At 44.2% G+C, this 62,638-nt stretch overlaps 1 protein-coding gene across 1 annotated transcript; it reads right to left on the bottom strand.

Annotated features, from left to right (window-relative positions):
* Positions 1-15,860: 15,860 nt before the first annotated feature.
* NUP43 (nucleoporin 43) lies at positions 15,861-50,122 on the bottom strand. The gene is made up of 8 exons (XM_077486673.1): positions 49,901-50,122; positions 39,458-39,580; positions 36,079-36,156; positions 35,009-35,180; positions 30,856-30,991; positions 22,604-22,755; positions 22,300-22,419; positions 15,861-18,262 (listed from the first exon to the last, which is right to left on the bottom strand). Exons 1-8 carry the CDS (start codon positions 50,018-50,020, stop codon positions 18,036-18,038), a joined length of 1,128 nt encoding a protein of 375 aa, XP_077342799.1. The 5' UTR covers positions 50,021-50,122; the 3' UTR covers positions 15,861-18,035.
* Between the last annotated feature and the right edge of the window lie 12,516 nt (positions 50,123-62,638).

Raw genomic sequence — 62,638 nt, 5'->3', positions numbered from 1 at the left:
CAATTTGGAGCAATGTCCTCTGTCCCTCTTTCCCCCCTCATTTATCCCCCATTTTCGTCTGATCTATATGGTTGTATATAAATGAACTCTTTATCTTAAAAAATAAAACTAAATTTTATATATATAATGTTTTCCAGTGCTAAACCTTTCATCCAATTTCTAAATTTAAAAAGCCAATATAAAGGAATAGTAGTGGTAAAAAAAATCCCTTGTGGATTTAATAAACTTTTTTTTTGTTAATTCTCCTTTAAGGGGGTGTGGCAGCAGGTGTGTCCTATGCCATCGGTTTGCTAGTAGGTGTCCCTCATTCCCATCTCAAAATGTTGGGAGGTATGGTAGAGACCACTGGAGTATTTACTTTTTTTGGAGCTTCCTCTGGAGTGCTGCTCTAGGAGAGAAGTGGAACCTGGGACAGAGGGCAGAGGGCAGTGGAATCTGTATAGCCTGCTGAATGCAGATCCCACTCAAAGCTGGTCATACACTATAGATTCATCCAAACATTTATATATCTGCAAAAAAAGAAAAAAAATTGCTTTTAACCACTTCAGTCCCAGAAAGGTTTTACCCCCTTCCTGACCAGAGCACTTTTTACAATTTGGCACTGTGCTGCTTTAACTGGTAATTGCGCAGTCATGCAACGCTGCACCCAAAAACTAAATTTGTGTATTTTTTCCCCCACAAATAGAGCTTTTTTGGTTCTATTTGATCACCTCTGCGGTTTTTATGTTTTTGCACTATACACAAAAAAAGCGACACTTTTGAAAAAAAAAAAAGATATATATATTTTTTACTTTTTGCTATAATAAATATCCACAAAAATGTTTTAAAAAAAAAAAAAAATTCTTAATCCGTTTAGACCAATATATATTCTTCTACATATTTTTTGAAATAAATAAATCGCAAAAAGCGTATATTGATTGGTTTGCACAAGTTATAGCGTCTACAAACTATGGGAAAGATTTATGGCATTTTAATGAATTTTATTTTACTAGTAATGGCGATGATCTGCAATTTTTAGTGGTATTGCGACGGACAGATTGGTCACTTCACACATTTTTGGGACCATTGACACTTAGACAGCGATCAGTGCTATAAAAAGGCACTGATTACTGTGTAAATTACACTGGCAGGGAAGGGGTTAAATGAGTGTTCCCTCACTGTGTTCTAACTGTATGAGGATAGGACTGAGTAGGAGAGGAGACATATCGCTGCTCCTACTTACTAGGGACAAACGACTCTCCGCTAACAGCACAGGTATTTGTGTGTCTACACATACAAATCCCCGTGCTGGCATTTGTGTACGCGATTGCCGGCCATGCACATCGGGTCCCCTGCTATGCAGCAGGCGCCCTCTGGCGGATTTTAAAGTATCCCTGTACCTGTATGGGGTTTCGTGCAGGGGAACCATTCTGCCCCCGTAAAAAGATATCAGTCGCTCAGGAACCGGTTAAAAAGTAACTTAATTTTTTTTTTTTTTCTCAGCAAAAAAAACATTCCCCTCTTGGTGATTATGTACATCGTAAGGATTTTAACAAACTTTGTTGCAGGTTCCTACTTTTTGTTATTCTGAAGTAATAGCTATTCGTGTCCATGTACCAAGTAAAGCTGTATTGAAAGTGATTTCATAATCATCAAGCAGCTGCTGCTCTTGCAGGGTTCTAATGAGAAAAGTGAGAGGGTCTGCATCCCTTTAGGCATGATTTCTCTGTGGGAGTTGCCCTTCAACATTTGATTTTGGAAAGAATGGACATTCTCAAACAAAAACCAGTCAGTGTTAGAAATGGGCTCATTGGTGAACAAATTTCCATTCGGCTTCTTTGAATTTTCTTATCATTGCGGTCAAAAATAAACATCAAATGAATATTCTTAAAACAAAATTTTCTAAACAAAAATTGTACTAGTCTATGGCCAGCTTAACCAGTTCCCGACCGGCGAGCGCCGATGTACGTCAGCAGAATGGCACGGCTGGGCAAATGGGCGTACAGGCACGTCCCTTTAAATGACGCCATGCCATAGCATTTGTCGGCTGGGACCTCCACGAGTTGGGTTGCAGGTCCCGTGGACTCGAACGCCACGGGATACCCACGATCGTCTCATGGGGAGATGCTAATGTAAAAAAACATCTCCCCATTCTGCCTAGTGAAAGTAACACACAGCCACTCCCCCCACAGGTAGAAACATGCTCCAGGACACACCCAACCCCCTACACTGCCCCCTAGTGGTTAACCCTTTCACTGCCAGTGTCATTTACACAGGAATCAGTGCATTTGTATAGCACCAATTGCTGTATAAATGACAATGGTCCAAAAATGTGTCAAAAATGTCCGATATGACCATAATGTTGCAGTCATGATAAAAAAAAAAAATAATAATAATAATAATAATTCGCAAATCGCCACCATTACTAGAAAAAAGAATTATTAATAAAAATGGCATAAAACTATCCCCTATTTTGTAAACGCTATAACATTTGTACAAGCCAAACGCTTATTGCATTTTTTTTTACCAAAAATATGTAGAAGAATACATATCGGCCTAAACAGAGGGGGAGAAAAACAAAAAAAACAAAAACTTTTTTTATATATTATTGGGGGATATTATAGCAAAACGTAAAAAAAAATGCCTTTTTCAAAATAGACGCTCGTTGTTTGTTTATAGCGCAAAAAACAAAAACCGCAGGCGTGATCAAATACCATCAAAAGAAAGCTCTATTTATGGGGGAAAAAAAAAAAAAAAAAAAAAATAAAAAAAAAAAAGGACATCAATTTTGTTTGGGAGCCCCGTCGCACTACGACACAATTGTCAGTTTAAGCAACAGTGCCAAATCGCAAAAAAACAGCTTACCTGTAAAATACTTTTCTTTGATGTACATCAGGGGACACAGTGCTATAGTAGTTACTATATGGGTTAATAGGCCACCAATAGGTGATGGGCACTGGCACGCCCTAAGACCAGACGTGCATTCCCTATATAACCCCTCCCATTACCGGGAGTACCTCAGTTTTGTAGCCAAGCAATACAAGTGTATACTAAGGAGGGAGTGACCTGTGTCCCCTGAGGTACAAAGAATTTTACAGGAATTTTTTTTAAAAATTATGTTTTCTTTTCATACATCAGGAGACACAGTGTCATAGTAGTTACTACATGGGATGTCCCATAGCAATGGCAACTGAAGGGAGGGAGACACCAAAAAAAAAAAAAAAAAAAAAAAAGTAGGGCAAAAGAGGCTAGAGGACTTATACTACAGCCTGCAGTACACTGCGCCCAAAGGCAATATCCTCATGACCTTTAACATCGATTTGATAAAATCTGGTAAATGTGTGAACTGAAGACCAAGTTGCGGCTTTACAGATCTGAGTCCAAGAGGCACTATCCACCCTGGTTGAGTGCGCTTTAACATAAAAGTAGGAATTTTCTTTTTAAGCCGTAAGCTTGAACAACCACTTGACGAATCCATTTGGAAATAGTAGATTTTGAAGCTGCCTGTCCCCTTTTTGGACCTTCTGTCAGTACAAACAAAACATCCCTTTTGCGAACCTGAGCGGTCGCCTTTAAATAGACTCTGATCGCTTTTACTACATCAAGAGAATGTAGTGCCTTCTGTTCCCTAGATTGAGTTTCTGGGAAGAAAGAAGGAAGAATAAATATCCTGGTTTAAATGAAAACCTGTCACCACTTTTGGTAGGAATTCAGGATGAGGACGCAAAACCACCTTATCCTTATGCATGATCAAATATGGCTCTTTACAAAACAGAGCCACTAGTTCCTGTGGTCGAATGCGCCCAACCTTAACTCTATTAGTCCAGCCTTATTCTACATAGAGAGAAAACATTTGAGAGGAAAGATCACTGCTGGAATTGGGTGGGGGAAGTAAAATAAAAAATGATGATGAATGTTATTGGCTGATTGTAACAAAAGAGGAGGAGCAGTAAAATAGCTAGAACTACAGTACACACATACAGCCAACTTACTTTCATTTACGATTGCTAGCAGAGACATACACTGAATCATTTCAGAAGACAGTCAATCTTAGCTGGTCCATTTGTCAGAGGACCTGAATTATTTAGCAATTAAGCATAAGCACAGCAGCAGAACAATAATCAAGCAAGCTACAGTTCAACTTAACAGTTGATCAGTGATCACCATCACCAGTCCATTTTCTGTTTGAACTATATACATTCAACATGAACGACAAAGATTTGACAAAGCAGTGAAAAACATAAAAACGTTGAATCTTTGACTTATGGTGAAGATTCGACGGAGCAGCTAAACTATACAGAGTCATACAGTTTAGCTGCTCCGTTGAATCTTCTTTGAACATTCGACAGACACCATAAGCATTCAATGACAGATTTGACCTTAATTTGGATTTTCGGACAAATGCAATTAACGAAAAATGAAATAAATGAAAATGAATTTCGGGAGTAACTAAATAAATTTTTCAGACAAAAACGAAATTCCGAAATAAAATATTTCAGTGTATGCATGTCTACTAGCAGAAGAAATGGCAACCAAAAAGACTATTTTTCTTGGCAAAAGAACCAAGGGAATTTTCCGTAAAGGCTCAAAAGGCTAATTCTGTAAAGCCAAGACCAAAATTTAAATCCCAAGGATTTAGAGGTGCCTTGATAGGGGAATTAATCAGTATTACCCCTGAATAAAACTACACACCAGAGAGTGAAAAGAAAGAGGCAGTTGAAAAAAAAAATTTGGATTTTTGTACTCAACGTAAAATCCTTTTCTCTGTAATTTACCGACCGACACAGCTCCTCTCTGTAACTAAATTAATTGTTTAGCCTGCCATTAGGAGAACTAGGCAAAATTGTTACACAATACACAGAACTTTTAGTCCCGCCCCAGGGGGCAGACCCTGTGCCAACAACCCTCCCCGCTGCTGCTCCCAGCAGATTCAGTATGTCAACAAGCAGTATAACGTAGAGAAAAGGAGTGCTGTGTCGGTCGGTGAATTACAGAGAAAAGGATTTTACGGTAAGTACAAAAATCCTATTTTCTCTTATATTCACCGACCGACACAGCTCCTCTCTGTAACTATATGGGACATCCCCAAGCAGTGCCAAACGAGGGGTGTGAAAAACTGCATAAAAAAAACTTCATCCACCATGGCAAGTGGGAACAAGTGAAACTAAACCCACAAAAAAAAAAAAAAAAAACAGCAGTGTACGGAAAAACACCACCACATAACCAGGTATCCTCAACAGGAGTGATCCAAGACCGCGACATTGCAGAAGTAATGCAACAGTGCATTAACGAAACAGTACTGCGTTTTTATCGAAAAAACAGAAAAAAAAAAAAAAAATAGGATTGCATAATCTATTGCAACTACAAGGCCGCCTGCAAAACTTTGCGGCCAAAACAGGCATCAGCCGATGCACTGACGTCTACCTTGTAGAACTTGGTAAACGTATGGACAGACGACCAGGTCGCCGCCTTACACACCTGAGCGACCGACGCTTGGTGTCGGAAGGCCCAAGATGTTCCGATTGCTCTTGTAGAGTGGGCCGTGACTGGAAAAGGGGGCACCTGCCCCTTCAAGGCGTAGGCTTGGACTACAATCTGTCTGATCCACCTGGAAATGGTGGCCAACGAGACCGCCATGCCTTTCTTTGGACCAGCCACCGAAAAACAGTGAGCGACTCCCGAAAGGGAGCCGTGGCAGACAAGTACACCTTCAGAGCCTTAACCACATCGAGAGCGTGAAGGGCCACCTCCTTGGGGTGCTTCGGCTTAGGACACAATGATGGTAATACAATGTCCTCATTGATATGAAAAGCCAAAACCACCTTTGGTAGAAAGGACGGTTGTGGACGCAACACCACCTTATCCCTGTGGATGACCAGATAAGGCGACTTGCAGGACAAGGCCACCAATTCCGAAACCCTCCTGGCCGATGTGATGGCCACTAGAAAGACCACCTTCTGTGAAAGGGTCAACAGGGGAATCTCCCTGATATTCTCAAACAGCAGCTTCTGAAGCACCAACACCAGGTTCAAATCCCATGGGGGTAACGGTGGACGCACCGGACGGACTACATGTCGTACCCCCTGAACAAAGGTACTCATTAATGAGTGAGACGTCAGGGGTCGCTGAAAAAAAAAAAAAAAAACACAGACAACCAGGGCTGAAATTTGCCCCTTAATGGTGCTCAACGCCAATTTCTGGTCTACTCCATGCTGAGGAAACAGCAGGATCCTGGATATAGAGAAGGAGCATGGATGCCACCCTTTCTCCTCACACATGGAGATGTAGGCCTTCCAGGTACGATGGTATATCTTCCGTGAAGATTTCCATGCCCTCAGAATAGTTGGAATCACAGAGTTCGACAGACCCCAGTTCAACACCTGGCTCTCAATAGCCATGCCGTTAAAGCCAGCGATGGTAAAGCAGGGTGAAAGATTGGACGTTGATATAGGAGGTCCTCTCTCAGTGGCAGTCACAATCTGCATGGTGATTGCCACATCCTCCTCCAATTCTTAGGTGGAAGATGCTCTCAGGAGATCGTCTAGGTAACCCACAATCGTGATCCCGCGCTGCCTCAGCAATGTCAATACTGGAGCTGGTACTTTGGTAAAGACTTGGGGGGGGGGGGGGGGGGAGGCGATGCCAGGCCAAAAGGAAGAGCCACAAACTGGTAGTGGGCTTCCCCTACTGCCAAACGCAGACATTTCTGATATGTGCAGGTAAGCATCCTGGATGTCCAAGGACGCAAGGAAGTCCCCTTGATGGAGTGCAGCGACTACTGAGCGAACTGATTCCATTCTGAACCTCTGCACTTTCACAAAGTGATTGAGGGCTTTTAAGTCCAAGATCGGACGTACCCCTTCCTTTTTGGGAACCACAAAGATTTGAATAGAACCCCTGGAAGCGTTCCGATTCCGGAACCAGTACAATCACCCCCTGATTCAGCAAGTCCCTTACTGCCCCTAGCAGGGCCTTCCGGCGAACCGGGGACATGGGTAGCTGGAGGGGAAGAATCTGGTTGGAGGCCAAGAGAGAAACGACAGTATCTTGTAGCCGTTGGAAATCAGATCGCAGACCCATTGGTCGGATAACCAGGAGGTCCACCGGGCTGCAAACTCCCGAAGATGACCCCCCCCCAACCAATATGTGGGTGGGGGCAAACCTTCATGCTGTAGCACTTGTTCGCAGGCTTGCGGTTCCAGGGGCGCTTCTGGCCGTCCGTGGACATCCCGTCGGGCTGGGTACGTTTTGCCGAAGCACCGGGCAGACGAAAAAGCCGGTTGTGAGCGGAAAAAGAGGGCCCTTGCCTACGGCTTGGCTCCTTAGCCTTCCTGGCCTGTGGGAGTAGGGTACACTTACCCCTAGTGGCAAACCCATTCCCTGTAGATGAATTTGTCAAAATAAGTCAAATACGGGAACACCTTAGGTGAATGTGCTGGCTTGCGGGACCCAAAAGGGACCGGTACATCAGCAGAGGGATCCGCTGGCTCCTGAATCTTCAGGGTAGCACACAGCTGTGATAAGTGCTCCAACAAGCGCTTTGTCGCACCCGGAATCATCCTCACTGTCCGAACGGTCCTGGTCAGCCACGTCTGATAGGTCAGAGCAGGGGTCACCAGCCGCAGTAGAGCCCAAGTCTGCATCAGAGCTCTCCCCAGAGGACGGGGGGGCCCAGGGGCATCTTACGCGCACCTTTCCTCCCACGCGCCGCCTCTATCTTAGCAACAAAAGAGTTAAGGACCACCGTCAGGGTGTCCATGGGCACTGCGCTATCCGCAGGTGACCCAGTTGCAATAGCCTGGATTTCAGGGGAAGAAACACCAGTTTCTGAAGCCTTGCTGACCCTAGCCTGTCTGCCACCTGCAAGGGGACTTATGACAGTGAAAGCCTCACCCTCCTGATGCCGCTGCGTGGGTGGGTACTTAGCGCCAGACTCACCACCCTGGAGCATTCTGTGAATGCCACCAACCGTGCCTGTGGTCCCTAGGGGGTTATCCAGATGCAGAAAGGTGTCGGCAGCAGCTGTCTATAATAGCAGTGAAACATTCTGCAGAGCCTGCTCCAGCGTCCTGTACACACAGTAAACAGCCTGTGAGAGCACATGTAAAGCTGTCACAAGAGAACTGCGGTGAAAATAGCGCTCGGCCTTCAAGAAAATGGCCACCAATGCAACCAATAGGAGAATCCCATAAAAGATGGCTGCTGAGGCTCACAAGGGGAACCTGCATTTCCCACAGTCTGCATTTCCCACAGATGCGGTGACAGGACAAACCCAGAACAGTGCTGCCTGCCTACAGCCAGAACACCTCCACAGACACCTTTTGAGACCCCCCCCCGACCGGGACCAGGACCAACGCTAGCCGCACAAAGCCCCACAGGTGAGAGACCCAGCAAACCTCAGTACACACACCGCCAGCAGCACATGCAGCCCCCCCCCCCCCCGGGGGGAGGAGGGAAGATAGGGATGTGGGAGAGAAGAGAAGGAGGTGAGGTGGCCCCCGAATCGACCTCCCAGGGAATGCCCAGCTGCTCAACCCCCCGAAGCAGGGAGAGCCGTACTTATCAGTCCTGAAGAGCTGGGAGACATTCCATCACAGACCTACTCCTGCGCATTTACAGGGTAGCTGTTGGCCCGGTATACTGTGATCCAGACATCAGTATCCCGGTCATATGTATACCTCGGAGCATTGAAGCTCACCGACCACCTCTGAAGCTGAGGCATGTCGTGGCCTGCCGAGGCCTTAGCTGCCGCCTGCAACTTCTTGTGCCCCCCGGTGATTGATGCAAGCCACAGCCGTGGCATTGTCAGATTGAAACCCGACAGAATAATCCCGTAGCCTTAGAACCAGGACTCTAGGGCCAGACGTACTGCCCGAATCTCTAGAATGTTGATGGGCAAGGTCCATTCTGACTTGGACCATCTCCCCTGGACAGAAATTCCTTCCAGGACTGCTCCCTAGCCTAGAAGGCTGGATCCGTTGTCACCACTTTCCAGGATACTGGCAGAAAGGATTTATCCTTTTGGAGGTTGCTGGATAGCAACCACCAAATTAAAGCACTGACATATGTTGGTTAATAAGTGTATTGGAAAATCCAAAGCCTGAACCTTCTTGTTCCAGACCGACAGGATGGTGTTTTGTAGCAGTCTTGAGTGAAACTGCATGTAAGGGACGGCCTCGAAGGAGGCCACCATTTTCCCTAACAATCTCATGCACAGCTGAATGGAGGGATTTTTCTTTGTTTTGACAAGTTGAATTAGTTCTATAATGGAACGGATTCTTGTCTGGGGTAAGAACACCTTCTTCTGTACAGTATCCATGACCAGCTCCAAGTACTGTAATCTACTTGATGTTTTTAAGGAGGATTTTTCTAGGTTGAGTATCCAACCCAGAGATTCCAGGTAGTTTACAGCTGTAACTAGACTTTGGTTTAGACCAGAGACTGGATGATCTATTAAAATTATATTGTCTAAATAGGCTAGGACTGTTATGCCCTGAGCCCTTAATCTGGCTAAAGGAGGTGCCAGAATCTTTGAGAACACCCGTGGTGTTGTGGCAAGACCGAATGGCAGGGCCACAAACGGAAAATTATGATTTTCTATCTCGAAGCATAGAAATTTCTGGCGAGCGGAAAATATTGGCACTTGGAGATATGCATCCTTGATATCGATTGATGCCAAAAACTCCCCTCCTTGCAGGATGGAAATAACCGATCGGATTGATTCCATGCGAAAGGACCAGATATTTAAGTGCCGAGATCTAGAATGGGTCTTAACTCTCCGTTTGGTTTTGGAACCGTGAAAAGGTTTGATTAAAAACCTGTGCCCTGTTCCTCTAAGGGAGACTCTGATATCACCAGCTGGGATAAGAGATGATCCAGAGCTAGAGAGAGACTACTTTTTCTCTGGATACATTTGATCTTAGAAAACAAGGAGACGGAAACTCTCGAAATTCTAGTTTGTAACCTAGAGAAACTGAGGAAGCCATCCATCTGTCTTCACATTGTTCCTGCCAGATCTTTGAAAATTCCAGGAGCTTTCCCCCCACCCGAGCGGGGGCGCCCCTTCATAAGGAGGCTTTAGCATTCTGCTTTGCGGGCTTTCTGCCCCAAGACCTCTTTTGACCCTGGTGCTGCCCTTGGGGTCTTCCCCTTGAACCTGATGGTGGAGGCCGTCAAGACTGCCTAGAGGCTGATGCCCCTGGTACAGACAAGGAAGCACGCTTAAAGGAGAAATGTTTAAACTTCTTCTTTACTGGTAAAAGAGAGCTTTTCCCATTAGAGATCCTTTGGATGTATTTATCCAGATCGTCTCCAAATAGCCATTCACCATGAAAGGGGAAACTGGCTAAGAGTTTTTTTACACGGTGCTTCGGCTGACCAATTTTTCAGCCACAGAACTCTGCGAGAATTCACTAGTCCTAGCATAAGCCGTGAGACTTGAATGATAGACTCATTTATAGCATCTACCGTGAAACAGTGCATCTGATATGCCAGCCCATTGCTGGGCCTGATGATCAGGCAGAATCTTAAGTATTTCCCACAAACTGTTCCTTAATGGACTGAGATACACCAATTGCCGCAAGAACTGGCTGCACTTCTGAACTGGCTAAAGACATATTGCTTTTAGAAAGAAGTTCCAACTTTTTATCTGTTGGATCCTTTAACATGAGCACATTATCCACCGGACATGTGAGACTCTTGTTCATGGAGGCGACTGCAGCATCAATTGTTGGAACCCTCCATTTCTTATAAAAATCCTCCTCCATAGGATAAAGTGTGGAAAATTTTTGGGGAGGATATTGTTTATCCGGATGTTCCCCTTCAGAATATATAAGCTTTTTTAGCCATGAATGAATAGGAAAGGAATCCCCAGATGGGGGAGGTTTTAGTGATCCCAAACCAGAGGTGGGCTCAAGAGCGTCTACAAGCAACCTGTCTTGTGATGCTACTCCCTCTATATTAGGATCCTCAGAAGAGGATATATTGGCATCTTCCAAATCTCTTGTAAGATCTTCCTGATCCCCTGCCCCTTGCACCTCAATAAGAGGGTCCTGAGCACTAGATGAGGATCTGCTACGTTTAGACCCACTATGGAGAGTTATCATAGCATCATTCTTCTTTCCAAATTAGAGATGGTAGAAGAGAAAACCTCCTGCGTGATATAAATAGGGACTGAAGTGTCCAGCGCAGCTGCAACAACAGTCTCCCCTGACGGCTCAATCTGACTGGCCGATTCGCTCTCAGAGGAGGATGACATTCTTTTGGAAAAGGATTTAGTTTGTTGTGAAACCACTGACCCTTTAGAACCCTTAGATGAGTTCCTGGTCCCTGTTCCATTCATAGCCTGAGGCATTACCAAAAAAGAATGTACATTGCTAGGTTATAGTCCAGCGCTTTAAGCTGCTATTAATACCCAGCCTGGTAAAGTAATAACGTGTCAAAGGGAAATGCCTGTGTCACCAAATCAAACCTGAAGTAAGCCCCCTCCTGCTGATGTGTCCCTCCACAGCCAGCCTTAGCCACACACACACACACACACACTGTGCTTTAAAATCTTCCTCCACGTGCAGCCGGCATCTGACGCCATTAGCCCTCCCCCCCCCCCCGTTTTCAAAAGAAATCGTTTGATGGCTCCTGACAGCGCTTTTTCCAGCATAAGGCAGTGAGTGCTCAATACAACCCCTAGTGGTGACACATAGGTATGAAAACATTATAAACCAAGTAGAAATTCATAAGAAAATCCAAAGATTTTTCTTAGAAATCTCCACTTACCTTCCCGCCGCAGGGTTATCTGAGATAAACCCAATCTTCACCCTGCACAGTGGGCTCCGAAACTTTCAGAAACAGGTGAACTTAGAGGCTACCCACAATCCTGGACCCGCAACAGCACCCTGCCAGTAAAAACTTTATGGCCTTACTACCAAAAAGTACTGGATCCCATGGTCCAGCTCTCTAAAAAAAAAAAAAAAAAAGAGAAGCATATTCAAGCAAAATCTAGTTTCTTCGGACACAAGGCCCCCGGGTACCATTCCTTAAGCCCATTAAAGGACACTCTGAATGGATCCGGTCAGCATGGCTAGCCTCAGTAAGGATTGCGTCCAGTGGAGCTCAGCACAGGTTTACTCATGACCAACACCTTAGACACTGGCGAAAAAACTGAGGTACTCCCAGTAATGGGAGTGTACTTTTGGTCTTGCGTGCCAGTGTCCATCACCTATCGGTGACCTATGAACCCACATAGTAACTTCTATGGCTCTGTGTCCCCTGATGTATGAAAAGGAGGGAGGAGGAGGGACTTATATCCTGATGCGCATTTAAACCTAAAATAAGAGGCCAATGTGTTTTGGTGAGTGGGTATCTTAAATGGGCAGTGCCATTGGAAGCACAAGTGTGTTTATTTGGACAGTATAATGATACAATGATGGATAAGGGTCTGTCCGTATTTCTCTGCATTGAGCACACCATTGATTCTGACCAAATCTTCAACTCCATTTGCAGAAATTCAGCTTCCAATTTGCAAGGAACCTCCACCAAATTCTGATTCATCAGTCCAGAGCACCTGCTGATGTTTTTCTGCACCATTTCCTATGTTTTCATGCATAGGACATAGAAACAAGGCTAAGCGACTCAACTATGCATGAAAACACAGGAAATGGAGTGCATACAAATGGCAGCAGGTGCTCTGGACCAAAAAGTCAAAATTTTTAATATTTGGCTGTAGCAAAAGGCAGTTTGTTTGCAATAGGCTGGAGGGTTGTAGAATAATGAATGTCTGCAGGCAACAGTGAAGCATATTGGAGGTTACTTGCAAGTTTGGGACTGCATTTCTGCAGAGTTGGAGATTTGGTCAGAATCAACGGTGCCCTAAATGCTGAGACATACAGGCAGATACATATTCATCATGCCGGTCTGGGATTACATGAAGAGACAGAAGGCTTTGAGACAGCTTACATCCACAGAAGAGCTGTGGTTAGTTCTCCAAGATGTCTGGAACAACCTACTTGCCCGGTTCCTTCAAAAACTGCGTGCATTTGTACTTAGAAGAATTGATGCTATTTTGAAGGCAAAGGGTGGTCACACCGAATATTGATTTGATTTCTCTTCTGTTCATCGATAAAAAAAAAAAATCATCAACACTTCTATTTCTGAACGCATTCTTAAATTTACAGCATTTTTTCACACCCGCATAAGACTATTTCACACTACTGTATGAATGGTATATAGCCATATACTGGGGTACAGTACATGACATAGGATGAAAAGTCATAGACCCTGGCTACATTAAGATGACTGGACAAACTTTGCTGGACAAGCCTCCCTGGGAGTACCCACACTCCTTGAGACCTGTTTTTAACAAGCAATGCAGAGTGACACAGTAACAAAAGGGGAGGGAGTCCTTTGTCCCAAATTATGGAATTTACAGGCAAGTCAAAATTACTTCTCTTAATTTTACAGTACACCGACTAGATATTCATAGAAACTAGGACATCCCCAAGCAATGATTAAGAAGGGTGGGCAAGAACAAGGCAAACACAGCAGTGACAACATGCCAAATGAAACAAGGGTCTAAGACCCAACTCAGAATGCTGCTGAAAGAACCTGGCATCCAAAGGCTGCATGCACAGATGAAAAACACTTGGATCGTCATAAGATGCCCATTCTATTTGCTCATGAATGGGGAATGTCTTGAGACTTTCCAGCTTAGTACCCTAAAGGGGAATGACAAAATGGGGTAGGCTCAAGTGTAACAATGCTGAGGCTTTTGCACACAGCAAAAGTGAGCATGTCTATATTGGCAAGCATTTTACATGAAGCTAGGGTATCAGGTGTAAAGAAGCCTGAAGTAGAAATCTTCTGCTGCCTTCTCTAGCACTGACTCGAGGTCCTCTTCAATTTCCTGTGTCTATCACTTGTAGAACGGTGGATACTTTTGGAATGGTAGAGACTCAGAAAAAGGTGTAGAAGGAGCCTGGCATTTTGTAACTGACAGAGTTGCAGAGAAATCTGCCTTGGTCAAATAAGAATGTTTGTTGCTCGCAGAGCTAAAAATCAGTTGCACATTTGGCAGGAGCAAGTGTGGGCCTGAATTTTTTTTCCACTGCCATCAGAATTTTCCTGGAGTACTCCTCATGGAGTAGGTTATAGCAGTCGGGTAAAAACTTGCCTGGAGAGAAATACACAGCAACCCAGGTGTTGACAATAATTTTGCAAAATCTTCTTGGCAAAAAGGCAGGAGGAAGTGCCCAAGTACCTTATGAGGGCTCTGGTTGGAGGCTATGATAATAGCGTTACCCGTGGTGTGATGCAATACCTAGTCATTCATCTGAGACTTTCTGAATGGTGGAATTTAACATTCCTGGTTTCCCGACAGTTTTTCACAAGGACAATCCTAGGATTTGGGTATCACTTAAACAGGAAGTAAACTTCCCTCTAAATGTTTGTACCTATAGGTAAGCCTATAATAAGGCTTACCTATATGTACTGTAAATCTCTTAAACTTGCACCATTTAGGAAATATTTACTGTATAGTGTGCCAATTACGTGCCAGTCATGAACGCCACTGGCGGCCAGTCACAGAGCCAGAGTCCACGGACTTGGAAGGACGGGCAAAGATAAATGCAGCCTCCAGCTGGGAGGATGAGGTCTTCGTTTGCAGGTGTCACATGTCCTAGTATGAGATGCACATTATGCCTTTACTTTGCAGGTAAGAAAAAAAATAAAAAATAAAAAAGGGAGCAGTTTACTTCCTCTTTAAGATGATCTCTACATTTAACATCCCTTTAAATACTTTGCTGGGCACTGTATTAATTGTATGTAGCATCAGTGTTGCAGCAGTGGGATGTGAACTAACCATCTCACTCCAGAGGTGGACTGAGCGGAACCCAGCCATTCTTGGGAAGCTTTGTAGTCCACGAATGAGTAGCTGAGGGTGTGACTGACGTTGCGATCCCCGCCTCAGCATATCAGAAGAAGCCTTGTATTTATTGATGGAATAGCTTCACAGTGCTCAGGCCGACTTGATCTGGGAGTAAAAGGTGAAGTTTCCATTCTACTAATGGAAACGCAGTGTTGTACACTGTATGTAGCGGAGGCTACAGCACAGTTAATGCAGCATGATTAGTAAGTGAACCTGCTATTGCAGGAAAAAGGCCATTTGGGCCAGCTTGGTCCAAACAAACCATTTATAAAAAAAAAAAAAAAAAAGGGACATTAAACATTGAGAACCACTTTAAATAAGTTAACTGCAAATAAAAGGTATTCATTCTCATATGCTAGAAGGCTGCTCTGATAACAAGATTAACCTATCTTACCTTTCCATGTCCCTATATGGGTGCAGGCTTCACTCGTCAAGGTGGGCATACCCCCAAATGGGTTTTAGGGTCTGGGAACCATAGGAATCGATCATAGCCCTGGACCTGTATAGCATCCTAGGGCCAACTACACACATTGCACAAGTGCCAAGGAGAGCGCCTGAGCAGAATCCAGTGCCCAACACAACATTACAAAGTGTGGGGTCAAATAGTGTTCCCCAAGTTACTGCCCTGGACAACAATCCATATTTAAAAAAAAAAAAAAAAAAAAAAAAAGGGAATTGTTAAAACACCTGGCAAATTTTATTTTGTGGTCTGTGCTCTGCTGAGATAAGACAGAGCTGCCACCAGAGCTGGAAGACATACCCTTACCTACTCTCCCAGCGAACAGTGGAAAACAGATTTCCCATCAATAAGATCTGTCCCAGTGACAATGAATACCAGAACAAATGAAGAGTGAACAGGAAGTTATAGTACATGTCGATCCCTTTCCACCAACAATGACCTGCCTACATTGCCTAGAAACATGCAGAGAACTAGTTGTCATCAATGTGTCTAAAACATATGATATGTAATGTAAACCAAGATTTTATTTAAAAATGTCATTAGCTTTTTGATGGGATAGGTAGGGGAAGGAACTACGGAAGGTAAAATATAAGCAAATTCAACTCTAGCTTAAAAAAATAAAACAAATAATTAGTCCATTCAAAATCGATTGAGAAAGTAAAGCATACAAAAGTAGGACTCCTTGTACAGTGCATCCACAAAGTATTCACAGCGCTTTACTTTTTCCACGTTTTGTTATGTTACAGCCTTATTCCAAAATTGATTAAATTCACAATATTTCCTCACAAAACTACAAACAATACCCCACGATGACAACGTGAAAGAAGTTTGTTTGAAATTTTTGCAAATTTATTAAACATAAAAAATAAAATAAAATCGCATGTACTAAAGTATTTACAGCCTTTTCCATGACACTCAAAATTAAGCTCAGGTGCATCCTGTTTCCACTGATAATCCTTGAGATGTTTCTACAACTTGATTGGGGTACACATGTGGTAAATTCAGTTTAATGGACACGATTTGGAAAGACACATGTCTATATAGGGTCCCACAGTTGACAGTGCACAAACCAAGTCCAATACATTGTCTGTAGATCTCCAACCTAGGACTGTATTTAGGCACAGATCTGGGAAGGGTACAGAAACACTTCTGCAGCATTGAAGGTCCCAACGAGCTCAGTGGCCTTCATCATTCGTAAATGGAAGAAGCATGGAACCACCGGTACTCTTCCTAGAGTGGGCCGCTCGGCCAAACTGAGCAATCGGGGGAAAAAGTGCCTTAGTCAAGGAGGTGACTCGATCACTGACAGAGCTCCAGCATTTCTTTGTGAAGAGGAGAACCTTCGAGAACAACCATCTCTGCAGCACTCCACCAATCAGACATGTATGGTAGAGTGGCCAAAAGGAAGCTCCTCAGTAAAAGGCACATGACAGCTCGCCTGGAGTTTGCCAGAAAGCACCTGAAGGACTCTCAGACCATGAAAAACAAAATTCTCTGGTCTGATGAAACAAAGATTGAACTCTTTTTGCCTGAATGTCTGGAAGAAACCAGGCACAGCTCATCACCTGGCCAATACCATTTTTACAGTGAAGCATGGCAGCATCATGCTGTGGGGATGCTTTTCAGCAGCAGGAACTGAGAGACTAGTCAGGATCGAGGGAAAGATGAATGCAGCAATGTACAGAGACACCCTTGAAGAAAACCTGCTACAGAGTGCTCTGGACCTCAGACTGGGTGAAGGTTCATCTTCCAACAGGACAATGACCCAAAGCACACAGCCAAGATAACAAAAGAGTGGCTACAGGACAACTCTGTGAATGTCCTTGAGTAGCCCAGCCAGAGTCCTGACTTGAACCCGATTGAACATCTCTAAAGATATCTGAAAATGGCTGTGCAACAATGCTCCCAAACCAACCTGATGGAGCTTGAGAGGTCCTGCAAAGAAAAATTAGAAACTGCACAAAAATAGGCATGCCAAGCTTGTAGCATCATATTTAAAAAGACTTGAGGCTGCAAATAGTGCCAAAGGGTGCTTCAACTAATTAATGAACAAAGGCTGTGAATACTTATGTACATGTCATTTTTTTAAATAAAATTTCAAACAAACTTCTTGCATGTTGTCATTATGGGGTATTGTTTGTAGAATTTTGAGGAAAATAATGAATTTAATTCATTTTGGAATAAGGCTGTAATATAACAAAATGTGTAAAAAGTGAAGCGCTTTGAATACTTTCCGGATGCACTATACTTCAACAGGCAAAAGTAGGGCTCCATAATCAAACCTGAGGAAACATTTGGGAGTTGGTGCAGCTAGGTCTGAAAAGTGGTTGTTCAACAAAATTTTACCAGTAGCAAATATACATTTTGAGTTTGATAACCTTTTACACCTGTCTATTTCGAAAAGTTAAAATTTTCTGTAGCAACCAGGCAAAAATATATCAAGAATACCATGAAAACACCAACATTGTTTTACTACATTTGTTTGAAGGAACACCACTTGCATCCGCATATCCTTATTATCCCAAGGATAAATGGTAATCTTCTTTTGAGCATGGCATCACTAAAAACAAATGATTTGCAGATTAGAAGATTATTATAAAAATGTTTAATCCTCTAGCAAAATACAAAATCAAAAGAAAAAAGGTCTTGCCACATCCCAATCCACGCTTGTTCAAAAATCTATGTAAAAAGGTTTTTGGAAACATAGATGGACTCTGAATCAGTGCCACATACAAGGTATTCGCCTAAAACATCCAGGCTATTCACAGATAGCGTGTAAGAGGGCATTAGATTGTCAATTTCTAGAGGTCCTTTTGTGGGATCACTGCTGAGCCAAGGTGTCATTACTGACTGGTTAACAGAGTGTCCTAAAGTGCTACGGGACAAATGTGAAGTTCCTTTTCCTCCTGTAAAAAAGTAGAAATAAAAAATAATAAAAAATAATAAAGTGTATGAGCAGGGTTAAATAGACAACATGCAGAGATGAATGTATAAATGTTTTCACACATAATTTATACAACTTTCAACCAGGATTCACAATTTTTTCCTATTTAATCTATGCAGTACAATAGATGAATTATTGGTGAAAGTCATTTAAAGAATAGGTTCTCCTTTCATAACATGCTATGTGATCTTCTCCCTAGCTGTCACAATTAAAAACAGATACATACATACATACATACATACATACATACATACATACATACATACATACATACATACACACATATATATATATATTTTTTAAATAGAGGCTCTAGAGAATAAAATGGCGGCAGGTGCAATCTTTTTGTGCCAATGCAATGGTTTTTCAAATGCAATTTGGAAAAAATACACTTTAATATATTAAAAGGAAAAAAAACACAAATATATACCTCAATTTTTTGGTGAAAATATGAAAGATGATAAGCTGAATAAATAGATACCTTACATGTCATGTTTAAAATTGCATGCACTCATGGACTGGTGCCAAACTATGGTACTTCTAAATCTCCATAGGCGACGTTTGAAAAATGTCTACAGGTTACCAGTTTAGAGTTACAGAGGAGGTCTAGTGCTAGAATTATTGTTCTCACTCCAACGTTTGCAGCAATACCTCACTTGTGTGGTGTGAACACCGTTTACATATGTGGGCATGACCTACATATGCATTCACCACTGCATGCAGGGATAGGAGTACTTTTACTTTTTTTACACTCTCCCGGGGTCAATCGCTTCTTAAAGTGATCCAGCAGTGAATGCACCACTCAGACCACTTATTTAAAAGTCCGGCGCCTGAGGGAAAAAATAAATAAATGATACAGGGCTATGATGGCATCTAGCTGCAGCCATAACCCTGGTATTTAAGGATGTATTTTTCAGTTAGGGCGGTTGGCTAGTAAATAATATACTTTTTGCACGCAAAAACAGCAATTATTAGCTAGCTGCCATAACCCCAGTATCCTCTTCTTCAGCAGGCAGTCGGTTTTCAGATAAAAGTGGTCTCTGTGGCAGATTCATCGCGAGATCACTTTTACCGTTGTCCCGCCGCGCTCCAGTGCCCTCCCCCACTCACTGGAGCAGTCGTCGGTAGTGGCGGAGGCGATTGGATCCTTGTCTCAGTGTGGTATGGAGCTGACTGAGGGGAAGAAGGGCCCCCGCTCGGCTCCATACCATTGCTCTTAAAAAGGACATAAAAAAAAAAAAAAAAAAATGGCAAAAACGACTGTTTATTGCATTTTAGTGTAAATACGAGATCTGAGGTCTTTTTGACCCCAGATCTCATATTTAACCACTTTGAATGGCAATTACTTAGTCATGCAACACTGTACCCATATTAAATTAAATTTACATTTTGCCCTTTTTTCCACACAATAGAGCTTTCTTTTGGAGGTATTTAATCACAGCTGGGTCTTTTATTTTTTGCGCTATCAAAAAAGACTGAAGATTCAGTAAAAAATAAATAAAAATTATTTGTTTCCATCAAAATTTATTGCAGCGTATTGGAAGAGTACTGGCAGATTATTGGCAAAGTACGGGCACTGAGCAGAGCTGTAGGCACTACAGATCCAGCCCACAGCGCTGCTGCAAACAATCTCTCCCCTCGCACTGTGTACAGAGAGGGAGGAACCGGCGTCATGACATGATGCCGGTTTGTTTACAAGTGATCGCTCAGTCATTTGACGGAGCGATCATGTGGTAAACAGCCACTACCAGTGGCCATTTACTGTGATGCACCAGGTCTTCCGGACAGTGTAAAAAATAAAATAAATAAGAAAAAATAAACGCGTCCCATCGCGCTGAGCTCACATGCAGAAGTGAACGCATACGCGAGCAGCGCCCGCATATGAAAACTGTTCAAACCACACATGTGGGGCATCACCATGATCATTAGAGCGAGAGCAATAAATTCTAGCCCTAGACCTCCTCTGAAACGCAAAACATGCAACCTGTAGATTTTTTTTTTAAACATCGCCTATGGAGATTTTAAAGGGCAAGTTTGTCTCCATTCCACGAGCGGGCGCAATTTTGAAGCGTGACATGTTGGGTATCAATTTATTCGGTGTAACGTTACTTTACACAATATAAAAAAAGATTTTTTTTAAAAAGGGCTAACTTTACTGCTGCGCAAATACGGTATGACAGAAAGTATTGCAACGACTGCCATTTTATTCTCTAGGGTGTTAGAAAAATAAAATAAAAAAATTATATCTATAATGTTTGAGGTTTAAAAAAAATAAAAACTGTTTTTTACTTTTAAACACCAAATCTCAAAACGAGGCTTGGGGCTGAAGTGGTTAAAGCATATATGTAAGCAAAATCGAAAAAAAAGAAAAAAAAAACATTGATACATGCACCTTTCCCCCCCATGTTTCATTAATAACGCAGCATATGTGCTGAAAAACCTTATAATCCTGCCAGAAACGCCGTTAGCCCTTAACTTCCTGTAGTGGGTTGATAACATTGCCACTGCTCCACTGAAATGGTAGGAGAGGGGGAAGAAACAGCAAGTATGGGAGGGGATATATGTAAAGTGTGAGCAGGGAAGAACTCCGGTAGGGCCGATAATACTGCTCTGGATTTCAGAGCAGTGTTGTGCACAACACCACTCCTGAGCTTTTCTGGATACAATCACATAAGCCTGAAGTGACCCTCAGACTGCAAAGCTGGGGGTCATCGCCATTTGGTGAGTGGGGACACGTGGTGGTGGCGTGTCTGCACCTGAAAAGTCCTGGAGCGTCTGTGGTCCATTGCACTTCAAACGTTTTTTACCCCTTGTGGATCAGAACATTCAGCACATTTATTTGGACTTTATTTATATGTTTTTTTTTTCTGCTTTGTATATTCACATCTGCACTCATTTAGACTTGGTTACATATGTTTGATAATATTTGCAAGCGCCACATTTCCATAATTTTACATTTCTAGTGAGTAGCACTTTGTGTGCGGCAGCTGTTTTAGTTTTCTTTTTCAGTTTTTTCACCATTCAGCGTGAGTTTAAAATGTAATGTTATATTTTTCACTTTGAATATTCTAATACTTTTGTTGAATAGTATAAAAAGTTGAACTTTTTTTTGCATTAAAACTAAAAAAAGAAAACACTATGTAACCCATTGTTTTTAAAATATAAAATGTGATGCCAAGTATATAAATAACCAACATGTCCCATTATAAACTACGATACTGAAAAATCTCAATGGGCGATGCTTTAAAATTTTTAAAGGTTACAATGAAGAGCTAGAATTATTCATTGGTGATGAAAAGTCACATGTGGAAAACGCACTGTTTACATATGCATGTGTGACCTACATATGCATTTGCTTCAGCATGCGCGATAGGTGGCACTTTCAATTTTTCTATTTTATTAAAGTTTTTTTTTTTTTTTTTTTTACAAAACTTTAATAAAATATTATAAATATAAAACACATCCAGATCTCTTCTCTACCCTTAGAAAGCATCAGATCAAAAGAAATAAATAAGTAGAAAAAAAAATTGTCTACATCTGCCCTAAACTGGAAGGAACGTCACAATGTCGCTTCTGGCCTCCTAGATCAAAGAGGTGAAGAGACAATCTGGTGTCTCTTCACCTCTAGGGCCAGCTATGTGAATCACCAGATCGTTTCCTGTGCCCACTGGTGAGAACGGTAAGCCCAAGAAACACCGGCGAGTGGCAGGAGAGGAAAGGTGAACAACCCCTCCTGCTGCTTCTAAAAGCAATCCAGCGGCTACTCAGTTGCTCGGATAACTTGTAGAGAAAAGAGAATCGCCGTTTGAAAATTTTTATACTGGGGTTATGGCTGACAGCTACAGCCATAGCCCTGGTAAACTGATTCAAACCGGTAACGTAAATGTACATTAGGGGGTCTTGAAGTGGTTAATGTGCATAAAAAAATAACATAAAAGCCAAAATACTCAAATTTTAAATCTAACACAAAAAAAAAAAAAAAATAATTATATTACTTACCAAGAAGAAAGGAAGGTCGGTCTGCAGCTTCAGCTGATGCATCCCAATGCCAAAGGGAACCATCTTCAGAACATGTGAATATGTGATCTGGTTTTGAAGGGTGAAAATGAACCTCCCACACTGTAAAAAATAAATTGACAAAAACATTACACCATCCAGCCAATGGACAATAAGTGGTAGGTTATATAACTGATAACACTACTTTTAGCACTTAATTTTTTGTACTTAAAATAAGAACTTGTACAGACACTGAAGGTGCAAGCCTACATGACCAGTACCAACACAGTACCAACTACCAACTTACTTTCTGCATTGTGTGCGCTGAGCAAGGATATCGGAATTTTGCTCTGTCTAACATCCCAAATACATAGCATGCCATCTTGACCACCTGTTGCAACAACATGCTGTTGACTTGGATGCCTGTCCAAGCAGTGTAAAGGGACCCTCTCATTAGCTCTGATAAAAAATGTGAAACAGAAAAGGTCGATTGTTACATCATTTTTAAAATGTATTCGTTAAAGCTAAACTCTGGGCACAAACAGTTTCATTCAAATAGATTTACAAACAGCTACAGATATAATCTCACTTTGTGTACACCAAATTCCTTACAAACCCAAATATTACCGCACGTCCAGCTCAGGGTAGAATTTCAGCAATGCCGAGTGACTGAACTCCTGCACATGAGCAGGAATGATGTGATCTCGGGCCAACAAATTAAAATGACTGGGGAGTGATACCCAGAAGGCTCTGAGCTGAGGATGTCAGCAGCCAGCAGGGAGCTCTAGGGGAACACAGAGCTGGAGAAGGAGTGAGTATATTTCTGCTTTAAAGAGGAAGTAAACCATGATGGGTTTTACTTCCTCTGTTTCCCTGCAAAGGTAAAGCATAATGAGCTACTATGCATCGCATAGTAGCCCATTATGTGTCACTTACATGACAAAGGAGCCAGCAATGTCACTGCTGTCCCCTAAACCGTGTAGGTTTAGGAGATATTTCATGGACCTACAGGTAAGCCTTAATCTACCTGTAGGTTAAAAGTGGTCTGTAAGGGTTTACAACCACTTTAATGAGCTGCTTAAATCTGGATTTCTACACAGATATGCATGATATACACAAAGAACACCAATATTCAACTCACAATGCACGTCTCTTGTATTTAGACCCCTTTCACACAGAGCCTGTGTGCTTTTATACTGGGGTGGTGTGCTGGCAGGGCGGGGGGAAAAAAAGCTGCATCTTTGAGGCAGCGAAGGATTGCTGTATACACCGCTCCTACCCATTAAAATGAATGGGCACCACTGCCGAAACGCCTGCAAAGAGTTTCAGCAGCAGCGCTTCATGGGTGCATTTAACCCTTCATTCGGCTGCTAGTGGGGGTTAAAACAACAGTAAAGTGGCACTAAAACTAGCAGCGTTTTAGCACCAGGCCCAGTGTGAGAGCAGCCTTAGACAAAATCAGCTTTAATTACATATTTCCAATAATGAATTACCAAAGCACCTATGCAAAAAACAGCAATATTCATTTTGTATACTAATGCACAATTTACAGGGAAGAGCAGGAAGGAGATTTATACAAAACCAGTCACCCTTCACAATAAGAGAGCAGCATTGACTTTTTACTCCTACTTTGGCAATGTAATATCAGTCAGAGATAGATAAATTCAATTGCGTTATTTTAAATTCACTTCTGTCAATTTAAAAGCCCGACAACTACTGGCAATCTAAAGCCTAGGCCTGAGTTTACCAAAAAAAAAAAAAACGCCACACCACACCACACAGCACGAAGGATTTTACTTTCAGCAAGATGTGTCCCTTGTGCTCCTTTAACCACTTGAGCCAGGAAGGATTTACCCCCTTAATGTCCAGGCCATTTTTTGCGATACGGCACTGCATCGCTTTAACTGACAATTATTCCGTTGTGCGACGTTGTACCCAAACAAATTTGACATCCGTTTTTTCCCCCCACAAATAGAGCTTTCTTTTGGTGGTATTTGATCACCTCTGCATATTTTTTTTTTTTTTTTGCGCTATAAACAAAAAAATAAAGATTGACAATTTTGAAAGAGAAACAGTATTTTTTACTTTCTGCTATAATACATATCCAAAAAAGAAAAAACAAACATAACAAATGTATTCAGTTTAGGCCAATGTGTATTCTTCTACATATTAAAAAAAATTAAAAAACAACATTTGCAATAATCTTATATTGATTGGTTTGTGCAAAAGTTATAGCAGCCATAAAATAGCCGCATTTATTTATTTAAAGCGGAGGTCCACCCTAAAGTGGACATCCGCTCATCGGAACCCTCCCCCCCTCCGGCGCCACAATTGGCCCCTTTCAGGGGGGAGGGGGGTGCAGATACCTGTACAGTACAGGTATTCTGCACCCACTTCCGGGATAGCTCTCTGCGGAAAGGGGCGTAGATTACGCCCCTTTCCGCAAGTGCCCGCCCCTTTCCGCAAGTGCCCGCCCCTTTCCGCAAGTGCCCCGCTGCCTGCTGGGAAACACACAGATCCCAGAGGCAGCGGGGACCATCCTTATTGCGCAGAGCGATTCGCGCATGCGCAGTAGGGAACCGGGAAATTAAGCCGAAAGGCTCCATTTCCTGATTCCCATACCCAAGATGGCGGCGGCAGCACCCGACAAGACGATCTAGAGATCGGCTTCGGGTGCCGACATCGCGGGCGCGCTGGACAGGCAAGTGTCACTATTTTAAAAGTCAGCAGCTGCAGTATTTGTAGCTGCTGGCTTTAAAAAAAAAAAAAAAAAAAAAAAAAACGCGGAGTCCCGGCGGACTCCCGCTTTAACTAGTAATGACGGGGATCATCAATTTTTAGCAGGACTGCAACATTGCAGCCAACAAAACTGACCCCAAGTAACTATTTTTGGTGACCAGTGGCCTTAATACAGTGATCTGTGCTATAAAAATGCACTGATCGCTGTATAAATAGCAGGGAAGGGGTTAACACTAGGGATGAGCAAAGGGTTAAGTGTTCCCTAAGGAGGGGCTGTCAGGGGGACGGACTGACTGGGAGTAGTGACAGATCGCTTTTCCTGATCACTAGGAAAAGCTGATCTCTCTCCCCTCCCCTGTCAGAATGGGGATCTGCCTTGTTTATATAGACAGATCCCCGTTCTGCCTCGCTTTACCACAATTGCGGGTGGTCGGCGGACATAGAGGCCACCGGACCCGCACGGGAGCTCCTGCAGCGCGTGCTCTATCTAATGCACAGACCGATGTACAGGTACGTAGGTTCACACAGCTGGCGGGCACTGCCACAGTATATGTACAGTGGGTGGTTCGGATGTGGTTAATCAAAATCTTCCTCCTCCAATGCCTTCCCACCCTCACTGCTGTAATCTTCCATTGTGGCAGGGGTTGATAGAACTATAGCTTCTTGACACTGTACTGATGTATGAGCATCAGACATTCCTGGCAGAAAAAGAACGCAAGGATGGGCTGTCTAATTATGCCGTGTACACACGACTGGACTTTGACGGACTAGGTCAGATGGTCTTCCCGATGGACTTTCTGAACAAGCGGACTTGGCCACACACAAGTACACCAAAGTCCGACGAATTTGACCGGACTAGAATAAGGATGCTCATAGCCAATAGCTGCCCTAGCGTCTGTTTTCGTCCGTCGGAGTAGCATACAGACAAACTGATTTTTCTTCTGGACTCGAGTCCGTCGGAAACACTTGAAACGTGTTATTTATAGGTCCGTCTTTTGGGGGGGGGGGGGGGGGGGGAAGAAGTCCCCTGGAACCCATACACGATCGTAATATCCGACAGATTCATTCCGTCGAAGTCCGGTCGTGTGTACGCGGCATTACTTGCACGTACTTACGTATATTTGCGTGTATGCAAACAAAAGCATAAGAATTCTTCTAGCTGTATTTTAATGAAGGGAGTGTGGCACGTGTGTATTTGAGAGCATGCAAAAATACTGACTCAGATATCTGTTTATTTAATTTTTTACTGATCAATAGGCAGTGCATGTTTATCTCTGCTGTGTGGTACAAGCACACTGAAAACAATGGGCTGAATTTAGATCAAAAAATAAAAAAAAATTTATGTATGTATGTATGTATATATATCTATATATCTCGTTTTCAGGCAGTAGCATTCAAAAGACCAAAGGGACTGTGTCATCTAGAGTGCCCAACTATGTCTGCCCTTACTGTCCAGCTTCTCCATTCATACTACAGATTTAATGAATGAAACGTGATCTCTGAGTGGAGAGGGAGAACCTATAATTTGCCTGCTCTCTATTCTTTGATCCAAGCGTGTTACTGGTCAGATCACCAGGTAAAAAATAAAGGGAAAGAGAAAATGAATACAGCCAATCTGCAATATATAATATATATTTGGATACAACACATTAGACAACGTCTCTGCAGTCCGAAGGTGGCGGGCTTCACCTGCAGATTAAAAGTCTTTAATACTGGTCAATGGAGACTCCAGCCTGCATGTGATGTGATATCTATGACAGAAGATAGCGATTACATAATCGGAAAACCACTTGGATTTGTGCCTGCTCTTGAGCGTGACCCTGGCTATCACTGAAAGCTGGGACTGAAGGCTCACTGTCATCTGATGGTATTGATAGTAAAGAACAGTTATCAATATTTTTCAAGCACGGGACATTGTGCCGGAAACACTGACATACTGCTCAGATTATGAGCAGCAAGGGGTTACCTAAAAATCTATAGTATATGAAGGCAGTATACTTTGTCTAGAGTTTATATACAGGGGTTGGACAAAATTATGGAAACCAGTATGGTAAAAACAACATTGTTACCCAGTATGGCATTGTACCACCTTTGGCATCCAAGATGGCCTGAATTCTCCTGGGAATTGACATGTACAAATCTTGGATGGGGGGATAATGGAATCAGATACCACTCTAAATGCAAAAACCTGGTCACAATCCTACACAATGTCCTTTTGCCTCTTTCAGTCCAAAGGCATGCAAATTGCTGCTGCCAGCTATGGTGACATTTTATTGCTGCAGGGTTGGGGAGAAGATTAAAGTAGGTGGCCTCCCAAGTTAAAGCCCAATTCCAGGAAAATCCTATCTTGCATGGAGTTATGCCATCACTGTATAGGGTTAGCTGCTCACAGGTCTAGGAGGCAAGATATACTATGCTGCTAGACCATTCCCTTGCAGGATCTGCCCCCCTATGCCCCAGCGGTATAAGGTCCTGATGTCATCAAGACCGATGCAGGGTCCACTGCCCTGCACTGGACATAAGGATGCAGAAAGACAGTCCACCACCGGAGCAAGAGGGAGCACTGTCTTCCAAGGAAGAAGATGATTAGGTCTAGGGAGAGCAAAAGCATCTCTTACCTAAATGAGACGTTAACCCTTGCAGTGTGGGCACAGAACACTACAAAAAGGGAGAATTGTCATTTTTTTCTGCTTTGAAGTGGCAGATTTTTTTTCTCTGTAACAGAAGCATGGTGCTCAGCAATCAGACCAGGGCAGTGGTCACATGACTGCTACTATATTGCCCATACTTCAGAACAAAAAGATGTGCTGCCATAGCAACTAGATGCTGTCACCACAGCCTGCATCACAGTGATGTGACAAGCAGAAAAGTCCAACACTAAATAAATACAAATGGTACCTTCTTAAAACAGCTAAGCCACAAGCTACACAAGGGCAGAACAGAAAACGCAGCAAAGACACACAGCGTGCTTCATGTGCAACAGGCCATACTGAGAGAGAATCCACCTAAAACACAGGCATTAAACTAATGCAAATGCAAGTCTTATAAAAACGAAAAGAAAATAAATAAATATATAGGGCAATTTTATTTTAAGCCTTGCTGCACCACCATTATGCCAATCTCTGCTAATCGCCATCATACTAGCTGCTACCCCTCAACTTTGTATCATTTTGTACACATAAATTTACATGCTTATTACAAATATTAGCTGAAGCAGGATTTAGATATCATACCAACCATGTATTCATCTTTCCTAATTTTACTGCGTTCTAATCTCCATAATTTGATGTAAATGTTTGGCTCCACTGAAGTATTATAGATTGTATAAACATTAGATTGTTATCTATGGAGTTGAATGTCACTGCTGGAAACCACGTCTTTCAGGCAACAAGCATTTGTTTTGCTGGTGCAAAGCTGCAGCAGCAGCCTGGTGGCTTCCTACCCCTTTCGCACTGGGCGCTTTTCAGGCATTTTAGCGTTAAAAATATTGCCCGTGAACTGAAGCACCTCTCAAGCTACCCCAGTGTGAAATTCCAAGTGCTCTCACACTGGGGCAGTGCGCTTGCAGGATTGGAAAAAATAAAACAAGTCCTGCAAGCAGCATCTTTGGGGTGGTGCTTATACATCGCCCCTGTCCCCGGTCATGAAATCAATGAGCAGCGCTGCTTTAGCACCTGCAAAGCGCTTCAGCAGAGGCAATTTTTGGGAGCCTTTAACCCTTCTAGCGGGGGTTAAAAGCGCCCCACTAACGCCCGAAAAGTGCTGCCATAACAGTGGTAAATAACCACTAAAACTAGCAGTGCTTTACCGCTAAAGCCCGCTCTTCCCCAGTGTGAAAGGGCTCTAAACTAGAGGTCGACCGATATGGGTTTTTCTCTGGCCGATGCCGATATTTAGAAATCGTGGCGGCCGATATATGATGCCGATTTTTTTGGGCCGATATGTTAGGCCGATTTTTTATTTATTTTTTTTCCTCCCCCCCCCCCCTTCATCTCATAAAATCTAAGTTGGACACCTTTCACACTGGGGCGTTTTTCAGGCGATTTTGGGCTAAAAATAGCGCCTATAAATTGCCTTCAAAACGGCTCCCCTGCAGTCTGTGTGAAAGCCCTAGTGCTTTCACAATGAGGAGATGTGCTGGCAGGACGTTAAAAAAAAAAAAAAAAAAAAAAAATCCTGCAAGCAGCATCTTTGGAGCGGTGTAAACCGCTCCTCCACCACTCCTGCCCATTGAAATGAATGGTCACCACTGCTGAAGCACATGCAATGCGATTTTGCAGCAGTGCTTCACTGCCCCGCTAGCAGCCGAATAGCGGGGCTAAAATGACGGTAAATCGCTGCTAAAACTTGCAGCGTTTTACCATCAACGCCTGCCCGATCCAGTGTGAAAGCAGCCTTAAGTGATGCAGAAAATTTATTACACATTTATTAAACAAAACAAACCTCCAATCAGTTCACTTGTATGTATAATTTAGATTTAAAAAAAAAAACAAAAAACTATTTATTAAATACACAAATACAGGCACTCAAAACTTTTGGACAAAAAAAAAAAAAAAAAAAAAAAAAAAAAAGGGCTAACTTGCATTTGAAAGACCTCTGCGCAAATATCGCGTCACATAAAATATTTCAAACAACCACTTTTTTATTCCCTAGGGTCTCTGCTAAAAAAAATATATAATTTTTGGGGCTTCTGAGTGATTTTCTAGCAGAAAATACTGGATTTTTACTTGTAAGCAACAAGTGTCAGAAAAGATTGTCTTTAAATGGTTAAACTGAGAACTTCTACACAGGGAGTTCAGCCCATTGAAGAAGAAACATTGTATCACTTTGATCTTTTCTTGGCAGCCTGCCCAGAGAGGAGGAAAGTCCTTCACTGATGTCTTCAGGCAACTTACATTGACTTCTATTACAGAAGTCTTTTGCAAGTCGCTGAACATGTAATCGGCTTTTTTATCAGCACAATCGGCTGAAGCCGATTAATTAAAAAATGCCAAATATCGGCCGATATATCGGTCGACCTCTACTCTAAACACTACCATATTTGCTTCAGTGTTTCAAAACACAAATTTACTTTTGGAACCTACAACCAGTTCAAGAACCTACCCAAAGCTTTGTCGGCTTCACAAGAATTTATCTGAAGACAAGGACATATACATATCCTGTCACTAAGGTAACAGAAATTTAATGCATAGCTTAAAAGGAAAAAAACTTTTTTTTTTTTTGGACAGAGCGGAAATTGATTGGAACATGGATCAGGTTTTTATTGTTGTATTAGAGAGATTCACTCTATTTGTCCCATTTACCATCATCATTGGAAGGGAAAGAAAAAAGAAAAATCACAAATTTTAGTTAGTCCCCAGAAAAGCAACAGAGGGGAAATCTTCCAATGGGGACACCATTTCTGGTCCCTTAATTTGCAGGAATTTCCACTCACTTCTTGTTTTGGCTATGGGATAGGAAGCGAAGAGAAATTTCCCCAATAAAACAAAGCCAAAAATAAAATAAAAAAAAATCACCTGCCCTACCATTTTAGAGTCTAAGCGCCTACACACAGGGTCCTCCTAACCCTCTATTCTTGAATTTTGTAACTGTATGGTTATTTTGTGAAGTCTTGAGCAAACTACTGGCGCTATATAATTCCTTTAAAATAATATGCACGAGTCAGTTGTAGCTCTGTTAAGTAGAATCACCCAGAAGGTACAATCAGCAGATGAACTGTGAACACAAAGTGTAATTTACATACTTCCCTCACCCACACCCCCAAACTTGATGCTTAAAAATTGGAGGTGCACTTTAATAACTCCTAAAATGAATACTCACACAGAGAATATTTGTGTAGGATCATTGCCCTGTTGTCTAAGGTCCCACATCTTCAGCTGCCCAATGGAATTGACAGTCAGAATCTCAGTGGTACGAAGATAAGTTACTGCATGCATTGTACTGCTGTCTGCATCATCTAAAATAATGAAGGGAATACAGGAGATGCTTCAGTCAATTTCTGGTGGCAACAACATTTATCACAAACAACAGTGATTATTGTTAATTGAGCGCAACATATTCTCTTATCTTAGTTCCTCATATAAGCATGAAGAGAGACTGACCAAAATAATGGGACCGCACCATGAAGAAAGGTGGTGTACAGAAAACATTGTTTCTGTAATAAAAGTCATCTCAGTTATCTTCATACAAGTACAAGTACAAGGAGCAAAGAACAAATGTTGTTCTACATTATCTGCACATTAATTTTAATAAAAATCTGAGCTTGCAGAAATCAGATTATATAGATCTATATGTCTATAGCCTAGCGAACACTGAACTTTGTTCTAGTGAAGTAAAATCGCAACAGGGCTAACAAAAAAGATTAAGCTGTACTTTACTAAAAATTGTATTAGAGCAGATTTGTTAAAGAAAAAGAGTGACACCCCCTTCTGCAACAAATAGAATTACATGTTAAAATAAATCAATGCAAAAAACAAACAAACACACACACACAGCCGATAGGCATAAGTCCCCCTGCCCCACTGTTTCCAAACTGCCCTGTGTGTACAAGGTTGGTACAGCATTTACATTAGCTCTTTACTCCAATATCAGGATAAGTTAAGCCTATAAATCGAAAGGTGTGGTCCGTGCCCAGATGGCTCATTGGTGCCATTCTGGCACAGACCAAGCTTTCTACATGCAACCCTACAGACCCTCCCTTCCCTTACAAAATCAATATAACCACTTGCCGTTCGCAAGTCCGTGTAAACATACGCTGCTGCGGCCTTAGAGTTAATTGGTCGAAGTCTCTTTTGTTTCCTATAGACCCTGCTGCGCGCACCAACGCCCCTCCCGATATACCCCTGCAATGGGTAGATAGTTTCAAATACCTTGGGGTGGAGATCTCAAGGCAGGCTTCAGACTTCTTGCCTCTGAATCTGTCCCCAATAGTGCAGGAGACGCGACTGCGACTGAGGGCGTGGGAGTCGTTGCCTTTATCACTGCTAGGCCGGATAAATCTGCTAAAAATGAAAATCCTGCCCAAATTTACCTACTTGCTTCGCCAATCTCCGCAATGGATTCCCAAATCCTTTTTCACTCGGCTACATAGTCTCTTTGCCTCCTTTGTCTGGGGGACCCAGTCCCCCAGATATAGTTGGTCAACATTAGTGCGCCCGGCTTCTCAGGGGGGACTTGCGTGCCCTGACCTGCACAAATATTTCCTGGCCACCCAACTAGTTACAGCGGTCTGGTGGCTCAATCCAGATAGGACGAACCCCGCCACCTTGGTTGAGGCGGCTGTGTTGAAATCGTTGGAAGCGCTGAAATTTCTACTCTTTCGTGGCCCAAAAGCCCCATACCAGTTGACCCCCTCCATGCGCACCACACTTCGTGCATGGGCGGTGGGACTTCAACTTGAAAAATACCCTAAAACTGCATTCTCCCCGGCTGCCCCCTTGTGGTTAAACCCTACCCTAGGACATTTTTACAAACTACCTGAACCCCACGCTTGGACTAAACTTGGCATAAAAACGGTGGTCCAGGTGATCTCCACTCAGTCGCTGGTTCCATTTTCTAAATTGATCTCTGACTTCAATGCCCCGCCAAGCTATTTTTTTAGGTACCTCCAACTCTCCCACGCCTTTAGTCACCAATTCCCAAACCCCCCCATCCAGATCATTCAATCCGCCCTGGAGGACCTCCTCAGGTCCGGATGCACACATAAGCCCACCTCACGACTCTATTCCCACTTAGTATTGACCTCCCTTCCCACTTTGGAAAAACTTAGGAATAAATGGTTGCACGACATCCCAGACTTCGACAATGACGATTGGGATGACGTGTGGGACTTTCCTTTTAGATCCCTGGTCTCCCTGAGAGATCGACTAGTACAATTCAAGATGGTCCACCGTGCATATTTTACCCCACATAGGCTACACAAAATGAACCCCACCTCCCCCCCCAGCTGCTGGCGGTGTGGGGAGATACCGGGGGACTTCACCCACATTTTCTGGACCTGCCCACCCATTACCGAATACTGGAAGGAGATACTAAAGGTCATTACGCAGGTCACCACCATATCGATCCAACCCTCCATAGCAATTTGCATACTGGGCCTGATAGAGGAACTGATTCCCACTGTGGCTAACCGTACTCTGGTCGGGTTGCTTCTCTTTTACGCCCGCAAAGCCATAGCCCTTAGCTGGCGTAAGCCCACTCCTCCTCCCCTCTCTCTGTGGAAACGGCTAGTCAACGACAGCCTGCCCCTATACAAAGACTGTTATGCCAATAGGGGTTGCCCCCAAAAATATAGTAAGGTCTGGTCCAAATGGCTGGCAGATCCCTCCACGGCTTCTGACTTCCCCCCTTCATAAATCTTAAACCTGACACCCTCACCCTATGAATAGGAATTTGTGATAGTAAATGTGCTCTCTGTTTGGTGATCGACGTTCTAGCCCCATGGCGCCATATTACCCTTGCATGTCACAGGCTGGGACCATCGTGAGATCTCGAGCTCACTGATATATTACTAGTAATTGATTGCCTCATCCTAAGTCTTTGCGGGCTCCAAAGCCCATTATTGTCATGACCAATGTGTGCTGCCTCTTTTTTTTTTTTTTTTTTTTTTTTTCTCTCTTTTTTTCTTTTTTATTAGTTTTGGTTTTGTTAGTTGTCTTTGTGTTTTACTGTTAAATGTTACGAAACTCAATAAACAGATTTACAAAAAAAAAAAAAAACATACGCTGCTGCTTGCAAGTGGTTTACAGAGGTTATGGCTAAAGCCATCGGCTATAATCCCAATATTTTTTTTCAGCCAGTGATTGGCTCTCTCATGAAAGCAGTCCGAGTGGCTATTTAACCGCTGGATCACTTTAAGAAGCAGCCACGGTTTCTCGGGCTTATCGTTGTTACATGAGCGTGCCCGAGAAACGCTTCGCGCAGCTGGCCATAGAGTTCACCAGAAACCAGATCACCTCTGATCGCCTTTATGATCTTGGGAGGACCAGAGCTACATCATGACGACACTTCTGGTCTAGGGTTGAAGTCAAGTTTTGGTTTTATAAAGCCTAAAAAGGTCACATTTTATTTTCATGTGGGCTTTTCTTTTCAGATTTTGGAAAACTGCATAAGAGGGGTGCACCGGTCCTGGAGGTACTACAATACCAGGTCGATGCGTGCAGTGGACAGAACAAGCTCTTCGAAAAACATGGTGGATTCCCCATGGCGTTTTTTAGCAGCAAAAAAAAAAAAAGACAGTTGTTATTGATAAAATTGAAATATTTTTAATTGATCCAAAAAAATACTGATCAAAAGCCATTATTGAAATGTGAACAATTTGGTTTAAAATTCGAGCTCTGGTGTACATTGTGCAAACAAATAATTGGATGAAAAATACATGCATCACTCCATACAATAATTACCAAAAAAAGCTAGAAAAAACAGTATTCAAATAATATTCCAAGAAATTTTACACCATCGGGGGGGGGGGGGGGGGGGTGAAGGAAAAAGGTGGAATGGCTTGATCACATTTCTGCGATATGTCAAGAAGGAAAGGTTTGAACATTTTGTAATCATTTATGATTTTTACTTTATTCATGACATGTGATATTTACCCTTTCCATCAAATCACTTCACACAAACCAGACTTAAGAACATTTCATTTTTCTCCCTACGGGCGATCCTGGGCCCCACCACTGAGATGCTGGATCCCACATTTCCCACTGCAGTGGGGGGAGAAGATGGGGCCTGTTGCAACCCCTACATCTGGGCATTAAACTGAACTTATCCTCTAAGTTAACCTGCCCCAAACTTAGGCAATTCAGGCTAAGCATATGGTTAAATGAAACATAAAGCAGAAAAACTTCCTTAGTGAAACAGTATGCCCAAGTTGAAGCCCAAGTTTTATATAATCTAAATCCTGTGTTAAGATTTAATTGCTCTAGCTACAACCCTTGTACGTGTCTCCTACTTGATAAAGAGTCATATAACTTACCTATCGTTCTTACTATGTCTTTGCTGTCAGCTCTGAAAACATTTATTCTGCCATCCTCTCCAACAGACACAATTTCTGGACTGTTGCAAACAATACCAGTGCACGGTGCTCCTGTGCCATTTGAGTCAACATTTTGATGAGCGTGCTCCCACTTCTGTTTTTCTGATAATGTCTTTAGAAAAAAATAAAAATAATAATATTGAACAAATGCAAGGTCTCACTTGAGAGAGAGCTGTGCATGATGTCATAAGCCTAGGCTTTTTACCAGACAAGAAACCAGAAGTGCGTTGTATAAGGTATTTATTGGCAGGAAAAAAAAAAAAAAAAAAAAAAAAAAATATATATATATATATATATATATATATATATATATATATATATATATATATATATATATATATATATATATATATATATATATATATATATATATATATATATATATATTATTTGCTATCCAAAGTTAAAACAATGAGGTGATTTCCATTCACTTCCTGTCCCATAGCCCTAACAGGATGTAAGAGGAAATCCCTAGCTGTAATGAGGCTCACCACCAGAATTAGGGTCCCCATTGCAAGATTTCCCCTCAATTCCTGTTCTGGTGATCTTTTTTCACTTTCACTCTCAGGGATACCGGTAAAACAGGACAAATAGAAAGTGTGAATCTCCTTAACAGGGGAACAGACAGCAATAAAAACCTAACTGCTGTTTCAATCCCTCTCAACTATCTATAACAAAAAATAAAAAAAAAATGCTTTTAGTTACTTTAACAGAGACAGATCTAGTGATCTGGATCACTTGCTGAGTCACAAGCCCTGCACTCTTTATCTAATATATAAAGGCTACAAATATATGCTAATCTGACCTTTGCACTATGACCTAATGAGTTTAGATTTTTCATTGGCTTTGTAAGATACAAAGGCTACAATACAGTCACTGTAAATTAATGAGCACTTCAAAAAAGAGAGTATAACAAAAAAAATAAAAAAATACAATGAAAGTGGATAAAAAATAAAAATAAAAAAAAAGGAAATACAAAAAGAGCAAAACTACATCAGATGCAATGTTACCTCGTTTGTCTGATGGTGACGAAAGATTGTTACTTTTCCAGTTGATGATGCCGTCACAATCCTTTCTTGATCTAAAAACTTTAAAACAAATGAGGTCAGGAATGAGGTCAGGATAACTAAAAAATGTGACTATAAGCAACACTATATGGACATTGCCAATGATAAGAGATGAGCTTGGGCATCCTTTGAACTCCTATCTAACCCCCCCCCAATTATTATTTTTTTGATTACTCCATTGAGCTGTAATTCCCCTCATTACAGCTCATATAAACAAAGAGGCAGGCTACAGGACAGGAATAACCCAGCCCACAGCTCATCCAAGTAGTTACATGCGAATAGAGCCATCGCTTAACCCTGGATGCAGGCAGTATGAATTCAGCAAACATTTGAGCTGGAGACATCGTTGAACTAACCTTGCATGGTTAGAACAGCGGCACCGACCCGAGCTGTCAGTTATGCCGCATACACTAGAGGTCGACCGATATATATTTGCCATTTAATCGGCATAGGCTGATTTTGCTGATAAAAAGGCCGATTTAGAGCTACAGCAGGACTTGGAAATTACTTCTGTAATAGAAGCCAATGCAAGTTGCCAAGTCTTCATAGAAATGACTTTCCTCCTCTCTGGGCAGCCTGCCAAGAAAAGAGTAAAGAGATACAATGTTTACACTTGAATGAATTAAGTCATCTCAGTGTGTAGAGTTCTCAGTTTAACCATTTAAAGACTAAATCTTTTCTGACACTTGTTGCTTACAAGTAAATATCAATGGGCAGGAGTGGTGGAGGAGCGGTATTACACCACTCCAAACGTGCTGCTTGCAGGACTTTTTTAAGATCCTGCCAGCGCATCGCCTCAGTGTGAAAGCACTCGGGCTTTCCCACAGACTGCAGGGGAGCCATTTTGCAGGCACTTTACAGGCGCTATTTTTATCCCAAAAGCGCCTGAAAAAAACACCCCAGTGGGAAAGGTGTCTGTTAGATTTTATGAGATGAAGGGGGATAAACCACTCAGGTTGAACTGGATGGACTGGTGTCTTTATTCAACCTTACTATGAAACTATGAAACTATGAAAATAAAAAAAAATAAAAATCGACCTAACATATCGGCCCAAAAAAATTTAAATAAATCGGCACCATATATCGGCTATCGGCCGCCATGATTTCTAAATATCGGCATCGGCCAGAGAAAAACCCATATCGGTTGACCTCTAGCATACACACGACCAGACTTCCCAGCAGAAAAGGTCAGACGGAATAATTTCATCGGATATTCTGATCGTGTGGGGGCTTCAGCGGACTTTTTTTCAAAAATTCTGACAGCTCTAGAAATAGAACACGTTTTAAATCTTTCCGACTGAATCAATTCCTATCGGGAAAACTGTTAGTCTGTATGCTATTCCAACGGACCAAAAACAATGCAATGGCCGCTATAGGCTTGTGGCTATTGAACTTCCTTTTCAAGTCCCGTCATATGTCATTGTGTTCTAAATGAACGGACTTCGGTGTGATCGTGTGTATGCAAGTCCGTTTCAGCGGAACTCCGTTGGAAAGACCATCAGAGTTTATTCTGACGGAAAGTCCAGTCGTGTGTATGCGGCATTAGTGTTAGTGTGTACCCGGCTTAAAAGCTCTATTCACACTTGTGCAACTTGTCATGCAACTTTGGATATCAAAGTTGAATGACAAGTTGTTTTCCCAATGATAACCATTTGTGACAGACAATCCTGTCCTAATCTATCCAAAACAAAGAAGGTTTTTGGCATGGAAAACTTTAAACTCAAATTAGTTTCCCTTGAAAGCAAAAGTTACCGGACAATTTGATGTCTTCCTTCCACTGCTGCCCATCACTGATAACCCCCTCTTTCCCCCAGGTTCCTTAGAAACCCAGGCATTCTCCTGGTGGCTCTACACGGGACCAATATTTTCTTTCCTCCCGCTCCTTTCCCTTCTGGGAGGCCATTCGAGAGACACAGAAGCACTTTCGCTTTCTTCAACTAAAACATTGGATTGCTGCCCTGCCCTGCGCCGCACGTCCACCTTCCCATATCAAAAAACGTGCCAACATGCCCGAGGGGCCCCTGACTTCATCTCAGCCATCTACCCATCTTTGAATGGACGCACGTCATCAGCATTCCTCTCCTACATGTCTCAATGGGAGCGGGACTGCCAATCCCCAATAGTTGTAGAGGACTGGAGTAAGGTTTGGAAATAAATTGCAAAATGTTCTTTTAATACAAATACACTAGAAGCCCCATATAAGGTTCTTTTCAGGTTGTACTAGGTCCCCGCCCGGGTCACCTGCTCCAGACCCTCTCCTATATAATGGTCCACAGGGGCGCAAAGTTGGCTCTATTGCATTGCCCGATTCCTGGCCTATACACACCCCAGCAGAAGCTGGCTACTTATCTTTTTATTTCCGCTTCCTTTCTCTCCTTCCTTCTCTAGACTGACTTTCCCTTACTCCCTCCTACCTTATTTCTGGTTATTTTTTTCTCTCGTTCTAACAGATTTCATGCCCTGGGGGTGGTCTCAGGAGTTGAGCCACCCTGGGATGTCCGTGAGTAGGCCATGCTGCATGGACTCTTTATCCTTCAATATCATGCCTATTCGTATTCCTTTTGGATTCTGCTGTAATAACTGATCGTTCTTTAGCCCCTGCGCAGGCGACCTATATGCTTGCTTTCGATTTAAGTTTTGGCATAAAACCAATAAATACATTGAAACAGAAAAGTTACAATAAAATCAAACTAGATATTTAATAAAGATACACAAAGTGAACCCATCAAGACAGCTCTAGTAAATAATTATGGGTTGTCTTTCAGTACTGCAGGCTCAATTTCTTGAAGGAATGATTATTTTTCAGAATGTGCACACCTCTGCAATGACAGGTTGTGCCGCCATACTGACATGTTCCCAAAAGGAGCTCAGGGACACACAAAATACAAACACACACACACACACACACACGCTATAAAATCTACACATCTATAGTTAGGGAAAAAAAAAAAGAAGGAAGGAATCAATTTCAGTGCTGCTTATCAGGGAATTATTTTTAGTCACGTTTACTAAAACCAGTGCATTCAGAATTTGGTGCAGCTGTGCATGGTATCCAATCAGCTTCTAACTTAAGTTTGGTCAATAAAGCCTTTGCAATAAAACCTCAAAAGGTGACTGTTTCTGTGCAGACCTCCACCAGATTGCACACTCCAGTTTTAGTAAATGTATCCAGTTTCTATTTGTATTTTGTCACCTCCTGTGCAGCACAATAGATGGATGCTGGCATATCATAGTTTAGGCTTCACTGTGCTGTATAAAAATGTACTTTTTATTTCCCAAATACAGACTGAACAATCTGAACAAACTGTAGAAGTGACAATACCTGCAGGTCTGTTACATCGCCTTTGTGTCTGATCTCACACAACAATTTTATATCGGTTAAGTAATCTTCATCCATAGTAATTGTTCCAAACTCTCCAGTGGACCATATGGAAACTTTGTTTTCCTAAAACACAATTGAGAAAAGTTATGACCATAGAATCACATTATAACTAGGGGACCGTTAGTAGATCAAATTTTCTTTATGGAAAAACCATGTTCCCCATCAATATGCATATGGCATAAATATTACTCACCTCGTCCACAATCCAAGGGAATTTATGGACTGGTCACTCTACAGCAGCCTCTCCCAATCAAGGTTTTGCATAACCCTAGGGTACCCCCAGATGTTGCTAGGGGTTCCTTGAGCAATTTCTGCCTTTCAGATAAGTAAATCGCTAACAAGGACCTTTTTAGCAATCTGTAAGGTCTCATGAACACGGATATACTTCAAAAACGCTGCCAGAAAAAAAAAAAAAAACTAAAATCTTGCATATTTGCATGTGTTCATGAGTGTATTTAAGCACATTTACAGGCACTTGGCATTTAAAAGCGTATGAGCCGGGGGGACTTAGCTCTCCCATAGCCCGCAGCTGAACAGGACTTTAGGCTGTATTCACACCTATGAATTTTTTGTGCTTTTTGCATTTTGCAGATTTGCACTACAGATCGTGTTCCATAGGAAACAATGTTAAATGGACTGTAGTCAAAATCTGCAAAATGCATAGGTGTGAATCCAGTCTTAGGGGACTTTTACTACCAGCTACATGGACGAACCTAGGAACGCCAACTCTACTAAAGTCCGGGATCCTCTCAACCCCCGCCAGGCTCATCATCTGCCAGCTTTCAGGACTACTTCACCACGCCTGACATTCCCCTCAGGGGGCGATAGCCAAAATGGCGCCAGGCATCTTTGCTCCTGCTCCTCTCATCGGCTTGGTCCCTCACAGGGAGAGATTGATCAGGGGCCATTGCAGACCTCCTCCACCCATGGAGGGGAAAAAGTATTTTTCCCCGGCGGCCTCACCCATGGCTCCACCATCAGTCCAGGCCCCTCCAGTCTACACACACTGCTCGGATGCATTCCCGCGCTTCTTGTGGATGGGTCTCTGACCCATGCAAGCAGGGGGCTGGGACGATGACCCAGGATCCCCCACACCCTTGGACTGCTCCGTGGACTCCCTCGACCCATCTGTTGGACTGTCTTTGGCCCCCGACACACTCGGGATGAATGAATGAATGAATGAATGAATGAATGAATGAAATACTTACGTACATACGTATAGCGCATAATGCGAACTGAATCGCCTCTAGGCGCTGTGGCGAGCTTTGATCATCTTTGATCAGGCTTATACAAAGAGCAAGCTCCAATCAGGCCTCTGCATCTACTCATGCCTCCCCAAAATCTCAGAGGGAGCCCCGCTCCAGGGACCCCAGTTCCCCCAGAGGGGCAACAGGGACTTCTCTGTCCTATGCCAAAGCTGTCTGCTTGCCAGCAATTTCTCACAAACCAGGAGATTCACATTCACCTGCTCCCTGTCCTTCATATAACTCAGCGTGGCATGAACCTTGGGACACCCACCAGCTGCCTGCGCCCCAATTCCCACCTGCAGTACTGGTGGGACCATATCTTCTATCCTCTCACCGTTATTGCCCCACACAGATTGGAGTACTTGACCCCTTGCACCAAATGCCTTTCCATGGCATTCCTACCACCAAACTATGCCTACCAAAGAGGACGTTAAGCGGATAGAGTGGAGATAGAGGAGGAGATCCAGGAAACTAAATTGGCGGTCCACAGCACGCAGATCCAGGGATCTGACCACCATCTTCTTCTTCGGGACATGCAGCAGCATGTTGAGGAAAATTGGGGGCACAGAAATAACATCCGAGTGCGAGGCACTCCGGAACCTGATGGTCCAGAGGACCTCCAATCCACCTTGCAGACCCTGTTCTACCCTTTGCTGGTAGACTCTCCAACTAAGCATATTGAAGTTGATGGAGCACACCGGGCCCTACCACCAAAAGGCTCAACCTCCAAACCAGGAGATGTTGTCTGCCGGTGTTGTGTCGGAAACTGTCCCCCGTCAGATAGTGTCCGCCTTATACTGTGCTTGTGCAGTACGGAAGACAAGGAGACGCCGAAAGTCTCCGAAGATGAATGGCGCCTGCACACTGAGTCCAGGTTCAAGCCCCACCATCCAAGTGGACAGAGTTAGAATAAAAAATTGCAGAGCGAAGCGAGGCTGTGCCCAAAGTGTGGTGAGCGAAGCGAGCCCGCGAGGGGCCCTGTTACTAAGTGCTACCGTATGTCTACTTGGATGGTGGGGCTTGAACCAGGACTCAGTGCGCAGACGCTGTTCATCTTCGGAGACTTTCGGAGTCTCCTTGGCCTCCGTACTGCGCAAGCGCTGCGTAGCATGGGGCGGACACTATCTGATGGGGGGACAGTTTTTGGCAGAACACCGGGTCCACTCTTAACCTTTGAAAGAGGACATTATGCGAAAAGCCCGCTCTCATCGCAAAGTGTTCTTCAAAGACACCCAGATCCAGCTCTACCCTGACCTTTCTTGGATTACCCTCCAAAAGCAGACTTCTCCAACCCCTCTTGCGCACATTGCAAGAAAAAGACATTAATTATTGCTGGGGATTTCCTTTTAGCTCAACAGCGAAGCATCAAGGTAAATCTGTAATGCTGCGTTATCCAGAAGATCTTGCTACTTTCTGTGATGTCCTAGAAATGCTCATCCCTCAGCTCCCAGACTGGGATCTTGTGTCTACACCACCTCACCAACCACCCCCAGTATGGCAGAGGATCTCTCCACAGGTCCAGACACCCCTTGCAAGTCTACTAAACACAAGAACGGATGAAGGACTTGGGACCCGAGGAACCAGTGTCTGATTTTCTTGATTGGTCCCCATTGACATTTGCTTGTTACTAGCCATTAGTGGTTCTGCCCTACTCCTCGATGTTCCCATAGTCTCATCATGTTATATATTTTTACTCAGCTTTTCTAGCACTCGCAGTATGGGCAGGTCAGTTAGTGACTTAGGAGAGGTTAGCTTTACCCTAACTAGCCCCCCCCCCCCCCTCACTGATCCTTATCTTTGATCATTTTGGTATTTCCCTGTCCCCACCTGTGGTCAGGTAGCTATATACAGCTCCTTGCAAAAGTATTCAACCCCTTGGCTTTTTACCCATTTTGTTACATTACAGCCTAATTTTATTTTTTATCTGAATTATATGTGATGGATCAGAACACAATAGTTTAAGTTGGTGAAGTAAAATTAGAAAAATAAATACATAAAACTATTTTTCAGAAAAAAAAAACAACACTGATAATTGGCATGTGTGTATGTATTCACCACCTTTGTTATGAAGCCAATAAAAAGCTCTGGTGCAACCAATTACCTTCAGAAGTCACATAATTTGTGAAATCATGTCCACCTGTGTGCAATCTAAGTGTCACATGATCGGTCATTACATATACCATCTTTTTGAAAGGCCCCAGAGGCTGCAAATCAACTGCCATGAAGACCTAAGGAACTCTCCAAACAAGTAATGGACAATGGATGTTGTTGCGAAGTCAGGGTTAGGTTCTAAAAAAAAATATATATATATAAAATTTATATCCAAATCTCTGATGATCCCTAGGAGCACCATCAAATCTATCATAACCAAATGGAAAGAACATGGCACAACAGCAAACTTGCCAAGAGAGCCGCACACCAAAACTCATGGACCGGGCAAGGAGGGCATTAATCAGAGGCAGCACAGAGAAATAAGGTAACCCTGGAGGAGCTGCAGAGTTCCGTAGCAGAGACTGGAGTATCTGTACATAAGACGATAAGCCGTACGCTCCATAGAGTTGGGCTTTATGGAAGAGCGGACAGAATAAAGCCATTACTTTTAGCAAAAAACAAAATGGCATGTTTTGAGTTTGCAAAAAGGCATGTGGGAGACTCACAAAATGTATGGAGGAAGGTGCTCTGGTCTGATGAGACTAAAATTTTACTTTGTGGCCTTCAAAGAAAACACTGTGTGGCGCAAACCCAACACATCACCCAAAGAACACCCACAGTGAAACATGGTGGTAGCATCATGCTGTGGGGATGTTTTTCAGCAGTCGGGACTGGGAAACTAGCCAGAGTTGAGGGAAACATGAATGGTGCTAAGTACAGGGATATTCTTGAGCAAAAAACTGTACCACTCTGTGTATGATTTGAGGTTAGGACGGAGGTTCACCTTCCAGCAGGACAACGACTCCAAACACTGCTAAAGAAAAAACTTGAGTGGTTTAACCACTTCCCACCTGGCCAATGCATATATACGGCCGGGTGGGAGCCGTCTACTTCTGATAGGATGTTCAGGAACGTCCTTCAGAAGGAGCGGGATCCCGCGCAGCGGCGCGATCCCGATGTGCTCGTGTCACCCGGACATGGCACATCTCAGATCGACAGGAGGGCTCTGTGATTGGCACTCCTGATCACATGACGGCGTGTCCAATCACGGCCGTCATGTGATGTAAACAAACAGCCGGTTGCTAGGCAATCGGCCCCTCCTCACACAGAAGTCATTGCTGAGGAGAGGAGAGCAGATCGCTGCAGCGGACTGGTGATCAGTGAGTATGAGCTGTTTTTACAGCTTTTTACTCACTGATCAGTCTAGTGTAAAACACACAACACACCACACAGTGTAAACACAGTCCCCACACATGTCCCCAAAACACACGTGTCCCCAATAATAAAAACATGTCCCCCACATACGTCCCACTAAAATCACATGTCCCAATGATTATCTGCACACATGTACGTGATCACCTGCACACATATGTACATGATCATTTGCGTACATATGTCCGTGATCACACAAGTCAATTATTATACACTTAACGGATTTTTTTTTACCAAAAACATGTAGCAGAATACATTTTGGCTTAAATTTATGACAAAATTAGATTTGATTGGATTTCTTTTAAAATAGAAAAAAGAAAAATATTGTTTTTCCAAATTTCCGCTTTTTTTGCACTTATATCGCAAAAAATAAAAAACGGAGTCGTGAATAAATACCACCAAAATAAAGCTCTATTTGTGCGAACAAAATGATAAAAATTTAATTTGGGTACAGTGTAGCATGACCGCGCAATTGTCACTGAAAGCGCTAGAGCGATGAAAGCTGAAAATTGGGCTGGGAAGGAAGGGGGCGAAAGTGCCCTGTATTGAAGTGGAGAAACATGTAAATGTGTTGGAGTGGCTTAGTCAAAGCCCAGACCTCAATCCAATAAAAAAATCTGTGGTCAGACTTAAAGATTGCTACTCGAAGGAGCTGGAGCAGTTTTGCAAGGAGGAACGGGCAAAAATCCCAGTGGTAAGAGGTGGCAAGCTCATAGAGACTTATCCAAAGCGACAGGGAGCTTTGATAGTCACAAAAGGTGGCTCTACAAAGTGTTGACTTTAGAGGGTGAATAGTAAGTGCTCATGCACACGGACGTTTTAAAAAACTGGCTGCAAAGCTAGCTCCGACGCCTGGAAAAATCGGCGTTAAAAAACGCGATTTTTACCGCGTTTTGCATTGGCGTTTTTGCGCGTTTTTTAGCGTTAAGTAGCGTTTTTAAAGAAACATCTCTTGGCTATAGCACTCAGAAAACAAAGAAAATATGTTGCGCGTTTGTGCGCGTTTTCCCGCGATTCGCGTTTTTACAGCTCTAGCTCCGCGCCAGGGAACGCACTGGTCCTGGGTTTTTTTTACAGCTTAAAAACGCCTATGCCATTTGCAGCTCAAAAACGCCTAGGTGGGCATGAAGCCATAGACTAACGTGGACAGGCCTTTTTAAGCTGCAAAAAACGCTCAAAAAAGCGGCTGTAAAAACGTCCGTGTGCATGAGGCCTTATGCACATTGACTTTTTCTGTTATTGTGTCCTATTTGTTTGCATCACAATAAAAAAAAAAAAAAAAAAAAAAAAAACGCCATCTTCAAAGTTGTGGGCATGTTCTGTACATTAAATGATCCAAATCCTCAAACAATCCATGTTAATTCCAGGTGGGAAGACAACAAAACTCGAAAAATGCAAAAGGGGGTGAATACTTTTTTAAAAGGCACTGTAGGAATGTCTACAGTTTTAAACCCAACCGGGTTCCTTGTTGTTAGTTTATAATGAACACTGTATTGTTGCTGTTTTCTACTGTACTCCTTTTTTTATCCAAATATTGTAATAATTTACACTACCACTTTAGTGAGGACTTACTACCGTATATACTCGAGTATAAGCCGAGATTTTCAGCCTCTTTTTTGAGGCTGAAAGTGCCCCCCTCGGCTTATACTCGAGTCATCGCTGTCTGCCCGCTCGATCAGCGTGTCGAGCAGACAGACAGCGGCCATTCTATAATTCAAAAGCCGCGCCTCCGGCTCCGCCTTCGCCTGTGATAGGCGGAACACTGAATTTCCCAGCAGCCTGTGTTCCGCTTATCACGGACATCGTATCATCCTCGTACTACGGACGAGGATGATACGATGTACGTGATAGGCGGAACACAGGCTGCTGGGAAATTCAGTGTTCCGCCTATCACAGGCGAAGGCGGCGGCGCAGCTTTTGAATTTTACAATGGCCGCCGACGAAGAGGGCACGGGACGGAGGCAAGGCAAGGCACGGCACGGGACGGGACGGGACGGAGGCAAGGCACGGCGGCGAGGCACGGAGGCAAGGAGGCAAGGCACGGGACGGAGGCTCGGGACAAAGGCTCGGGACACAGGTAGGCTGGACACACACACACACACACACACACACATGAATACACACACACACAGGGATGGATGGATGGATGGAGACACACACACACAGGGATGGATGGATGGATGGATGGAGACACACACACAGGGATGGATGGATGGATGGACACACACACACACAGGGATGGATGGCCGGACACACAGGGATGGACGGACACACACACAGGGATGGACAGGCATGTCTTACCCTCGGCTTATACACGAGTCAATAAGTTTGCCAGTTTTTTTGGGGGTAAATTGGGGGCCTCGGCTTATATTCGGGTCGGCCTATACTCGAGTATATACGGTATATATATTTCACCGATACCTAGCTGAGGTTAATTTTATTTTTCAGCTTAGACATATTCTGTAGTACCATTGACTATGGTTGTTTGTATTTTGCTCTCACATCAAGTGGATTCCACAGTTAACGTACTAAGACTTTACCTTTGTTGACAATTTTGGAAAATCAATACAATTGCTATTTGGGGGGGGGGGGAGCGTATGAGCCATTCTATTGGCTAGAATATTCATTTATTTTAGCCACCAGAATATGCTTATGCTCTCGTTTAGATGTGTTTATGGATGTATGTGCATCAATTATGCTCACAAGTGCCTCTCCAAACTCAGCTTTGAGGATTTTTCTTTACCTATGCCACCGAACACTGCACAAACACACGCATGGCCACATTAAAGAATATGCAGCTGTGTTTATGGGCATAAAAAAAAAAATAAAAAAAAAAGAAAAGGAGGAAAGATTCCCTAGCAGTGGCATGTTTTTCTGCTCATATGTATGAGCCCTAAGGAGAGCAATCTGCCCAGTGACCATCACACCAATGTACTGTAAACATTTGATATTGGTAAAGGTTCCCTATGTCTAGGAAGTTATTTCCAGGGTTTCTCTGTTAAAAAAAAAAAAGTTGCAAAAAACACCATTAATAAGGTTACATTCACACCAGCGACTAAGGCCGGTACAAACTGTAGAGGCAGCTCCCGCTGCGGTTTTTGGTGGCTGGCCTCATTCACTATAATGACAGGATGCTATCGGCCACGTGCATTTGCAGCTGTCTGCACAGACAGCAATTAACCGCGGAGATCGTTGCTAGATGCACACAAAGCGCATCCAGCAGCGATCACCACTGGCTGTGCATAAAGCTGCAAATAGGTGCAGCTGCCAGCGTCCTGTCCCATGAATGAGGCCAGCCACCACCCCTGGTCAGAATGTGATGTTCTAAACTTTAAAGCGTAACTAAAGGCAAAACTTTTTTTGGATAGCGTGGAGAGGGATTAGAACACATTTTATGCTGTCTGTGACCCCATTAGGTAGATTCCCCCCACTCTATTCGTCACATTTTTCATTGAAAGTAGCAGAAAATCCCAAATGTTGGGTTGACACCAGAACAGTAATAAAAGGGAAAATCTTACAATGGGGATACTAGTTCTGGTGACACCCTGGGAGTCCCTCACTTTAGAGTGATTGTCACTCACTTCCTGTGTTGGCTATGGGACAGGAAGTGAAGGGAAAGCTCCCCAACAGGACATAGGTGGCAAAAAAAACAAAACAAAAAAAACACACACACACACACACACACACACACCTGACAGGAGTTATAACCCTTCTCTAGCCAGAATTAAAAAAAGTTTTGCCTTTAGCAACACAAGCCCATTCATTCAGACTAGTGCATAGATCTGTATTTTAACGCACTTGTAAAATGCAGATCAACACATTGACACATTAAAAAAACAAGTGTTTTCTATGTGTCCTATTCACACTACAATGTTGCGTTGACCTGCTTTGCGTTAAAATGCAACAAGTAAGCATTTTAACGCAATGCATGAAAACATGTGTAAAACGCACATCAGCACAATAAAAAAAAAAAAAAAAAAAATGTTGGCTTGGCATTCATTTTGTCCCTTCACGAGCACCCATGCCAGTGCCATCTATCTTTGAGAAATTAGATAGTGAGAATAGGGACAGTGTATGCAGAGCAGGGGCTTTCTAGTCAGCATTGTTGTGCTAGACACCCTGGAGTAGATTTACTAAACTGGGGCACTCAAAATTTTGTGCAGCTGTGCATGGTAGCCAATCACCTAACTTCAGTGTGATCAATTAAGCTTTGACAATAAAACCTGGAAGCCGATTGGTTTCTGTGCAGAGCTGCACCACGCAGTTTACCAAAAAAAAAAAAAAAAAAAAAACCTCTCCAAAAATGAATACATCTTCATATTTAAATCCATTTTCCCTGCATGTCAGTGTGAATTTAGCTTTTTACTATTGACCTGCGTTTTCCCCTCATTGAAAAAATGCAGGTAACTGCAATGACACAGTAGATTTCCATGTTCACAACAGAAAGCTATGGTTCCCTGCATTCCATTGCATAGAGGGCCTGTTCACCCCTGATGCAGTCGGATGCATTTTTGACTGCACTTCAACTGTATATAGCCAGTCATATGGTCATAGTTCACATTAGTGCTGTGCAGTCCAAAAAAAGAGAGAGAATGCAGCATTTTTCCACAACACAATGCACATAGAAGTCCAGGGAATAAGAGAAGAAGGAAGCAACCTCACAGGACAGACGCAGATAGAAAAAAAAAAAAATGCATATACACTGCATGTAAATGCACAAAAAAAAAAAAAAAATCATCAAATGCATGCATACATGCAAGGAAAAAAATACAGTGGATGTTCAGATTCTACTGTGAATGGGCTTTGCAATTTTATGCAACAGGTTTGCATAACGTACACAAAAGGTGTCACAATGCACCCCTCAGGGCCCATTCACACTGGAACGCATTGTCATAAGGACCCCCCTGTACCATGCAGGCGCAGCGCTTGCTCAGTACGAACCACAACGGAGCCGCCGAAAATAGCCGAAGTTAAACACAGCGAGTCAGCAGTTCATGGCGCCTGTAACAGAGCCGCTCGCCACGCTTCGGGCACAGTGTCGCTGCGCTCGACATATTATTATTCTAACTCTATGACTACTTGGATGGTGGAACTTGAACCTGGATATAGGGCAGAATGTAGTGTGCAGGCGCTGAGTACAGCTGACTGTGTTCAGCTTCAACGGCTCCGTAGTCGTTCGTACTGCGCAAGCGCAGTACCGGGGAGTCCTTAAGTCATTATCCGCCGGGGGAACTTTCTCGGCAAGACACTGGCTACCTGCAATGCGCTTGGGGTCTGCTGCAGGGGTTACCAACAGCCCAAAATGCAATGCATTCGCCCGCACTGGATCGCATGGTACAAAAAAAGTACCACGCAACGTGGTTGCCGTACGTTTCAAAAAGTAGCACGTTCGCTACTTTTGGCGCGGCGTGATTTCAGTACCAAGACCAATGGGGCTGAAATCGCAATGAAAAGAACTGCATGTGTAGCAAACAGGAACTGCACGGCGTTCCTGTGCGATTTACGTACAGCTATAGTGTGAATGGGCCCTTCAGAAAAGGGTAGGTTGGTTCTTGTGTGCGGTGTGGTGTGCATGGGGCCATAGCCAGCATTGGGCAGAATGGTCATACAGCATCACATGGCATCCATAAGCACTAATAGGTTGTATTACATTCTCCACTGATAGTAGCAGGAAATGAAAAGATAAAGCGATGCTTTTTCCCTAACCAGCCCCCATTATTGGTCAGTGTGGAGGGTCCATGCTTGTGTTTCTCAGTATCCGGCCCATGCTCACCTCATTGTCCCAGGAGCCCGCAGCGAACAGGTCCGGCTGCTGCAGAGAGGAGGCCGGCTCCGGGCGCCAGCGGGTCTTACTGATCTTCTGAGACACGAACTTGGCTTTGATGTTCTCCATGATGTGGAATCACAGCTCTTCTCCCACACAGCACATGGAGCGCCAAATTCTGCCACAACTATGACAGGCCGACTTCTCTCTCTAGTCTCCTGATTGGTGAAACTATTCCCCACCTAGTTTCTGTCATACACTTGGGGACAAGATGAATGAGAACTGGGAGCAACTTATGTCTCCAGTACAATGGGAAAAACAAACGGTAAGGCGGCCATTTTGCCGTAGCTTAAGCCCATCTTTATTATACAATAAGGCTTCAAGAAGATGGCTCTTGTACTATAGACGGGAAGATATGGAACTCTTTCTTCGATAAGCGGAGTTTTCAAATAGGTCGCGGTGTAATTTTATGTCCATTCGGAAAAGTCTCCTCCGGTCATGGGAGGGGGCGGGGCACACCTACCCCTGTATGAATTCTGTATACCAGAACGCACAAAAATAAACCATAAATAAAGCGGTATTAAACCCAAATACAAACATGTATTATATTGCAGATGACCAATTCTTAGATATTTTAGGCTTTCTTCTTCTATTTTCATCTGATGATCCAGCTGGTAAGTCTGCAGTTTTTCAAAAGCAGAAGCTCTCCGCTTAGGGTTGCCACCTTTTCTTCAAGCAAAATCTGAACACTTTATTGGCCTGGGACACTTTGGGTGCCCCAAGGAGAGCAGTAATGTGGTCCGCATAGCACGCCGCAGTGAACATTGGGTGCGGCCAAATTGCTCTTGCTCATGTCATTGCCCTGCCACCCCAGTGATGCCAATCCTGCCCGCGGACAGCCACCCACAGCTGTATGGGTTTAAGTCCGCCTGAAATCCAAACTCATGATTCAAAACCGGGATTGTCTGGGTGAATCCTGGACAGGGGGCAACCCTATCTCCAGCAGACTGTATTAGTAATGGATGAGAAAAAACACTGAACAGTGGCAGGGGTGATTAAAATGATCAGCTTTTATTTTTATTTTTTTTAAATTAACCGGTGCCCGCCTGCCCGGCCTATTGTAAAATGACACCGGCCAGAACCTCTCATCCCTCGAGGCAGGCGTCATATGACATCCGCCCATTCTGGCTGCTCCTGGATACAGCCCCTCCCCAATCAGAGTAAAGAGCCAATTAAAATGGCTCTTCACTGCGTGACTGGCTGTGTCCAATCACAGCCAGTCACATGTGTTGTCCTTGTTCTTGCCGCTCGTGCTCATCCCTGGGGGTGAGCAGGGTAGCGATCGGGGACGAGGCGTGTCCCTCGGACACAGCCTGTCAAACTTTGCGTACCTGACTGGTGAGCCCGAGATAGCAGGGGAAGATCAAAGGGGCAAGCCGGGTAATCAGGAGATCAGGAATTCCAAGCGAGATCACGGGTACTAAGATACTGGGAGCTGCAGATCGGACAGCACCGAGCACACTGCAGGGGACACCTAAATAGGCCGTTTGGCGCCATGCGCGCTCGCCGACGCACAGGCGCACGCACATGATGCCCATCCGGGCCAATCTATCCGCGTAGGCACTCTTAAAGGCACTGAGAAGTTCTTCTGCATGTAAATGGCTTTCTGGCTCCCAGGAGTTATCTTCCGGTCCATACCCCCTCCACTTGATTAAATACTGGATTTGGTTACCCCTCTTTCTACAGTCCAGTATCGCTTCCACCTCAAATTCCTCTTCATTGTTGACGATTACAGGTTTAGGTGGGCCTATATTCCAGCCGGTGAAAGGATTAGGGGTAACGGGTTTCAACAGGGATACGTGGAAGACTGGATGAATCTTCAGCGAACCGGGTAAGTCCAGCTCGTAAGTTACATCATTAATTTTCCTCCTGACCGAAAAGGGACCAAAAAACTTAGGACCCAGTTTTCTTGAGGGGCAAGCCATCTTTAGATTAGCCGTAGAGAGCCAAACTTGGTTGCCCGGTACTTAGACAAGTTCTCCCCGCTTCTTCCTATCAAACATCCTCTTGTTGTATTCCTGAGTCTTGGCCATAGTCTCTTGCAGCAACTTGTTGTTGGTCAGGAAAAAGTCCATTGTTTCGGACACTGCAGGAATGGCACACTCAGGTACAGAACCAGGCAGGAAGGATGGGTGGTAACCATAGTTTGCGAAAAATGGTGTCTGTTTGATAGCAGAATGCAACGAGTTGTTGTAGGCAAACTCGGCAATAGCCAGGAGAGAGACCCAGTCATTTTGTGAGAAGGCAGAGAAACAGCGGAGGTATTGTTCCAAAGTTTAAATTAGTTCTCTCCGTCTGCCCATTCGTCTGGGGGTGATAGGCAGATGAGAATGCCAACTCAATTTCGAGGGAACCACAAAGAGCCTTCCAAAATCTGGAGGTGAATTGAATACCACGTTGGATATAATGCTCGATGGGACCCCATGCAACCTCACTACTTCCTTGATGAACACCTTTGCAGTTTCCAAGGCTGAAGGTGTGCCCTTCATAGGCAGGAAGTGGGCCATTTTAGACAGCCTGTCGACCACCACGAAAATAGTAGAGAAGCCTTCAGCCTGGGGCAACTCCACAATGAAATCCAATGATATCATCTTCCAAGGTCTTTCTGGAACAGGTAAGGGTCTTAGTAAACCCCAGGTTCTTGCCCGGCTAGTCTTGCTCCGGGCACAGGTGGTGCAAGACTCCACATACTTCTTGCAGTCATTAGTCAGCTGCGGCCACCAGAATACACGCTGCACCAACTCCGCCGTTTTCAGAGTGCCAAAGTGACTGGCTAGCTTGTGGTCGTGGCAGAGTTCCAGAATTGCCACCCTCACATCCTCCGGGATCGGAATTTTGTCCTTGTACCAGAACAAGCCATCTTGCGACCTTACATCATTTTCAACCAAATGCTTAATTCGGGACAGGAGGTCCCCCTGGAGTAACAAGAAATTTCCAGCAAGAAGGATGATATCTGGGAGCAAAGTATCTTCAGAATCATGAAACATGCGGGAAAGAGCATCCAGTTTGATGTTTTTGGAGCCAGGTCTGTACGTAATGTGGAACTGAAATCTGGAGAAAAACAGGGCCCATCTCACCTGCCGTGGTTGCAATCTTTTCGCTGTTCTCAGATACTCCGGATTTTTTTGGTGGGTATAGACCAGGATTGGATGTGCAGCACCCTCTAGCAAGTAACGCCACTCTTCCAAAGCTGCCTTTATGGCCAGTAGCTCCCGATCTCCCACGTCGTAATTCTTCTCCGCTGCGGAGAGCTTGCGTGAGTAGGTAGCCACTGGGTAGAGGAGGGCCTTGGCACCTTGGAAAAGCACTGCTCCCACCGCAATCTCTGAAGCGTTCACCTCAAGGATAAAGGGCAAGGCAGGGTCCAGGTGCTTCAGGATGGAAGCGGAAGTAAATAGCTCTGTCAACTTTTCGAAAGCGGCTTGGGCCTTAGGGGACCAACAGAAACGATTCCCCTGCTTGGTGAGTTCAGTGATGGTGGCAATTATTGCAGAGAAGTCCCTAATGAATTTCCGGTAAAAATTGGTGAAGCCAATAAAGCGTTGGACTCCTTTTTTATCGGTAGGAGCGGGCCAGTCCAGGATGGGGGACACTTTCCGGGGATCCATTTTGATACCATCAACAGAAATGACCAGGCCAAGAAACTGTATACACTGGAGCTCAAATTCACACTTTTCCAACTTGGCGTAGAGTCTATGCTGCCTAAGACGCGTCAACACATTTCCGATGTGCCTGCGATGGTCAGTGACTGAAGAGGAAAAGATTAGAATGTCATCCAGGTATACAATGACATACAAGTCCAGAAGATCACGGAAGATATCATTTATGAAGTGTTGGAATGTTGCGGGTGCATTGCATAGACCAAAGGGCATGACGAGATATTCAAAGTGCCCGAATCGGATGTGGAAGGCAGTTTTCCATTCATACCCCTCTCAAATGCGGATCAAGTTGTAGGCACCACGGAGGTCTAACTTGGTGAAGACGACAGCGGATCCCAATCTTTGGAAGAGTTCAGGTACAAGGGCAACGGGGAGCGATTCTTGATGGTTATTTTATTTAGCTCCCGATAGTCGATACATGGCCGTAGAGAGTGATCCTTCTTTTCGACAAAAAAGATGCCAGCCCCAGCCGGAGAAGTAGACGGGCGAATAAAGCCTTTCTTGAGATTCTCATCAATATAACCCTTTAGGGTTTCCAGTCCTTGCTCAGTTAATGGGAAGATTCTCCTGAAGGGAACTTCGGTTCCTGGTAGAAGCTCTATCGGGCAGTCGTATGACCTATACGGGGTAGAGTTTCTGCCCCTTTCTTGCTGAATACGTCCATGAAATTCCGATAAGGTACAGGAATCGCTTGTAATAACTCAGGGTCGGTGTCCAGGCAAAGGAGCTGAGAAGATGTTTGAAGAGACTTCATGCAAGCAGTGCTGCTGACAATATCCAGAAAGGAACTCGATTTTCCCTGGCCCAGTCGATGTTAGGATTGTGGGCCTGTAACCAAGGCATTCCCAGTATAATGGGAAAAAGAGGTGATGAAATGGCATCCAGGCTTAAGAGTTCTCGGTGATTAGGACCCATGGTGGCCAGTAAGGGGATGGTTTCCTGAGTGACAGGACCAGAACTGAGGATGGAGCCATTAGCAAGGTGCACCGCAAGGCTTTGAGGTTTCGGTCAGATGGTGTCAGGAACCATGAAACAGACAGAGACAGAAGTACAATCAAATCACACTTGTTTATTAATAAAAATAAAAAGGTAAATAGGAAAAAGCGTAGTCAAGCTTAGCCAGAGTCCAGTAGCCAGATCGGGTAGTCAGCCAGTCCAAAGTTCATAGTCCAGATCGGGTAATCAGCCAGTCCAGACGTCAGGGATTCAAGGAGAGCAACTGCAAGCAGGATAGAAGCCAGGAGGGATATCAGCAAGCCAGTCTTGAAACAAACAGCAGGAGATGGTTCCTAGTGATGTGACCAACGCAAAGGCAAAGGAAAGAGTGAGCTGGAAAGCTTTAAATAGGCAGGTCAGACGAGCATCATCGGGAAAAGCTGGTAACTGTGGAAAGAGAAGAGAGCTGGCAATTAGCCGACAGCTAAGCCAGCCCTGACAGAGGGGAATGCGATGGTTGGCAGCAAAAGTCAGATCAATAAAACAGCTACAGGCACTGGAGTCAATTATGACTGGAACTGGGATATCCTTGTCGGGAAGCTGTAGGATGACAGAGAGGGCAAGGTGAGAAGTAGACTGAGGCAAGGTAGATGCATGCGTGGAAGAAATTGGAAAAGACTTATGTGTCTTGTTGGGACAATATCTCACGAAGTGACCTGGTTCACCACAGTACATGCATAGGTTACCGGCTCTTCGGTGTTGCTGTTCTTCCGGAGTGAGTGATGGACGGATGAGACCCAGCTGCATGGGTTCAGGGGAGTCAAGTCCCGGAGCCGGAGGAGCAAGAGCGGTCGGCCGAAAAGAGCCGGTAGCACTAGGGACCCAAGTGGGCCGAAACTGGCTGGCGGACTTCTCAGAACGATGTTCCCTGAGGCGTCGATCAATTTGAATGGATAGATTTATGAGCTCTTCCAGGGACTGGGGAATACCGACCCGTGCCAGCTCGTCCTTGAGCGACTCGGGTAATCCCATGCGGAACTGGTAACGCAGGGCAGCGTCATTCCATTCAGTGTCAGAACTCCAACGCCTGAACTCCACCACATAATCTTCTACCGCCCTGCACCCCTGCTGCAAGGTGTGCAAGGCGGCCTCCGCAGTTGCTCTTAACTTGGGATCCTCATATAGCTGGGACATAGCATCAAAGAAGGTGTCCAAATTATAAAGAGAGGTAGACTTCTGCTCCATGAGGCGGTGGGCTCAGGTCTGAGGTTCTCCGGACAAAAGCGAAATTACAAAGCCCACTTTAGTCGCTTCCAAAGAGAAGGTGCAGGGTTGTAAAGCAAAGTAAAGTTCGCAAGCGTTGCGGAAGGACCGGAATTTACTGCGATCTCCAGAAAATCTCTCGGGGGTAGGTACCCTGGGCTCAGGAGGTAGCATTACTACTGAGGGGGCTGATGCTGGTCTGGCAGCGGAAACACCTGGTTGATGTGCGGGAGAGGACAGTACCTGGATTTGACCTTCCAGTCTGGTGTAGCCTTCTTGAAGGCTCTTCGCGGCTTGTGTGAGACCCGCCAGGTGTCTGCACAATTCCTCCATGGGGGAGGCTCCCTGCTCGGGCTCAGACATGGCTGTCCGATACTGTCAAACTTTGCGTATCTGACTGGTGAGCCCGAGATAGCAGGGGAAGGTCTCCCTTACGTGTCTGGTTCGTGGCCCCTGGTAGTATGGACAGGAAGCACGGGAGCGCAGACTGGTATGATAGCCTGGCGGGTTGGATGCAGGAGAAGAGGACAGCGGCCAGATGCTGATGGGTAGGAGGTCTCCAGACAGCTGAATGTAGGCAGCAGATGCAGAGCAGGAGCTGGTGAGGCAAGTCCAGTCATAGGCACGGTTGGCAGCAGGCGGGTGGGGCAGTGCAAAGGTAAAGCAAGTTCAAGTCTGGGTCGCAAGCAGGGTTGGCAACAAGCGGGAAGAGCGGTACAGAGGAGCAGGCAGATTCAAGGTCGCAGACAGGCCGAGGTCAAGGGCAGGCAGCAGACAGGATGATCCAAGGGGCAAGCCGGGTAATCAGGAGATCAGGAATTCCAAGCGAGATCACGGGTACTAAGATACTGAGAGCTGCAGATCGGACAGCACCAAGCACACTGCGGGGGGCACCTAAATAGGCCGTTTGGCGCCAAGCACCATGCGCGCGCATTCAAATCGCACCAGCGCATGCACACGCGCACAAGCGTGCGCTCTCACCCCAGCGCGCGCCCGCAAGAGCCAGTGCGCACCAGCGCACACCGACGCACCGCAAAGCACCCGGTCGCATGTTCGTTACGGACATTTCTCTGACACAGCCCATCCTCAATCCACGGTAAAGAGTCAATGAAATTGGCGCTTTGCCACATGACTGGCTGTGTCCAATCACAGATGGTCACAAATGTGAACAAACGGCTGTAGTGCGTGAGGAGGAGACCTGGAAAAACTGTTCCTGAAATACAGTATTGTCCTCCGATTGTAAAGAGGACCTGCCACCAGCCCATCAGAGTACCCAAATACCTGTCACCAGCCCATCAGAGTGCCTGTCACCAGCCCATTAGAGTACCCAAATACCTGTCACCAGCCCATCAGAGTTCCTGTCACCAGCCCATCAGAGTACCCAAATACCTGTACCAGCCCATCAGAGTGCCTGTCACCAGCCCATCAGACTAACCGAGTACCTATCTGCAGGCGGAGTACCTGTCACCAGCCCATCAGAGTAACCGAGTACCTATCTGCAGCCCAGAGTGCCCAAGTACCTGTCCTCAGCCCATCAGAGTACCCCAGTAACTGTCTCTAGCCCAGAGTACCCAAGTATCTATCTGCAGGCCATCAGAGTAGCCGAGTATATATCTGCATCGCATCAGAGTACCCGAGTACCTGTCTCCAGTCCATCGGAGTACCTCTCTGCAGCCCATTAGAGTACCCGAGTACCTGTCTCCAGCCCATCAGAGTAACCAAGTACCTATCTGCAGCCCATCTGAGTACCTGTCTCGTAGGGTCATTTTGTGGGTGCTTCCATTGTCCTGGTGCTCCGGGGCTTTCACAGGTGTGATAGGTAGTCAGAAATGTAGATGTGCAGAATGTATTTTGGGATGTCATTTGTACATGCTATGGGTGAAAAATATCATATAAATTGACAACTTTGTGTAAAAAAATACGTTTTTATTTTCTTTCCACATTTTAAAAAAACTTGTGGAAAAAAAATTGCATGTTCAAATGACTCATTATGCATCATAGAATATACGTTGGGGTGTCTGATTTCCAAAATGGGGTCATTTTGTGTGTGTTTTAATGGTCCTGGTGCTCCAGGGCTTTCAAAGATGTGATAGGTAGTCAGGAAATTAATGTGTAATTTATGCTCCTAGAACACCTAATGGTGCTACTTGGATGTTGGGCCTCTGTATGTGGCCAGGCGATGTGAAAAATAGGGGGACCAGATGTCCCCGTTTCAGGTGACAGTCCCCGGATTGAGGACACTGTCCCTGGGCCAAGTCTGTCCCCGGATTTGGCATCAACAGGAGCTGGGGCAATTTTCAAAGACAGTCAGTGCAGAATAACAAAAAAAAAATGTAATTACACACCCGCGCTTCTACTAGCATAGGGGAGTGTATTTTTTCCATTATCTGTGTGCCTTTCTGATTAAATGTGCTGGTCGGAGCGGATGGACTATTATTTCAGTTTCTGGCCCATTCAGCTCCGCTCACATGTACTTCTGCCTTGGCTCAAATCCTGGCCAGCCGTCTGCCTGCTTATCTCCTTGCCTTCCCCGGCAGAGTCATTTTCCTCCACTCCCCACCCAGTAGTAGCCCGGAGAGTGAGACCTGAGAGGCTGTGAGGCAGGCGGAGGCGACAGGCAGAGAGAGGCAGCTGAGCTCAGCTGATGATGTCCAGCAGCAGGAATAGAAGGGAAGCAGATCCAATCGTGGCGATGACAGTGCCTTCAAGGCTTCAACACAGGTGTGCTTTGGGGGTGTCTGTGAATAGACTACATTGCACTGTGCCTGTCTCTCTGGCATAATGGATGCTATCAGAACTCACAGGTAGAGGGGGACACTTATTGGTCAGAAGTTAACAAAATCCTCACCCAGCAGCCATGTTATGTGACACACTGTGACAGAGCCAGCAGAGCCATGATAGAGTGCCTGCTGCCTGTGAGTTATAATGCTGATGATCTTTACCAGTTTCCGATCGCCTGATAGCAGATTTACTGTGATGTGTACTGTGGTGTGAATGTGTGTAGGCAAGACAGTTTCAGTGGAACTCCGTCGGAACTCGCGGAGCTTAATGGGCATTGTCGGAAACTGAAGAGATAGTCCATCAAATGTCTGAAAAACCTTCAGAGTTTATTCCGACGGGAAAACCGGTCGTGTGTACACGGCATTAATGTCCGATTTGTCCACCGCAATATCGCAGTCCCGCTATGAGTCGCTGATTGCTGCCATTACTAGTAAAAAAAAAAAATATGTCCCCAAATTTCATTTTAAAAATCTGGTCATCTTAGTGTAAAAGCATCACACATGTGGTATCACCATACTCAGGAAGAGTAGCAGAATGTGTTTTGGGGTATCATTGCAAGTATGTCTATGCCATGTGTGAGAAATAACTTGTTAATATGACAATTTTGTGTAAAAATAAATAAATTGATAATTTCTTCATTTTGCTAAGAATTGTGGGAAAAAATTACAACTTCAAAAAACTCACCATGCCCCTTATTAAATACCTTGGACTGTCTAATTTCCAAAAATAGATCATTTGGGGGTTATTTGTCTTGTCCTGACATTTCAGGGCCTCAAGAAATGAGATAGGCCTTCAGTACATCAGGTGTGATCAATTTTCAGTGATTGACACCATAGCTTGTAGACTCTATAATTTTCACACAGACTAAATAATATCCACTAATGTTGGCTATTTTTACCAAGGATATGTAGCAGTATACATTTTGGTCCAAATTTATGAACAAAAATTACTTATTTTAAAAATTTTATAATAGAAACTTGAAAATTGAGTACTGTCCGTGATACTTTTTTTATTTGCACTAACATACAATTTTTCAGGACAAGCTTTCGGGTATGTCAGTGCAAATAAAAAAAGTATCACGGACAGTACTCAATTTTCTCTGTCACAATTGCACTAATACGGCTACAATCACATTAAGTATAATAGAAACTTAAAGTTTTTTTTTTTCAAAATTCTCGCTCTTTTTTCACTTATATCGCAAAAAAAAACCCAGTGGCAATTAAATACCACCAAAAGAAAGTTCTATTTGTGTGAAAAAAATGATAAAAATTTTGTTAGGGTACAGTGTTGCATGCAAGTAATTATCAGTGTGAGAGCACTGAAAGCTGAAAACTGATCAGGGGGTGAAAGTGATTAGTTAAAAAAAGGAAGAAAAGGGTTTGATGTAACTGATTATAAAGTGTGAGCTGGAGTTTGGCTTAAAGTTGTTAGTGTATTTAAATCTGCTAATACATTTAACACCCTCTTTCATCTACAGTTCTGTCTCGCTAATGCAAGAGGTTGGACTTGGCTGCAACTGGCTCCAGGTCGTGACCCCCAGGGTCCCCCAGCTCACACCCACAGTAGGCAACAGGAGGATAGGGATGGTGAGGGACAAAGCCAAGGTCGGGGCCACAAGCAGACAAGAATAGTTGAGAACACGCCAAAAGGTCAGGATCACAGGCAAACAGGGATAGTCAAAACACGCCAAAGTCGGTAACGGAAAACAGTAGAAGAGCACACGGCAGGAAACAGGAAACTAACACACAAAGGAATACACAATGGTTGATCAGCACTGATGGCCTGCAGTGCACAGGTTAATATAGGGCTCCCTGATAGGGCCTGGGGTGGAGCCATGCTTAGAGGAGAGGTTATAAAAACCACCAGGTGGAAGTGGCTGGCCTCTTAGTCTGAAGACATGAGGGGAGGTAAGCAAACACAGGAAGATCACTGCATAACCATGACAGTACCCTCCCTCTTATGAGGCCTCCCCCTCCCCCGCCTGGGTCCAGGCTTAAAGGGAAACTCCAGATGGAACCTCGTTAACAGACAGGGAGCCAAGACCTCAGATGCAGTGATCCAAGACCTCTCCTCAGGACCCAACCCTTTCCAAAGTACGAGGTATTGAAGAATGCCTTTATGGAGCCGGGAATCCAAAACATGACTAACCTCGTATTTTAGATTATCCTCAGAGACCGAAACAGAGGTAGGGAGAGGACAAGAGGACTCGAGGACTAAAGGCCTTTTAGGAAGTGGTAAGGGCATGAGACGATCAGGAGTCTGAGCAGGGACCCCCACACCCTTAAAGATGAGCTGGGCATCCATGACAGGACCACCAGACTGGGCAGAGGTCAGTGGATTCCTGAGGTCATGTTGGTTAGAAAGTGACATGTCACAAGAGTCAAGCTGGGTAGCTGCAACACAAACCGAATGCAGAGAACCCTGAGAAAAAGATTGAAAACCCCTCCTGGCCGAATGAGGTATTCTATCCAAAGGATGGATTGAACCATTTAAACGGGTTTGAACGGACATAGTAGCAGTAGGGTGAGGCCAGGTCACCGAAGGTGCTAAACAAGAAGCAGGAAGCTCATTGGGCATGGGCTGGACTGGCATAACTGGTGCAGAGGTCGACTGAATAGTATTGTCAGGTGTAGCGACCATCTCAATCGCATCACAGGGCATAGCAACTGTGGAACTTGCAGACAAGTTAGTCTGGCTGTGCGTCCAAGGGAAATTAGGGACAGGCAAAGGTAAATGGTTATGCGAACTGGAGTGAATGATCGACTCAGGTTCATAGGTGGGCCCCTTATCCAGAGTACCACATGACCTAGAGAGTGCATCAGTCTGACTATTGCAGGACGCATCCCAGAGATTGCTATATACAGCGGGAAGAGCAGAAGATACTGGGATGGTGGTAACAGGAAATTTCTCCTTTGGGGTACCCTTGAGTAGGCAGGAAGAGGAACAGGAGGAACCCCAAGCCAGGATCTGACCGGCAGACCAGTCAACGTGTGGAGAATGGAGCCGTAACCAAGGAAGACCTAATATGATAGGAGATGAAGCCTTAGGTAAGACAAGGAAGGATATCCACTCCTGGTGGAGTGTCCCTACTGACATCTTAACAGGAAGAGTCTGCAAGCGGATAGGGCCCCCTGGGAGAACAGTGCCATCAATCGCCAAGACCACCGATGGCGTTGTAAGGGGCAAAAGGGTAAGTCTCATGGAGGATGCAGCTTCCCAATCCATGAAATTGGCAGCGGCTCCGGAATCCAGATGTGCTGAGACCGAACGAGAGGAAGCACCGACATGAAGCAACACGGAAAGGAGAAGACGAGAAGGTGAAGGTGATATTTCAGGGTCTAATACTCCACCTTCCAGATGTATTAGCCCTGAGCGTTTTTCCGGACGAAGAGAACAAGTATCACGGAAATGACCTTTGGCCCCACAATAGAGGCATAGGCCCAGAGTTCTGCGCCTAGAACGTTCTTCGGGAGATAACTTTGTCCGGCCCAATTGCATAGGTTCCTCAGCAGGCAGGGGGTGCTCCTCGGATCGAAGAGAAGGGACTGGGGGCTCAGGCTGCCTAAAGAACGGGGAGTGCTGGCGCCTTTTTTCCAGGGCCCTCTCCTGAAAGCGAATATCGATCTGGTTACACAAGGTGATGACACTGTCCAGATCAGCAGGAAGGGATCTTCCTGCTAATTCATCCTTCACTCTATCAGAGAGGCCATGTAAAAAGGTTGCAACTAGGGCCTCATTATTCCAGCTCAATTCAGCTGTGAGGATACAGAACTGAAGAGCATACTGTCCCACAGACGCGGACTCTTGACGGAGACGTAAAAGAGCGCTAGCCTCTGAGGAGACACGACCCGGTTCCTCGAAGATATTTTCCGAAAAAGTTTCAAGAAATCAGACAGGCTAGAAACCACTGGATCATTCAGTTCTCACAGAGGGGCGGCCCAGGCTAGCGCCTCGCCGGACAGGAGGGATATGATATATGCGACTTTTGCCCAATCGGACAGGAAGTTTTGGGGCAGAAGTTCAAAATGAATTGTGCACTGGCTAAGGA

Source organism: Lithobates pipiens, unplaced genomic scaffold (genome assembly GCF_037356315.1).
Source record: "Lithobates pipiens isolate NorthernLeopardFrog02 unplaced genomic scaffold, aLitPip1_a1.2 Scaffold_18, whole genome shotgun sequence".
NCBI classification, from domain to species: Eukaryota; Metazoa; Chordata; class Amphibia; order Anura; family Ranidae; genus Lithobates; species Lithobates pipiens.
The sequence above is the reverse complement of the archived record's forward strand: the minus strand, read 5'-3'. Positions and strand labels throughout refer to the sequence as shown.

What these genes read in the sequence shown, in the direction of transcription:
- NUP43 (XM_077486673.1), bottom strand. Translation starts at nt 50,020, where the DNA reads ATGGAGAACATCAAAGCCAAGTTCGTGTCTCAGAAGATCAGTAAGACC. An exon ending in GCGATGTAACAGACCTGCAG is followed by an intron (nt 36,157 to 39,457) that starts GTATTGTCACTT and finishes TTTGTTTTAAAG; the next exon opens with TTTTTAGATCAAGAAAGGAT. An exon ending in CAGCGCACACAATGCAGAAA is followed by an intron (nt 22,420 to 22,603) that starts GTAAGTTGGTAG and finishes TATTTTTTACAG; the next exon opens with TGTGGGAGGTTCATTTTCAC.